General features: G+C 51.4%; 1 protein-coding gene across 3 annotated transcripts; it reads right to left on the bottom strand.

Annotated features, from left to right (window-relative positions):
• Window positions 1–16,260: 16,260 nt before the first annotated feature.
• GABBR1 (gamma-aminobutyric acid type B receptor subunit 1) lies at window positions 16,261–44,089 on the bottom strand. 3 transcript variants are annotated; one of them, XM_087817250.1, is made up of 22 exons: window positions 44,030–44,089; window positions 42,859–43,062; window positions 41,831–42,016; window positions 40,505–40,525; window positions 37,972–38,132; window positions 34,817–34,951; window positions 34,347–34,517; window positions 33,161–33,262; window positions 32,699–32,764; window positions 32,076–32,267; window positions 26,414–26,656; window positions 25,765–25,828; window positions 24,543–24,620; window positions 23,125–23,275; window positions 22,440–22,572; window positions 20,881–20,997; window positions 20,557–20,664; window positions 20,286–20,379; window positions 19,310–19,437; window positions 18,610–18,738; window positions 18,277–18,420; window positions 17,072–17,745 (listed from the first exon to the last, which is right to left on the bottom strand). In XM_087817250.1, exons 2-22 carry the CDS (start codon window positions 42,878–42,880, stop codon window positions 17,572–17,574), a joined length of 2,619 nt encoding a protein of 872 aa, XP_087673376.1. In that variant the 5' UTR covers window positions 42,881–43,062; window positions 44,030–44,089; the 3' UTR covers window positions 17,072–17,571. The 3 variants fall into 3 exon arrangements, with proteins under 3 accessions (XP_087673378.1, XP_087673376.1, XP_087673377.1); XM_087817252.1 differs by lacking the exons at window positions 17,072–17,745; window positions 42,859–43,062; window positions 44,030–44,089 and adding an exon at window positions 16,261–16,684 and having other exon boundaries at window positions 41,831–42,785; XM_087817251.1 differs by lacking the exons at window positions 42,859–43,062; window positions 44,030–44,089 and having other exon boundaries at window positions 41,831–42,785.
• Window positions 44,090–70,397: the final 26,308 nt, after the last annotated feature.

The raw sequence follows: 70,397 nt of genomic DNA, 5'->3' as shown, positions 1-70,397 counted from the left end.
TCCCTGTAGGCCCCAGAGACAGTGCACCTGGTGGTCAGACTCCACCACGATTGATTACAACCCTACCACATCCACGAGTGACACTCAAGGGGCTCACTTGGTGAACACCAAGCTCCACTGAAGTAAATCCTGCTCCATGGGGGTGTCTCCAGCACAGCAGCTCTCTGGCCGTAGTTGCAGCTGGTCCTCACAGCTGATTGGCCTGGGGGTCAGTTCCTCGCAGGGACGCCAACAGCAACCAAGGCTCAACTACAACAGGACAGTGCACACAGCCCGCACAGGGGAGCACCTAGAAGGCCCAGCTCACGTGACTGGGGAGGCTGAGCCACTGGACACTACAGGACACCTACTACACAAAGCCGCTCTACAAATTCCAGGAGACATAGCAGCTCTACCTACTACATAGAAACAAACACCTGGAAGCAGCCAAAATGCGGAGGCAAAGAAACATGTCCCAAAGGAAAGAACAGAAGAAATCTCTACAAGAGGAACTAAATAACATAGATCCAAGCACGCTAACAGATAGAGAGTTCAGAATTTTGGTTATAAGGATGTTTACGCAGACTGTTAGGGAAATAACTGAGAAAATCGATAACATAATAAAGTACCAATTTGAAATGAAGGCTACACAAACTGAAATGAAGAATAATTTACAAGGAATCAACAGCAGAGTAGAGGACGCTGAGAATCAAATCAGCAATTTGGAACATGAGGAAACAAAAAACACCCAACCAGAAGAGCAAAAAGAAAAAAGAATCCAGAAATATGAAAATAGTATAAGGAGCCTCTGGGACAACTTCAAGAGGCCCAACATTAGTATTATTGGGGTGCCAGAAGGGGAAGAAAGAGACCAAGGAATTGAAAACCTATTTGAAAAATAATTACAGAAAACTTCCCCTACCTGGGGAAAGAAATAGACTTACAAGTCCAGGAAGCACAGAGGGTCCCAAAGAAGAGGAACCCAAAGAAGCCCCCAGCAAGACACACCATAATTAAAATGCCAAAGGTTAAAGACAAAGAGAATCTTAAAAGCAGCAAGAGAAAAGCAGTTAGTTACCTACAAGGGAGCACCCATACGACTGTCAGCTGATTTCTCAACAGAAACCTTGCAGGCCAGAAGGGAGTGGCAAGAAGTATTCAAAGTGATGAAAAACATGGAACTACAACCAAGATTGCTCTACCCAGCAAAGCTAACATTTAGAACTGAAGGTCAGATAAAGAGCTTCTCAGACAAGGAAAAGCTAAAGGAGTTCATCACCAGCAGACCAGCACTACAGGAAATGTTGAAGGGCCTTCTTTAAGAAGCAGCTAATGGCCCGGCCGGGTGTGGCTCAGCGGTTGAGCGTCGACCTGGGATCCAGGCGATCAGGGGTTCGATTCCCCGTCAGGACACATGCCCGGTTGTGGGCTTGATCAATGACTCTCTCATCATTGATGTTTCCGTCTCTCTCTCCCTCTCCTTTCCTCTCTCTGAAATCATAACGATAAGAAAAAAAAAAAAAAGACGCAGCTAATGAACAAAAGAATCTGACAACTAAATAGATCCAGAGACATTGACACATGCAACAGACGATCATATTTCAGGGGAAAGAGGGAAGGGGGGTGGGGGGTGGAGGGTGGGAAGAGATTAACCAAAGAAGTTATATGTATAACCCACGGGGTGAAGGCCTGGGAAGGGGGTGGGAGGGAAGTGGAGGGGGTCAATGGGGGGGGATGGTATACTTCTGTAATACTCTCAACAATAAAGACAAATTAAAAAACAAAACAAAACCAGACGCCATGACATCCGGTCAGGCAGCCTCCCGAATGCACCCCGTTGCTTTCATGCATCATCAAACTTTGCAGCGCCCTTAGCCTTGAACCCAGATCAGAGCCTTGCTGAGAAACTTGACCTTCTTCATTCCTGGTATTTCTTTTACAGTGGCCACAAAGTGCAGGTCAGCAAACAACTCAGACACCAAAATGTCTTTTTATAAATAGCTTCCTATTGCTTTATTTTTATTTATTTATTTTTTTCAATCCCCATTTATCCCCTCCATGCCCTCTTCCACTTCCACCCCCAAGCCCACAATTAGCACACTGTTGTCCCTGTGCATGAGGTTTATTCTTTTACTCAACCCCTCCACCCTCCACCCAACACCTCATCCCCTTATCCCCACTTCCCTTACCCCCCACTTCCCTTACCCCCCCCCCAGCTCTCTGCCTGCTCTGGTTCAAGCAGGAAATCAGGACAATTTTGACAGTGGAGACTTTGGTGCCACCTCCTGGCGACATATGGTTTGCGCAGGCTCCCTGCCCCCGCCCTAGACCTCCCTGAGGCCGTGGGTCCTGCAGTTGCCGGGAAGACAATGACCATCTTCCCGCCGTTGTCACTAAGCACCTGTCTAACAGTAAGACAGCCCAAGCGGCGCCCACGGCGATCGCTCACAGGGCCTCCCCTCGCGCCCTCCGCAGCAGCGCGGAGCACGTCGCCTCGCCGCCCGGCTCCCGGCGGAGGAGCTGTTCCAGCGGGAGCTTGAAATGCCCGAGGCTCGGCCGCGCGGCGAGCTCCGCGGTCAGGCGCCGGCGAGCGGCCCAAGCGCCCGGGCTCTGCTCCGGCCCAGCGCCCGCGCCCCGCGAGGCTCGAGCCCAGGCCCAGGGGGCCCGCGCCGCAGGGCCGCCCCGCGTCGCTCCTCTCCGCCTCTGCCGCGCCCTGAGCAGCAGTGGGGGACCCTCCGGTGCGGACCCCAATGGTGAGTAAAAGGCCGGGGGTCAGACCCAGAAGGACCCGCGCAGTCTCCACGCCGGGCGCCCTGCCTGTGGGACCAGCCGTGGCGCCGCGGCCCGGGGGCCTCGCCTCTCGGGACGGAGCCGGGCAGCGCGGGGAAGGCGGCCGGCTCCCTGGCGGGCGAGCCCACTAACGCCGCGGGCGCCCTGCGGCTCGACACGCGGCCCCTCGACAGCAGCTCTGTTCGGCGCAGGCGGCGTTCCGGGCTGTTTCTCCGCTAGATTTCAACAGACTCTCCCCTAAGGGAAGACTCAGAATACTGCAGAAAACTGGCACCCGATTAATTCTGTAAATGAAGGAATGAGTGAACGAATGAGTGAAGCCTTCCAAAGGATGTGCAAAGGGCTCTGGAAGTCCTAATTCAAGAGTTGCCCTTTTCCAGCTTTCCACCGCAAAGGCGACGGTAGCAAAATCTCCTTGGGTACATGCTGATTAAAATAAAATAAAATAATAAAATAAAATAAATAAAATAAAATAAAATATAAAAAATAAAATAAAATAAAATATAAAATAAAATAAATAAATAAATAAAATAATAAAATTAAATTAAATTAAATTAAAAAAATAAAATAAAATATAAAAAATAAAATAAATAAAAGAAAATAAAATAAAATAAAAGAAAGTCCTATCTTTACTCTAGTCTCAACACAAAAGGGCTTTGATTCAACATTTACCACGGCATCTGCACAGAGCCTCAGCTTAACTGTTTTAACCCTGATCTTCATTTCAGCCAGCCTCGTACTAATCTCGTCTCCTCAGCCTCCTCCTTTGCGTCCTGATCTTAGTGTAGACCTGCATTTTATACTTAATAATCCTAATCTCACCCTCTAAATAAGACTAACCTGAATTCTACTTTTCAAATAACTCATGTAATACCTTTTTCTCACGACCACTTCTATCCCCTCTCTCTCACTGACCTGAAAACCTCTACTCTCTTTGCCTGTTCATCAGCTCCCTCAGCCCAGAGGCCCTAATGTTTATGTAAAATCCTTTCTAGACAGACTCTGAGGGAAATACAACAGACAATTAAAGGAACAACCTGTTGTAATGACCCTGATTTGCTGAATAACTGACGTAACATCAGTTTTAGAACTAACATGATGTTCTGAATTAATTTTATGTGGACAGTGATGTATCAGGTGCTCCGGGAGAAAATCGAGCATAAAGCTACTCAGTCTCAATCCTCAACGTGTCCAAAGAAGATAGAGATGTTCAGAGACTTATTTCCAGCATAAGTAACAGTTACACAGCTGAGTCGGGAGCAAGCAAGAGGCCAGAGGAATACAGATAAAAGAATAAAGCATATGAGTGTTTGGGTGGGTGGGAGGCAGAGAATTCTCACTAGACGTTTGAGCCACAGCAGAGGGAATAAGTTATATGAAATATTGTGCTGACTGACTGTGTGGAAAGAGTTAAAGCATGTTGTAAACAAGAAGGACCCCTTACCCTCTGAGACAGCCTGGTGGGACCTGGAGAGCATTGTGCTAAGTGAAATAAGCCAGTCAGAGAGAGACAAATGTCACAGGATCTCACTCACATGTGAATCTAGTGAACAAAATAAACCGACAAACAAAATAGATCCAGAGACATAGAAGCATGGAACAGACTGAGGAATCCCAGAGGGAAGGCAGGGGGTGGGGGGTGGAGAGAGATTAACCTAAGAACTTCCATGCATATATGCATAGCCCACGGACACAGGCAATAGCAGGGTGAAGGCCTGGAGCAGGGAAAGGGGATCAATGGGGGAAAAAGGGGGCATTTGTAATACTTTCAACAATAAAGGTAAATTTTTTAAAAAGAGTTAACGCATTTGTGCGTAAGAATGGGAAGATGTGGGGGAAGGAGTTACACCAGTGAGGCCAGAGAAGTAATATCCCGAGAAAAATATTTTTAATACAAAATAGGTTCGTGAGCTAGTTTCGACTAACAGCCACAAAAAGCACGTCACGTAGCACCCTGTGAACTAACATAGACATTACTTAGCCTAGGGCCTGAGAGACTGCGGGAGAAACAAATAACCAAGACAGCAGAAATAACAACAGCATGCCATGGGTAAGAGTCACAGATGTAGAGCTTCCTCCCCTGCACACTAAGGTAACCTGCTGGCACACATTAAGGTTTTTCAGCCCACAATTCGAACATCACCACCACCATCTCCCCGACACCAGACAAGGTGACACCAGGTGGGAAGCAGATGACCGCAAGATGAAAAGTAACTGCTACCTAATCAAAGGACAATCAGTGAGACCAGGATCCCAAGCCCCCTACTCATGGTCGCTGTGATTTTGCTCTATGAAACCTCTTGCCTGTAAGCCATCGGGCTTTGGAGCATCAGCGTCCCCCACCTCCTGGTGGCGCCGTTCATAACACAGCCCGTCTTTCTCCGCTGCAAAGCCTTGTGTCCTCTCTCACTGCAGATTATTTTAGAAAAATTAGAAGATACTAAATTGAATACAACTGGAGAAAGGGATCCTTTACAGATGCTTTAAGACTACAAGATTTAGGTCATGGGGATGTCAAGTGCAGCACAGGAGATGCAGTCAATAATATGTAATTGTTAGGGATAGAAATATTAATCACGCTGTTAGCCATGATTGTTAGCCATAGTTACAGGAACTAGTGACCATGCTCCATTAACCAGGATTGTTTTGTTCTCATTAAAGAAAGCACTTTCTCACCTGGCTGGGAGTTGTAGGCCCCGGGACATGGAAATTACCTTTGGAATGTGGTCCAGTCTCCTCTTCCAAGAACTGCCCATTGTCATGGAAACATGAACAAGCTCATTCCCGAAAGGATGGAGTCCCTGAGGCACCTGTCCTTTGTGACCCCCAGCCCACGTTGCCTACTTCACCAGGCCTGTAATTCCTACTTTCCCATGTAACCTTTGTTGTTCAGCTACCCATAAGAAGCTGGCTTATGGGGGGTGGCAGAGCAGATTTTCATGGATGATCCTTTGCTCTCCCATACTGCTGGTGATATTGGAATAAACACTCATACGATTCAACTCTGTCTCTGCTTGATTGGCTCACGCAGTGGCAGGCAGCGCGGACTCATTCGTTGCCAGTTTCATAATGTCTATTTATGGTGGCAGGTAGGTACTGGAAATGCTGTCAATAGAAATCAGGCTTTTCCATGGGATCAAGAGAAAGCAATCCAAGGACCCACGCAGAGGAGGCTGTGGTAGGGCAGGTTTATTCGAGAAGGAGGTCCCTGGGTTTTATATTTCCCATCTCCCTCCATCCTGACAATGAAAAAATCCCATGTTGTCCTGAGTAAGGCCAAGCCAAAGTCCAGTGTCCATAAAGCTTAGTCCTTTGGAGCTCACACTTCTGGCCCAGGCCTGGGTAGCTGCCAGGCCACATGGTCACCTGTTCTGGGACAGAGAGTGAGTGAATGAACAGGCAAGTCATTACCAGCTGGGTGGGGGAAGAGGGCGCTTTTTCGTTCCCCTGGGGTTTTAACCAGGATCTTTTTCAAAATAACCAATCAACTTCTCAAGCTTCCATGGGCTTCTGATGGGTCCACCTACTGCGCATGCCTCAGAAGCACTGCCTCCAGCACCACTTTGACCTTTTTTTTTAATATATCTTTATTGATTTCAGAAAGAGGAAGGGAGAGAGAGAGAGAGAAACATCAATAATGAGGGTCATCGATCAGCTGCCTCCTGCACGTTCCCTACTGGGGATCGAGCCCGCAACCCGGGCATGTGCCCTTACCGGGAATGGAACAGTGATCTGGGTCATGGGTCATTGCTCAACTGCTGAGCCACACTCAGCCAAGAACCACTTTGACTTCTATTAGGCGTGTGCTTACCCCCCTATCACTCCCTGCAACAGTCCAATAATCAGTACCTGAGGGAGGAGGAGAGGGTGTTGATCCTTGGTGGGGAAATGCTGGAACCCCCTGGAGTGTGTGAAGCTGTAGCTTCCTGGTAAAGTTAAGAGGCTCAGTGTCCGATTCCCTTTGCTCTCTTTTCTTTATTAATAACTAAGTACGATAACAAGAATACCAGAGAGAACACTTTATAAGTATATGATTGTCTAACCACTATGCCATACACCTGAAACTAATACAAACTAATATTGAATGTAAACTGTAATTGAAAAAGATTAAAAAATAAATGAGCCCAGCAGGTGTAGCCCAGTGGCTGAATGTTGACCCATGCCCAGGAAGTCACAGTTTGATTTTCCGTCAGGGCACATGCCCGGGTTGCAGGCTCAATCCCCAGTAGGGAGGCGTGCAGGAGGCAGTCGACCAACGACTCTCACATCATTGATGTTTCTCTCTTCCTTTCCCTTCCTCTCTCTGAAATCAATAAAATAATAATAAATGATAAAAAATTTAAAAAATAACTTCCAGGATTAAAAATTTTTAAAAAGATTACAACATTTAGGCCCCATGGGGGACAGCACTTACCTATCCACCTAATACACTTGTGTTGGAAGCTTTAAAGGACATTCTAGAACCGCAGACTTTTTAGCTGCCTGTTCAAGTACAGTCACCAGTTCGCTTCTGAAGGGCTCACTGGGCCATGAGTAGGACTGAGGCTCAGGCCCAGCCCTGGCTACGTCCCTCCTGCCCCGAGGGCAGCCAGCTTTCCAGGGTTCCCCTACTCAGAATTAATCCCTCAACCCTGGAGAGCACCAGAACATACGGATGGGGGAAGAGCATATAATAGGAATAAGAACACAGTTGTGAGTTTGCCTCAGGAATGCTGATCACTTTCTGGCCCCAGGAATGGGCGGAGGTGTTTTTTAACATCATAGAAAATTAACTACTTTGTTATCAGACTTCAAAATCCTGAAGGAGACACGCGGGCCACGGACTCTGCAGCCCTCCCCTGCCCCCTCCCCTTGCATGTCGCCCCCCTTCCTCACCTCTATGTAATCATCGGGCCAGTGGGGAAGGTTAGAGCAGAATTTACAGGGCGACCTGCTGCTCCCCATAGCGCCAGCATTATCGGAGTGAACACTCATATGCTTCAACCTTGTCTCTGCTTAATTTGGCTCAGTTGGCAGCCCAGACCTGTTTTGTGTCCGGTTTCGATTTTGGCAACTCCTCCGTTGGGGCAGCAAGCAGGATTTTCCCCAGATAAGCCCCAGCGATCCTGCTGGCTGCCGGGCCTGGGGGCTCTGGGGGCTGAAATGGGGACCCTTATTTCTGACTTGCAGTGCTTCCAGGAATTTTCGAGAAGTCCCATTTTTGGTTCTGGAAATCCCCATCGTTTCACTTAAGTTGAATAGAGTGGTCCAGCTCTGGGAAGCATTTACTGTCTCTCGTCTGGGTGGAGCCTGATCAGCTCTGGGTGGCAAGAGACCTCCCATGGTCCTTGCCTAGTCTCTGAGCCTCAGCCTGATCAGCTCTGAATCGAGGCATTGCTCTGCTTAACACAGGGCATCCTGAGGTTTCTGTGCTGGACACAGAAGGAACACGGTCTGAAGCTCTTGTTATGGGTTGTGCACGCCTGTAAATATTGTACAGTGTCTCTGTTGGTTGCTGTTTTGTGTCTCTTGTTCGCTTGTTTGTAGAGGGGGCATATCTGACTTTGCTGAGGGCCCCAGCTGCTCTGGAGGCTGAACCCATGGTGTGTGTGTGAGGGGGGGGCGGATAGCAGGAACTTCGCAGCAGCTGCCGAGGGTTTTTAATCTCAGGGACCCCCCCTGCTCTCCCTCTCAAGGCATTGGTCACCGAAACACATAGCTAGTGAGGCTTTCTGATATTTTGGGGACTTTATTTGCTCTTTGCTGTTCATGAGCACAGGGAATCCTCTGTCTCTGCTGTTTGGGCTTTGAGCCACTCAGACCTTGGAAAGGTCATTTGCTGTGCAGGTTGGTGTGAGAGAAGGTTCTAAGGCTAATGTCCCAGTCCCTGCTTTGGAGAGCACTCATTTATTTACTTTAGAGGTGTGGGTTTTTTTTTTGAAATGGGATCTCTTCTTATATGCAAGATCTTGTGTTGTTACATCATAAGGAATCTACTCAGAAAGAAAAATATGGGAAATAAATCTTTTAAATCCCCCAAGTTTTTCTCCTAGAGGGCCTGAGCTGCAGAAGGGTCCCTGAGCAGGCTGCAGAAGCAGCAGTGGGGGCCACCCCCACCTTGTAAAGGAAAAAAACTAGTACTTTCACATTAAAGCAGCTGGAGGCCCGGGAGTTGCTGTGGTCCCGGGAACAAGCTGAGGGGCCTGTTATCTCCCTCCTCCCCTCCCCCCCTTTTCTGCACCTCCTAAAAGTTGTGAAGGTCATGTTATCCCTGTTCCAAATTTGCTAAGAAAATGCCTTGGGCAACAACTGGCTTTAAAATGTCATAGAATTAAGATAAATAAATGTAACTAAGGGTTTTGAGATTATGTGTGTGTATATATATATATATACACACACACACACACACACCATTTCCAAGGTCGTTGATGACTTGGAATTTTAGAGTTTTACTGGGTTAGTCAAAATTATTAAATATCTAGGTATTTTGAAATAACAGGATACTGAAATTTAATCTGAGTTGCCTACTTTGGGCTTCTTATACAGAGAAGCTAGAGGGTGGTTTTGAATCTGTTAATGACTATATCTTGTATTTTATTTGAAATATGTCCCTTAAAACTGTGAATGTGTTGCCTAATAAAAAGAGGGAGCTGTTTCTGGAGGTTGTGGAATGTATTTTCCAATCTGAGGAATGTTACTTGTCACCAAAAAGGTCAAGGTTTCCAAGATTTAAGAATTCTAATTAAGTTGGAAATTGTATGGTTTTGGTAAAATGGAATTGAAAATAGGTGGTTCTAAAGTTGGTCATTTCTGAATGAGTTAATAAGCAAAAGAACTGAAAAGGACTAGGAAAGTTGCAGAGGGTCGTGCAAGTTGAGAAAAATATTAGAGAAGCAGCAAAAAAAAAACATGTAGGTAAACTGATAACAAATTTAATCAAATGAGCCTGAAGGGAACCGAAACGGAGGCTTAGCCTTTTTGCGGCCCAGTAAGAGTCTTTGCTGTATTTGCCAGGAGCAGAAGCTCTGTGAATCACTGAAGTGCTTCTACACTGTTATGCTGATCAGGTACTTGGTTGCTTCAAAAGAGCCACCTTCTTACTCATGGGGACTGAGCTCTGCTAGCCTGTGTTTGTGGTTAATATCTGTGGTTGTCACTTTGAATAGTCTGTTTATAATAATAATAATAAATAATATTTTGGTCAAATAAGTTTACAGCTTCCCAAGGTTTGAATTTTAAGAAACTTTGTCTTGACCTAGAATTGGCTTTAGGTCATCCCAATAGGCCCTGGAACTCCCCAGGGATTTGCTCTCTCCCCTTAGGAAGGAAAGTTTTGTGCTTAAGGTACATGGGAAACTCTGTGAAATAAGGGAATAACTACATTCTATTTATATATACATATTAAAATGGATGTTCTGGAGATTTATATAAGTCTTCAGGAGTCTAGAAATTGATATACTTTCATTTATAAATCTGATTGTTACTCTGAAATGTGTTTCACGGAAAGGGCAGGGCTCCATGTCAATTGCATTATAATCAAATCCATAACTGTGTCATTTCAAATTTATTTCTGTCATTTAGAGACAGTAACTGTTTTGTTATAATGCAAAATTGTTACATCTGAGAGATCCATGGGAAGGACTCTGGCTTATTTTAAATTACATATCTCTGAGAATAAATTTTCAGATCCCTCAAACCAGATGAAAATTATTAGACTCTATAGAGTATCTGGATTCATAGAAGTGCAGGAAAGAAAAATCAGAAGAAACAAAACTGGGACTGAATGAACTGAAAATAATTATATTTATGTTGAAAGTATTGCTGATTTTTTATCTTTTTGCTTTCCAGAAATAAGGAAACTTGTTTCTTAAAGCAATTTGATAAATTATACTTTCATAAGCAATATTGAGGCATTTATATTTTTCTTTCTACCTGATCCCTCCTGAATTTCAAAACTCTTAATGAGTATTATTCTTCTCATGGCAAAATATTTGTTTGCATAAATCCAATAAGAATCTGATTGCTTCTTAACAGGACATTAAAGCCAGTTTCCAAGTGTGGTTTTATTAACCAAGACTTTGACTGGAATGTCATGTTTGAGAGAGACATGCCATGACTCTGTATGTCACCAGAAAGCTTTAAGGACTGAAGACTGACTTTGGAGCCAATAAGCCCTTTGAAGAAATAGCGTGGTAACTTGCTTGGTCACATGGATCATGGCAATCTTTCTAGGTAAGGAACAAAGGTTGCTTTCCTGGGAGATGGCAAGGAGGGTCCTCAAGACATCTTTGGGGATCTCAAAAACTTGAAAAATCCACCCAAACCTATAGGTTTTACAGGCAAAGCCAGATGGCACCTGTGTGGATTGGCTTCTACACCCTGAAGGGCTGACCAAAGCTCAATCTGAAGATTCCTTGTGAAATTCCAGCAAAGTAAATTTATAGAATCTATATGATCTATTTGATCAATTACTATTCTTACTGTGTTTATGCAACTAATCAAGCCAAACTACAACTGAACTTGATATAATCTCTTTGAAAATAATGGTAATCTTAGGGAAAAAAATTGTGTTTCAATGGAAACCACAGTGCCCATTTGTAGGTATTCAACGCCAATGTTGTTAGCTGTCTTCAAAGTTTTGTTTTAAGGTTGTATGTCTGTATGCCATACAGACCTCAGCACCTGATGTCATCACCAGAAATATTCTAACTGAAGACAATCTACCAGATTGTCACTGTGTGATTTCATTTCAGCAGAAGCCTTACATCTGGAAATCTTCTCAACTGGTTTACTTTACTGTATGTATTAACCTTTATGTTTCGTGGTCTTCTGTTTCATAGGATGAACGCCTTTGTCCCTGTTTGCCTAACTGCTTACTCACACAGTATTGGCCTCACTGTAGAAGCCATCTACATCACTGTGTCCTGAAAATAAGACTCAATGGTTTGGACTTATGATTGAGTCAATGAAACATGGACGGTCTATTGGCTTCACTTAAAACTGTTTTCCCCTTTGGCTCCCTCCTTCTTTCATCAGGCAAAGAGAACCTCAGGACTCCGCTCATCCCCACCCCCCATCAGCAGGAAGCTGTGACAGAAGAGACCCAACACTCCTTTTCCCTGAAAGGATTCAGATCCAAAAATCCATAAGTGGAAAACATAATAGGCCAGGAATAATATAGTTCAGCAGCAAGGCACTTTCCATATAAAACTAATCCCATAAATATAAGATGATAATATTAACGGGGGGGGGGGGAACAGGGGGAAGGGCACATAAGAGTACTAAGAGCACAGTTGTTTAAAGATGATTCACCTTACTAACTATAGATAAAAGGTTTTCTTATAGACTGAGAAACTGGAGGAGGTGTTGCAAGGAGAAAAACAGGGCTATAAAAAGATAAGAGATGCTTCAGAGCCAAGGTGGGTCCACTACTCAAAGAAAATATAGCCCGGCCGGGCGTGGCTCAGCGGTTGAGCATCGACCTAGGATCCAGGAGATCGGGGTTTGATTCCTGGTCAGGGCACAGGCCCAGGTTTCGGGCTAGGCAGTCGATCAATGACTTTCTCATCATTGATGTTTCTATCTCTCTTTCTCCCGCTCCTTTCCTCTCTCTGAAATCAATAAAGATATATTTAAAAAAAGAAAAAGAAGATATATTTTGAGAACAGACAAAAGACAGGACATGCTTTGATTTGGTTGCTGTGCCTAGACCCTGACCCCCTCCGTGAGTTTGCCTCAGGAATGCTGATCGCTCTCTGGTCCCAGGAACGGGCTAAGCTGGGTTTTAGCATCATAGAAAATTAACTACCTTGTTATCAGGTTTCAAGATCCTGGAAGGAGCCCTGGCTGGTGTGACTCAGTTGGTTGGGCATCATTCTGTACACCAAAAAGTTGCTGGTTCAATTCTCGTTCGGCGCCCATGCCGGGTTGCATGCTCTATCCCCAGTAGGGGGCATGTAGGAGGCAACTGATTGATGTTTTGCTCTCACATTGATGTTTCTCTCTCTCCTCTCCTTTCCTCTCTCTCTAAAAATCAATAAAAATATATTTAACAGAAAAAAAATACCCTGGGAGGACACACACACAGGCCAAGGGCCCTGCAGCCCTTACCCTGGCCCCCTCTCCCTTAGACGTAGCCTCACCTCTATGTGATCAGCCAGACAGTGGGGGCGGTTAGAGCAGAATTTACAGGACGACCTGCTGCTCTCCATACTGCCGGCATTATCGGAATAAACACTCACAGGATTCAGCCTTGTCTCTGCTCAGTTTGGCTCAAGTAGTGACAGGCAGTCCGCACCCTTTAGTGTCCGTTTCAACACCACTCCAAAATAGGTTTTGGCATATGGATTGTTTTGAGCTAAAGGCTATTCAGAACCAGCAGGGTCAGGAAAAAACAAGGCCCAAGTTTTCCTTTTGTAAAATAAATTAGCATTTGTAAAGGTAACTCCCTCCCCTACAGCAGGAAGGAGGCATTAACCTAATCTGCCTAACAATCCTTTCTAAAGAACCCGTTTACCAATCTTCCTGATCACCTTCACATTACAAACCCTTTCCCTTTCGTTAACCTAAGGCAGCCCCAATTGTAACATCCCTTTGGGGGGGGGGGAGAGATGTTAATAAACTTGACTTCTCTCTTGCTAATATGTCCTTTGCCAGTCTAGTGTACAGGGGTCCCGCTGGAGAACCCAAGATGGGTGGAGGGGCAATGTTCCTTTCCTTCCCTCCCCCCTCTGCACACAGCTGGAGAAGGCACCCTGCGCGCCGCAGGAGTGCGTCTCCCTCACTCGCCTGTCAGTCCACGTCACAGTGCGTGGCCTACGGAGACCGCAGTGTTTCACCACACGGGCCAGTGCTGCTGGGGCCCATCTTCCGGGAGGTTTGGTTGATGAAAAGGGGCCCGGCGTTAACCTGACACTCAGGGGAGACCTGCATGCCAGGGAGTACAAACTCAGGGGCCTAAAGCAACCACACAGGACGGCCTGAAACTAAAACTCCTTAACTAAAAGTGAGTCACGGCAAGTAACTTGCTTGGCAAAGGTCCATCTTTACCTTTACCGAGCCTGTCTCGTCTCTTTGCATCTATGATAATATGCCCTTGGCGTCACACACACGTCAGAGTGACCACCCTTTTCCAGACCCCTCAGGCACAACCTCCCACCAGAGCAGGCGGCTACGGAACCCCTTCTTGGCTTCCAATGGTGTTGCTCCCTGCATAGCATCTCCACGCGCTGTAGGTACAATTAGCTGGCTGGTCCGGAGGTGCTGGGTTGTTAAGCTGTAAATATAACTGACTACCCTGTACGCACAATGTGAAAGTGTCCCTCCATTTTGCTTTCTACCCAATCTGTCACCCCCCTCAACTACCACAAATGGATTTCATTGAAGCCTGTCTCCTCCTTCGGTTCTAATGTATAAAATAGGCTGCAAAACTGCCACTCGTTGGAGCATTTTCTGAACACATTGAGATTCTGCGTCCTGGTGATCATCATCAGTTTGGCTCAAATAAATCCGTAAAAATCCTCTAGAGGTTTGCACATTCCTTACGTCAACAGCCTAGCCTTTCCTGTTTTGCTCCAGTGGGCCAGGTAAGTGGATGGCATGTTGGTGACGTGTGTCAAATGTCACCCCCATTTGGGGCATCACCTGACATGAAGCTCATCCTGACTCCCCTTCGGCTAACGGTCCATGAAGTACAGGGAACAGAACCCCCAGCTTCAAAAGTCAGCGGAATAGACAAAAAGGTGGCCAACCCAAGCGGCTTAAAATCACAAAGGCCTGTGGGAAGAGCCACAGCTGCAGAGAGGGGTAGGTGTGGATGGCAGCTGGCCCTGAAGTGTTTGGAGGAACCAGAGCCTAGTGAGAGGCTAAAGGCCTGTGAAGAGACAAGGCTAGTGACCAGCAGTGTGGTCAAGGGCAGAGAACACTTGCTTTGGAGTAGGTAGGCCACTGGGAAGGAGGCTAGCGCAGAATTCACTCACATATCCCAACCCAAGTACTTTTTACTATGTAGCCGATGCTCTCACCCCATCAAGAGGCGAGGTGTTTCCTCCCCTGAACCTGGACAGCCTTGTGATAACCCAGACCATGGCAGTAGCAAAAGGGGGGCTGTGTGGCTCTCAGGACACTTGCCTTTGGACCCAGCCACCATGTCATGCAGACACCCATTGAGGCCGCTAGAGGAGTTCCTGCTGAGAGCCCTAGCTGAGGTCTCCACTCACGCCAAAGCCCACCTTGGCACCCTGCAGGGGACTCCAGCCCCCAGCCTTCAAATCTTCCAGATATCTCCCACCGCCCCATCTTGAGTTTCTGACCCACAGAAACTATGAGATGATTAATTTCTTCAAGCCACTTTTCTGGGGTAACAAGTTATGCAGCGGTAGATAACACTACATGCAGCTGAATGCTGGCTCTTCTCATTAGCTGTGTGATCGAGACAGGAGTCTTCCTCTACCCGAGCCAGTGTCCTTGCCAGGTAGCAGGTATGAGCACACGCTTCCCTATGGGGCTGTCCTGAGCCTCAGAGCTCATGACTAAGAGATGCCCAACAGTCCTGGTTGCTCCAGCTAGCTTGTTTACCTCTTGCACCTGCTTACTGGCTGACTTTATCTTCCCACTTGAAAAGGTACCCTCATGACAGACCCTCTTGCTTGCTGCGCTTCCCCTAGTGCCTACAAGAGTGCCTATCTCAGCAGCTTTCCCAATAAAAACATGTTCACTGAAAGAGAACAAAACTAGCAGAGCAGCTAGTGCTCACAAAATGCCGTCGGTGAGTGAACAGGGCAGGGAAGCAAGAGGTTGTCAGGGCAGAGCCAGGCCTTGAGGGCCCACGCGCAGACCAGGGTCCAGGGCCCTCTAAAGTCAGAGAGAGAGCTGGAGCCTGCGGGTGACGGGCAGGGCTGGGGAGGTCGCAGGACTGCACCCCCCAGGAGCCTCTGCTAGCCCTATCACTGGCTTGGGTCCTGCACTCCTGCCAGCAAAGAATGTCTGGCTCACCAGTGGCCACAGTAGAACTCCTGATCCTTGGTAACATATGCTGCGCGCGCCCAAGCGCAAAGCAAGTGTGAAGTGGTAATTCTGGTCCTATCCAGGGCCGGTATGCAGCTCCTGCTGCTGCTTCTGGAGACAGCTGCCGGTCTCCCAGGCTGCAGGCTGCTCTACCCCAGAGGCTCCTGCCCCTGCCACACACAGTGGGAAGGGGGGAAACTCAAATTAAGTCCAAACGGTGCAAGGCAACAATCCCAGCGGGATGCTTTCCAAGTGCTGGTCTGAGATGTAACCTACCACTGCTTTCATAGAACCACAGACCCTTGTTCTGAAACAGGGTAATGAAAACGACAGCTCTTTTGCAAAAATCACTGAAAGACTCAGTGCCAAGAGGAAGAGAAGACCTGTGTTTCAAAGGAGCACCTCTCGCGGGCACCGGAGATCTTGCTCCCTGGAAACTGTTGTCAGTTTGGCTCAAATAAACTGTTATAAAAATTCTCAGAGGGGAAAAAAAAAGAACACAAAGAATTATTATAAAAGTCCTAGGCAAGGCTGTTTATTTTTTCCATCGGACATTCAGTACTTTCTTTCATCTGGATAGCAAGTCCCTCGGATGCCCGGAGTTCTCAGACACAGACTTCTAAGGCTAAGAGCACCCAAGCCCTCCCACCTCTGTCCCCTAGAGGCCCTCCCACCTCTGTCCCCTAGGGGCCCTGTCACCTCTGTCCCCTAGAGGCCCTCCCACCTCTGTCTCCTAGCTGCCCTCCCACCTCTGTCCCCTAGGGGCCCTGTCACCTCTGTCTCCTAGCTGCCCTCCCATCTCTGTCCCCTAGGGGCCCTGTCACCTCTGTATCCTAGCAGCCATTTTTTTCGTTGTTGCTGTTCTTAGTTCCTAGGAAGGAGAGTCCTCACGTGTTCAGTCACATGCTCCAGGCTCCGGATACGTCCCTTACTGTGAGAGAACTCATTCAACAGCATGTACAACATCTCAGTGGCCAAGTGCATCCCAAGCACTTGTGCTTGCGCCTACCCTAGGAAGAGGCATCCTGATGGTGGCGGTGTGATGTAAGAGGTTAGTTATCCTCACAAATGAGGGCTTGGAGGACACAGAATACAGAAGTTTTACGTGGGGTGGAATCTAACTCTGGTAGTCCGACGCCACACTTTTAACTACTAATGTTCTCATTCACTAATCTCAGCCCTAACCCTGTCTGCTCTGCCTGGTTGAGCCCTCACAGGATTAATAAAACACCCCTTTCATACCTTCCAGGGCAGGAAGCCCTCCCAGGCTGTGCTTGGACCGAAGCCCACTCTTTTCACAGAGAGGACAGGTGCTAAGTCACACTGTTCACTGGTTTATTGAGATTCAGGGAGATCCTTCCCCAAAAGACACCTCCCCGTGAGAGGGACACCACCTCCTGCCCCAAAGGCCCACCTATCCATGTCAACAGTCAGGGGTGCCTGCGTTTGGTCAGGATTCTCACCAGCTATGCATTGGGAGCAGTTCCCAAACCTGCCCACATTTCCTCTCCTTCAGTTGCCCCAGAAAAATACAACACCCAAGGGAGCAATTTTGGGAGAAGGGAGAAGGGAGAGGTGTGTGTAGTAAGGCTGCTGAGGAGCCGGTGAGTGAGCAGCTGCAGGGAGGTGCCGACCAGATTATGAAGGAATAACACAGAATCATATGAAGAGAGAGAGAGAGCAGGGTCTGGTCCCCGGAGCAGCGAGACCAGAGACCCAGGAGCGCAGAGGGGCTGCCCTACAGGGCCTGGGGCTGCAGCACGTTCTCCCGTCTTGCCCACTCCCTCCCCCTGCCGGCATGTCCTCCCAACACACCCCTCACTTGTAAAGCAAATGGACTCGACTCCCATCACAACTAAGTCGGTCAGGGAGCTCAGGGGGGCCCCTAGGTAGGCCCCCAGAGGGGTCTGGGGGGGTGGGAGGGGGGCGCCGTGAGCGGAGCTGCTGCCGAGACTGGAGCTGAAGGCGCAGTTCAGAGACTCGCTCCTCTTTCTAGAGGAAGAAAAACAGTTGGGAGAGTGGGAAAGGGGGAGTCATGAAGGGTGTAAGAGGGAAGGGGGGACAGGGAAACGGGTAGGTGGACAAAAGAAGTTAAAATGAGGAATACGGAAAGAACAAGGTAAGCCAAAAGACCATCATGGGGGCACCGTGGAAGGGAAAAATCAGGGAAGAGAAAATGAGGAAGGGCGAAAGGTCAGGGCACACAGCTTCCAATAACCCATACAGATTCGTGTCAACCCAGGTGAGCATGCTCTGCCCTGTCACTGCACAGCCTGGGGCCCAGGGGGCACGTGGGCACCTGCCGTCCCCTTTACTGGAGGCTGTGCTCAACTTCGCTGCTTGGGGCTCACAGCTGCCCCACGGACCCCTTCCCTCCTGGTGAGGCCAACACGGGATGTGGCCTGGCTAGGAACCCTCCTTCATCAACCCTTTCGCCTTCCCCTTCCCAGCCTCCTGCGCTCACTCCCTGGCAGGTTCCCCGGCACAGCGCCTGCCCACCTCGGCATCTGCCCATCTGCCCACCTCGGCAACGATTCTCTCCAGCTCCCGGTTCTCCTTCTCCAGCAGCCGGGACTTCTCCTCCTCATGGTTGTTGGTCGAGGACCCTGTCTTCATGGTGTCCTGAGCCTCTGACTGCCATTCCCCGCGGGTGATCAGCCGGCGCATCTGGGGGACAGATGTTTGAGGCATCAGAGGGCCAAGCAAAGACTGTGTTAGAGACTGGCTGATGGTGGGATGGAACTGGAAGGAATTCAAAGGAGAAGCACAAGACTGGCCCCAAACAAGGGTGGCAGAGGCAGGGCAGGGTGCAGTGCCGGGGAGGAGGGTGGGGAGGGGGAGAACACCAAAGCTCACCTTGGGCACAAACAGCACAACCAGCGTGATGTAGGAGGAGAAGACGATGGCGAGCGAGGCGAAGGCGAAGGCCGCGTCCTGCTGGCTGGACAGGATCATGGTGACGGGCGCAGTGATGAGGCACAGCACCTGGGCAGAGTGTTTGGGCACCTCAGACCCGCAGGCTCAGACAGGGTCCCGGCTTTTCTTCCCCAAGAGTCTGTGAGGTCAGGTTCCTGGTGAACTTTCCAGTTTAGAAGGATCCAAACTTGGATCCTTCTCAACTCTAGCTGGAGAAGAATCGCAAATAAGCTGTCCCAAAGCAGTCCCCAGCTTAGCTGACCGTCCCGCAAGGCCGGGTGCCATGAGCTCTAGACACACACCCGGAGTCCTGAGAGTCACCCCTGGGCACACCTGGCAGGAAGCCTCGACTCGTCGATTCCACCCGGGGGCCAGACACGCAGCGGCGCCTTTTCCTCCTGCCTCGTTTACATGGCAGGGACGCCAACACCTGCCGCACTGTGTGGTCGTGTGAAGGTGTCTAAGGTAGTGTCTGTGTGTCCTTTAGAAACTGTGAGGTACTTTACAAATCCGAGGCACTAAAACACTGTGTGAGACGTCCACCCAATTGATCTGAGCTCCAGGGCCCAGTCCTTCCCAGGCCGCCGTCTAGGGGCTGCGGTCAGCCCCTGGGTCAGTGCCAGGAGCCCAGGGAGCTCACCGCCACATTGTAGATGGCCATGCCCACAGCCCGGTGGTCATTGATCTTCTCAGTGGACACGCTCTTGGTCTCATACGCAAGAAAGATACCCAGCAACAGCAGCAGCCCCTTGTAACCATAGAAAATGCCTGCAAGAGCAGCAAGGGTCACCTGGGCAACCAGGCCTCCACGTGCCCATGCACTCCCCTCCTCTCTAGGACTGTCACTCACAGCTGATCTTTCTTATAGCTCCCCAGTGGAAAGGGAGCTTCCTCCCCAGCACCCTTCCTGCCCACTGCCCCCAGTGTCCCCCCAGCTCGACTAGCCCCACCTCACCACTCCGCCTGGGCCTGGCCATGCAGTGTCTCACCCCAGACTGGGTGGGTTTGCCATTTGTGGTTATGGATCAGAGTGATTTTAAGAGGCGAGAAGAGACCTAAACCCACGTCCTTGCAGCCCCAGCCTGACCCTAGGGGGCTGTCTAGACACAGATGGTGTCAGGTCTGAGATGAGAATGAGCCCAGCCCCACTGGTGCCTCCCTCAGCTGATTACAAGTTCTGCCTTATCCCTTCTTCAGGCCCTATGCTCCTCACAGCAAAAGGCCAACTGTCGCCCTGGCTGGTGTGGCTCAGTGGTTAGAGTGCTGGCCTGCAAACGGAAGGGTCCTGGGTCTGAGCCCAGACAAGGGCATGCACCTCGGTGACAGGCTCGATCCCCGGCCTCGGCTGGGGGGCCACCAACCCATGTGTCTGTCTCACATGGATGTCTCTCTCCCTCTCTCTCCACTCTCTCTGAAAAGTGATGGAAAAAATATCCTCAGGGGAGGATTAAAGGAAAAAAAACAGACCTGGAGCTCCCCACTCAAATCCTCAACGAAGCTATGAAAGAAGACCAGGGGCAGCACTCTCAGAAAATTAGTCCCGTGACAGGGAGCTCAGGCGGCCGGTGGACCCAGGCCTGCGCCCCTCCGGGCCTCTCCCTCCCGGCGCCGCGCACCCAGCCACGTGTTCATCTTCAGGGAGCTGCAGTGCTCCAGCTGCGGCAGGATGGACACGTCGATGTCCTCCTTCGGCTCCTCCTTCGCGAAAGTCTGAGGGAGACAAGGCCCCGCTCGCGCTGGGTGGAGACTCCCCACTCTCTGTCCCACGAGACCCTCAGTACTGAGGCCAAACCCCACTCTGCCCCGCCCCAGCGCCCCAGGAGCCTCGCCCCCTTCAGGGCCCGCAGGCCCAAGGGCTCCGTGGGGGAGGAGGCCGCCCCGCGGTACCTCGACGGTCCTGTGCAAGGGGTCCACGGTCTGCCAGACGGCGAGGGTGAGCACGTCCATGGCCACCAGCAGGCCCACCGTGGCGTACAGCTTCCAGGGCTCCAGGGTCTGCGCACAGGCCGCAGGGTCGGCGGGGGCGAGGGGCGGGGCGGGGGGCGGGGCGGGGGGCGGGGGCGGCGGGGGCGGGGGCGGGGGACCGGAGGCGGGGGGGGGGGGAGGGGGCGGGGGCCGGAGGCGGGGGGGGGGCGGGGGGGGCGGGGGGCGGGGGGGGGCGGGGGGCGGGGGGGGGGCGGGGGGCGGGGGGGGGCGGCGGCGGCGGCTCACCTTCCTCCACTCCTTCTTCTCCTCCTTCTTGGTGAAGACCGTGTGCACCCACCAGATCTTGGTGAACATGGAGCCATAGCCCAGACTAAAGCCCAGACCCAGGAGCCAGAGCCGGGCCTAGAAAGGGGGGGCGTGAGCGGACGGGGGGCGGGGGGCAGACGCCCCCAGGGCAGGGGCAGCCTGCAGCGGGCGGAGCCGGAGAGCCTCAGGGAAGGGCGCCGCGCCTTCGCCTTCGCCACCGGGCATCTGGCTAAAGCCCCCGGGCTTAATGACCGTCGTTTCTGACGCCCCCAGTGTCCACAGGTTGCAGCCTGGACACCTGAGGCCGTGCAGGGCCCCCGCCCAGGCTCAGCCCCAGCCCGAGGTCCAGCCCGCCCGGCTCGCGCCCCACCCCGTTTCTCCAGCTGACAGGACCCCGCACCCTTCCACATTCAAACGCCGCCCCGCTCTGCGGCCCGCCCCACTCTGCCCGTGCTCCTGGCCCGTCCGCCCGGTTCTGGCCCCTCTCACTGCACCACAGCTGCCCCCCTGGTCTCCCCGCAAACAGGCCACCCCACGCCCCGGAGGCGCGAACGCCCCACGCAGACACGGGGCAAGCCGGGCACTGGGCAGAGGCGCGGGAGGGAGCGGGGTGGGCGGGAGCGGCAGGGGCTTCCTCCCAGCGGGACTCAACCCCGCAAACACTGCCGCTGAAACTGCCTCCCGCACGCCGGGCTTCCACGCACCGAAGTCCCGGCCCCTCCCGGAGCAACTGCCGTCCCGCGGTCAGGTCCCAACCCCAACTGAGGCTCCACGGGACGCCCAGCTCCTGCGCCCAGGCCCCAGGCCACGGCCAGCCCCGCGCTCCTGTCCCAGCGCCCAGCAGCCCCGCAGCCCCCGCACTCCTGTCCCAGCGCCCGGCCGCCCCGCAGCCCCCGCAGCCCCCGCGCTCCTGTCCCAGCGCCCGGCAGCCCCGCAGCCCCCGCACTCCTGTCCCAGCGCCCGGCCGCCCCGCAGCCCCCGCACTCCTGTCCCAGCGCCCGGCCGCCCCGCAGCCCCCGCAGCCCCCGCGCTCCTGTCCCAGCGCCCGGCCGCCCCGCAGCCCCCGCGCTCCTGTCCCAGCGCCCGGCCGCCCCGCAGCCCCCGCGCTCCTGTCCCAGCGCCCGGCAGCCCCGCAGCCCCCGCGCTCCTGTCCCAGCGCCCGGCCGCCCCGCAGCCCCCGCAGCCCCCGCGCTCCTGTCCTAGCGCCCGGCCGCCCCGCAGCCCCCACAGCCCCCGCGCTCCTGTCCCAGCGCCCGGCAGCCCCGCAGCCCCCGCGCTCCTGTCCCAGCGCCCGGCAGCCCCGCAGCCCCCGCACTCCTGTCCCAGCGCCCGGCCGCCCCGCAGCCCCGCAGCCCCGGCGTCTGCAGTGAGCTCGCCGCCAGCCCGGGGATGGAAGCCGGCAGGTGCGGAAAGAGGGACGGCGCCGACCGGGGCCAGAGCCCCGCCGCTGGGGAGGCAGGCAGGGACCAATGGGCACGGACGGTGCCCCTGACGGGTGGGCCAGACACATTCCCAGGGGTGCCGCCCGCACCCCTCACCTGGCAGACGAAGGGGAACTGGCTTCTCCCGATGTGGTAGCCGTCTAGCCCGAGGGGGAAGACGGCCGCCAGCGCCAGCGAGCAGCCCACCGCCGTCAGGTTGTTCAGGTTGGGCTGTGAGTTCTGGATATAACTGGGGCAGGGGCAGAGCGGGAGAGGGGAGCGGTCACCCTCTGAAGGGAGCCTCGGCTCCAAAGGCACAGGACAAAGACTGGCTGGAGCCGAGAGCGCGGCCGCCCGGCCCGCCCGGCTGCCCAGGGCCTCCCCGCACAGGCCCCACGCGAAGGCTGCCGCGGCTGCCCAGGGCCTCCCCGCACAGGCCCCACGCGAAGGCTGCCGCGGCTGCCCAGGGCCTCCCCGCACAGGCCCCACGCGAAGGCTGCCGGGGCTGCCCAGGGCCTCCCCGCACAGGCCCCACGCGAAGGCTGCCGGGGCTGCCCAGGGCCTCCCCGCACAGGCCCCACGCGAAGGCTGCCGGGGCTGCAGGGGGCTGCAGGCGGCCGCCTCCGAGCAGGGGGCGTTCTCCTGGCTCCCCTTCCCGGCCCGCGATCAAGAGAGCAGGAGATCAGAGTGAAAACCTCCAGGATACAGGGCCCCAGAGTCACACGGGTTGGCGCTCACTCCCTCAAGGATCCTATCTTGGAGAGGCAGACAGGACAAGAAAAGTGTCGGGAGGTACACTTACCGGACGTGGGCGTTGTAGATGTTAAAGGACAGACAGACAACAGCTAGGACAATGCCCAGGCTGGAGAGAACTGAGACGGAGATAAAGAGTTTCTGTGACAGGAAGCGGAACGTCTTGATAACCAGGGTCTGGTCAGCAGGGGGAGACCCACCTATGGCACAGGGAGAGTGGGGAGAAAGGGAAAGAAAAACTAAGGGGTAGGAGGGAATGAAGGTGGGACAGGGGAGGCAATGGACAGAGCTGCTGGTGGACACTCATGCCTTTGGCTGGGAGAACAGGAGGCTCTAAGCACCCAGGTCAGCAGCAGGTGCAGGGCTCCTAAGAGCAATGACGCATGTGCTCAGAAAATGGGTAGATGTCCTGTCTAGAGGCCAACAAAGGCTGAGGTGCATCACCAAAGCTGTAGTCTTTTTTGGTTGGTTGTTTTTTGTCTGCCTTTCTTACAGGAAAGGAAAATGGGAGGGAAAGTTGGGGATAGCTGAGGAAATTATGAGGTTTCTTATAACTCAAATCAAAACCAAAAAAAGCAGCTTTATAATCTCAGAATCATAAAGCTGAAGAGCCTCCAAGCATCTAGTCTGGCCTCCTAACTTTAGGAAAAGAAGAAACAAAAACTAATCTGTGATTTTTAACCCTGGCAGGGTGATATTCCCAAAGGTGTTTTCCAAGTATCACTGAGGAAGCTTAAATTTGTCAGAGTTCATGGGAGGGTGGGGGGGCTAATTTCAATTTGCTTAGCTTGGGGAAAGGTGTAATTTAGGCCATGTAGCATTTATAGCGGCCCAGAACACTGCCCTAAATTCAAGTCATAGAGCATTTCAGAACCCAGCAGTGGTGGGAGCTCCTGGACTCCAGCTGGGCAGGGAAGGCAGGGGTCTCCGGGCTGAGCCTCCCTCCAACCTTAAGATGCCCAGACTTTATTTCACCAGGAGGACCTTCCTTTTTGCCCACCTTTAGCATCTTTCCCATTATTTTAGGCCACCAAGCACACAATGAACACTGCTTACTTTCCCTCTTTAAACACACGCTTTAGCAGAAGATAGCTTCCATCCTCTCCTATAGTTTAAGCAACTGTTTTCTTGGCAAAGAGGCAAGTCTAGGCCTGACATATCAAGGCACAAGCATCTGGGAGACCCAAACAGTTTCTGTTTTCTGCCCCTGCCTACCCTGCCTCCAGTCCCCAGTGACTATTTTTAACAATGCACGCCACCAACTGCCTACTCCCTCTCCCGATATACCAGTCTCCTCTGCCCATGCCTTGGAGACTCTATTCCCTTTCTCTCACCCACGGCCCCTGGTCCATCTCCCTGGAGCATTTCAACCTAATGGCACCTACCACCCACCTTCCTTCAAATGCATGACCCTTTTCTGTGACTGTTCAGAGGGGTTGAAAGAAAATACACAAAGGACCCACTTACCAATCCACTTATCTGTTTTCCACCAGGAAAGATCATCCTTGGTGCTGTCATAGTAGCCGATCTTCTTGTAGCTGCCACCTGGGCAGATGAAATAGAAGGCGTGACCATGGGGGGGGCGAGGAGCTGGTTCTGGGCATCCTCAACTCTACTTCCCTGAAGCAGCCTCCTCTGCTTGTGCCCGATTCCCTGGCACCCTAAGCCCCTGCAAGAGACTTGGCAGGATGAGCAATCTGAAGCAGTATAACGTGGGTGCCACAAACCAATCTTATGTGTGTGAAGCCAGCACTCGCTCCACAGCCCGGCCTCTCAGCAAGATGCTGCTCAAGGATTCCAGCGTCAAAGCTTCACACACTGGTTTACTGTCCCTCATGATAGACAGAATCACCGAATCACTTCCCAGTGGCTTTCATTCTAACTTTATAAATTCCTCCTATGCTAGTTGGCTTGGGTTCTAATTCCTTAGCTAAGCTGTACCCTGCCTCTTAAAGAGCCACAAAGTGAAATTCAGTAGCTCCAAAGAGTCATGTTCTAGAACTGTCCCGGGTACCCTAGCTTTTCCATCAAAAGCCAATTCATTCCCCTTCACCATGGCCAAAGTCCATTTCCTCTTGTCCTGGATACAAAGAAAATCTGAGAGGACGGGGGAGAAGGGAGGAGGAGAGAAAGACACTGTTCACAGGGATCCAGGAGACGGCTGTCTTGGCCACGCTGTAGGAGGCTGAGAGGGGTTAGGGCTGAGACATTAACTCATAGAAGTTTTGCAAATATGTAAGTGTGCTGAGTTATAAGAAAATGCAACCCAGAAAAGCCAAACTTTACATACTCCAAAAAAATTAAGAATGCTTACTTATATAGCAAGAAAATTCTGTAAGTTCCCTTTAAAAATAGCAGGTTTCCTAGATTCAGCTTTCCTTGAGTCCCTGGGTATGCCAGTGACAGGTCATTAACCCCTCAACCCAAGCCACCAATGGGAAATTTCTGAAACCAGCACGGCAGCCAAGACAGAAACAACGCAACCCCTGCAACTCAAAGAAAGCCCCCCACAAGCTGTTTTCATTATTATTACTCTTATCATTATGAGTTAAAAGCTCGATGAACAGTTAAAAGAGAAGGGGGGAGGTGGAGGGGAACCAAGGCCGTCTTGTGTTTTGTGATGTCTCCTGGTACCCCAGGCCAGGCCAGCTGGGCCTCTACCACCCCGCCCCTCATGCCCTGTGCTCACCCTGGAGCTGCTCAATCAGTGTCCACGCCATCCGAGAGCCGCTGGCATCAAACACCACATGGCCCTGAGGGAGAGGAACAGCCACGGGAAGGCAGGTGGGATAAAAGCAAGAGTGAAAGAGAGCATCGGGACTCTGAATCCTTAGGTTTTTGATGTTAATTGAGCTTTGGAATGAATTCTATTTGTGGCTTTTGCCTGCATATAGGACACAACATGCCCCAGATACCCACACCCTAGATTTCAGAAACACTCTTTTGAGAAGCTTCACCCACGAGATTTGAATGCAAGAATTCCCGACAGAGCCAGGAGGCCTGGCTTCTGCTGTGTGGCCTGAACCAGTCACTGAATCCCTGGGATGCTGAGTTTCCCACTTCAAAAGGACAAAGGAGATGATCTGTTTTTTTCAAAGCCCTGTGATTCTTATCTGACTCATAATATCTGGACTGAGAAGAAATGGGGGGGGGGGGCTGAAAGCAATGGAATAGGCTGTTTCCCCTTCCAATTCCTGGTAGGTTTTACTGGTCTGGGGTCCCTACTGCTTGGTCTGAGGCTGATCACTGCAGGGAGGCAGCTGAGAAGGAACGTGTGTCTCCAGGAGGCGGGTCCCTCAGCGGGATGACAGCGGCCTGTGCAGGTCACTGGAACTCACAGAGACGCCCTCAAAGGATGAGGAGTTCATTGCCCGGTAGATCTGGTCAGTGATGGTCTGGTTGTTGTAGTTGAAGTCCTCCAGGCGCACTCCTGAACGGCCACCCGCTCCGGACGTCTTGTTTAGGGCCAGGGCCAAGGCCCAGATGGCATCGTAAGCCAGCGGCGCCTCCTGGAAACCACCTGTCTCCTCGGGGTGTCGTTTCAGTCGCTTGGTCAGTTTTTCCACAAACTCCTGGGATGTCTGGGGAGGAAAGGATTGCAGTGTGGGACAGGATGGGGTGGCATCTGATTCTGGTTCCAACACCCTGGCTTGAATAGATGGTGTAAGTTCATGTTGTCAGGTTGAGCACGTGCACTCAAAACCTTTCAGAATACCCAAGTGTCTGTCTTACATCAGAAGCTACTAGACTAGGGCAGGGAGTCGCTGGGACCAGCGGTCTTCATGTGCACAGCTGCTAGCTCAGATCTGCAGACAGAGAAGCTGAATGAACACATGCTTCGCACGATGGGCGGTGAAAGTTAGAAAGGAGAGATAGAGAAGAGCAAGAGGATGGTTGTGCTCTCATCTTCAGACCCAACAGGGCTGACCCAGGACAAACAGCTCCTCCTACTTGGAAAGACCTGGGGCCTGGGGAGGCACCACACCTTCCTCACTCTATTCTCAGACAGGAAGACTTTTCCTTAGTGTGCTGGCTTCTCACCATCCTTAGTGCTTTCAGTTCACCGACTCCCAGATGATTTCCAGAAGACTGAGTTCTGCACACATAACCCTACCAGTATTAGTCTATCATTCGATTCCCCATCCACACCCTCCCAGCCCTCAATCTCCTTTTTCCAAGAAAGCTAAATCACAGAATGACAGCTCCCTTAACTCTGTCAGGAAAAGAGTCCAGAGACCTGACTTTCTAAACCTGCAGTCTCCCAGCTTAGCTACATGATCATAGGCCAACTGCTTTAAGTGTTTGGAAATGTCTTCTACATAATAGAGAAAATCACACATGCCCTTCCTTACCTCCCAGAAACCACCCCTGGCAAGGCTCAGTGGCCCCCTCGAGGCAAAGCACAAGTAAGACAAGGGCACTACACACTCCATTTAGATTTGAAATATATTAACATATATACACTCTAATGAATAAATGAATGAATACAAGTCTTAATTCCCCATGTCCTGCTCACTTTTCTTTCTATTCAGGTTTCTGGAGACACAAAGGAGTAGAAAATGCAAAGGACAGGCAGTGCAGTTCAGTGGAGATAGCCTGGGCTTTGAAGACAGACAGGCCTGTCTCTCTTGCCCTTGAGGACAGGATCAGGTTCTGTTTCGCCCTTCATCCTTAGAACCCAGCACTGTGCCAGGCCACAATGAATGTCCATTGGATTAGGGCAATAAAAATACTGTGTGATACTATAATGGACACACACACACAGAGTGTATAACTCCAAGAGTGAGCCCTCATGTAAACTATGGACTTTGGGTGAACACGATGTGTCAATGGAGGTTCATCAACTGCAACCACTCTGGGGAATGTTGATAGTGAGGGAATCTATACATGTGTGGGGACAGGGGCATATGGAAAATCTCTGCACCTGCCGCTCAATTTTGCTGTGAACTTAAGCTGCTTTAAAAAATATTTTTTAAATGTCCATTGGATGAGCCGTAGCCACTGTGGCTCCGTGGTTAGAGTGTTGGCCCGTGCACCAAAGAGCCTAGGGTTTGATTCCCAGTCAAGGGCATGTACCTGGGTTGCAGGAGGAAACTGATCGATGTGTCTCTCTCACATTGATGTTTCTCCCAACACCACTCCCTCTCTCCCTTCCCCCCTCTCTAAAAATCAATGGAAAAAATATCCTTGGGTGAGAATTAACAAAAAATAAATAAATGTCCATTGGATGAATAACTATAGATGGATTCCAATTCTAACTAATCCACACACCTGCTATGTAATCTCAAACAAGTTAGCAAGTCTCACTGGTTGGTTATTCACCTTTAAAATGGGAATAACACTACCTTGAAGAGTTATTGTAGGAGCAAAATAACACATATATATAATGCTGGGCATAAAGCAAATTACACCTTGGTCAATTCACAGCTTTGTGATTTCCCAGGCTCTCCACTTCATCTTTGCCACCATCCCTCTGATCTGGAATCCAGCTCAGTGTTTCAATCCCTGTGTCCCCAACTGTCTCTAAAGCATCTGTAACTACACGACCAATGAGCTCAAATTAAAACTATCTAAGACTGAAAGCTCAATCCCCTCTCTCCACAGCACTTCACAGTACCAATGGAGACTGGAGACTGAATCCTTAGTCACCTCAGATGCCTTCAAATCACCAAGGTCCTTAATTCTTTTGTTGAAATGTGTCACTACTATCAGATCTCCCTACAAAGAACAAAGTTAACAGTAATAACAGTAGCTAACATTTACAATGTCCATACATTGTACCAGGCACTTTTCTAAGGTACGTGTATCAACTTACTTAATCCTTAAATAATCCAATGAGGTTTATGGCCCATTTTAGAAATAAGGAAACTGAGGCACAGGAGAGCTCAACTTGCCCGAAGCTGTACTGCTAGTGCACGGCAGGACTCATAACCAGGCGGCTGGCATCACATCCCAAACACCCGAAGGCCCTACGCTGCCTCTGTGAGCTGCCGTCTCTCTCCAAGAGCACCTGTCAGCAGACAGCAGTTAGGCTGAGGCTTTTTTTTTTTTTTTTTTAATAATTTCTTAATTGATTTTTTAGAGAGAGAGAGAGAGAGAGAGAGAGAGACTGTTCTGTTGTTTCACTCATTTATGTAGTCATTTGTTGCTTCTTGTATGTGCTCTGACCAGATATCGAAGCTGCAACCTTGCTGTATCCGGACAAGGCTCTAATGAACTGAGCTGCTCGGCCAGGGCAGGCTGGGGCTTTCTAAGTAGTCCTTCAGCCTCCAGGTCCATGCAATCTGCAGTTCAAAGTAAACACTGCATCAGAAAATCACCCAAATAGGCAGGGACGCAGCCGCCCTGCACGATGCACTCCAGCCCGAACCCTCCCACTGTGCTGGCTCCAGGTCACACCACCAACATGCTCGGCCACTGCTGGCACCACTGACCCCCACATACCTACAGTTGCCAGAAACATCTCTCCTTTTTGGGTCAGCAAAGATATGGCTGCCAATTTTCAAATGGAAATGTTACTAGGTAGCTTAAGGAAAACAGAACAAAATTCCATAATCCATAGAAATTGGTCAAGTAACCAAGTGCAAATTTATGATACTAATTTTTTAACAGCCCTGTCTGGCTGTTTCTATATGTGGGAATGGATGTGATCTAAAATGTGTATACTGAGGTAGGTTTTTATTTTGTATTGTCCCCACATCTATGGGACCTCTATCCCAATCAGAGTTTACTCCTTTCACTCACAACCTTACCCCCACCGCCAACCTGCCCCTCTAGCCCAGAGCTATAATCTTTCTCCAGAACCACTCTAATCCATTGGCTCCTGAAGACTGTTTCCCTAAATCAGGGTTTCCCAATGTCTGCACTATTTTTTTTTTTAATCCTCACCTGAGAAGTGAGGATACGTTTCCCACTGATTTTCAGACAGTGGAAGGGGAGAGAGAGACAGGAGAGAGAGAGAAACATCGATGTGAGAGAAGCACATCAATTGGTTGCCTTCTGGGAGATAGAGCCTGCAACCCAGGTACATGCCCTTGACTGGGAATCGAACCAGTGACCCTTTGATGGGTGGGCTGACACTCTAACCACTGAGAAACACAGGCCAGGGCTCAGTGTCTGCACCACTGACCTTTGGAGCAGGATGATTCTTCGTTGCAGGGGGCTGTCTGGTACACTGTAGGATGATTTGGAAGCATCCGTGGCTTACCTACCAGACAGCAGCTGTGACAACCAAAACCATCCCTAGGTATTACAACCTCTGGTTGAAAAGCACTGCTCTAACCAACTGCCCTCAGAATATAGGCCCCAAACAGAAGTATCAGCATCCCAGGGAGCCTGTCAGAAAGTAAATTCCCTGGCCTACCCCAGATCTCCCAAATCAGGACTTCCAGGGAAGAGGCCAGCAACCGCACATGAACTACCTTGCCAGGTGGTCTGTTGGGAGCTCACACTTCAGGACTATTCATCTAAATGCAAGGCCACAGAGTCTGCTGCTTTTCTAAATCACCATGGCTCTAGGCCCCTGGGACCAACCTTGCTTCTGACCCACCTCTCACGGTCCTGTCTAATTCACCTATAATTTCTTCCCTAGTTAGTAGTTAAGGCTGCTTCTACTCTCTGGAAAATCTTGGCTCTCCCCCTGGCATTTAGGCTACAAGCAGGCCTGGTGTCACCAGAAGCCCTATGAGCCTGAAGGCAGGCATGAGACCATCTTTCTCTAGAGACCAAGAGATAGAAGACGACCTCCATCCAATTCATTCTGCTCCAAAGCCCAGAAGTCCCTCCCTACCCATAACCACATCCCTGCTTCCTGTCGGGTGCTCCTCCAGCTCCTGTTAGGAGGCAGAAGCCACAACTGGAAGGTCCTGGGCTCAGGGCACCAACAAGCCTTTTTGATGTCAGTCACCAGCTCCTTCACTTCCCCAGGTTCTACGGGATCATTCACCCATCAAGTGACCTTCCAGAATTTTTCCAGGGTATTTTTCAACCAGAACCTTACACACAGAGTCCCTCAGAATGTCCCAGGACAGTGTCCATAATCAGAGTCCACATGGCAACTGGCCCTTCCATCACAATCCACTGCCCAAGGAAGTTTCCAAAATCTTCTTTCTCTCTTGCTCAAAAACAGTATTAGCCAATAAAAGTAGAAACTTTTTCGTCAGACTTCACAGTTTCCCTGGAAGGTGATGGGGGCACAGTGGTTTGGAGTTAGAGTCAACTAGGACTCAATGCCAGCCTGACCACTCAGGAGTTATGTGACCTGGAACAACTAAGTCACCTAACCTCTCTGAGTCTCCATTTCCTGGCCTATAAAATGGAAATGAAAACTCTACATCAGAGTATTGCTGTGAGGATCACTGAACTTACGTATCCAAGTTGCTGGTTTGCTATACAAAAGCAATTATTACCACAACTTTGTTTTAATTAGATATTTTGGGGGCTTTATAACCATTAACTCACCCGTAGCCTCTGTCCAGAGTAAGTATTCCAGACCTGGGGTGCCCTGGGCACAATTAGCAGACACACAGGTAGCCCTACGCAGCTCATCGCAGATTCTGTATTCCTTAAGATGTAGTGCCTCTTTCCCTCACACGCCTCACCCGTGCCAGAACTGCTGACTGAGCACCAACCAGAAAAAATCTCTGAAGTCACCAACAAAATAAAATGCATCCCTGCCCAGGACAGCGCTCCTGCAAAGGTGTGGTGGCATACAGCGTCTATCACATCATTAACACCTCTCCCTCATTTCACTTCTTGCTAACTACTCATTTCCATGGTAACAGCTCTTCCACTCACCAGGCCACTCCCATTGCCTCTCTTTCCTGACCAAGGAAGTCAGAGCAGAAGTGGTATCCATAGGAAACACGATGTAAACATCGTGGGCACAGGCCCCCTCCCCCCCTGTACCTCCAAAGTCCATACCTGCTCCCCTCCCCGCCGAGGCTCCCTCAGCCCTCCCCACCTGCCCAGGTGCCAGCTTCTAAGTCCCCACACTCTCACCATGTTGGAAATGCTGCGGGTGTTGGCGGGGTTCAGCATGACAATCTCAGTGGTGATGTGACCCTCCACTGCTTCGGTCATCTCATCCACTGTGCAGTTGATGGACGGGTCATAGGTCTTGAACCAGTTATCAGCATACCACCCGATGAGGAACCAGACATACTTCTTACCGAAGAGTCGCTCCTTGTACACCTGGGTGCAGAGGAGGGGGCTGGGTCTGTGTTTCATTTTTTTGGTCTTATCTCACATGGCCTCTGGGGAATCAGAGAAATGAAAAGAGACATCTACAGGTCTTGGGGTGGGTAGTAGGGAAGGCTCCACTCCTCCTCCTAAATCCCTCCCCAGCTTCTATTTTCAAGTGGCCTCTTGCAGCCAGTAAGAAAAGATGGGATCCACAGGCTCCTCCAGAAACACAAAGTGGCAGAAAAATAAGATCTGGAGAAAGTGCCACGTGTGTGAGAAGCCAAGAGATGGAGTCAGAGCCAACAGAAAGGGACATCATATTGATCACCACCTCAGATCATCTCCCATAGACTTCAGGGGAGATGAGGAGAGGAGATCCCAGGAGACACCCAAGGCAAAGAGCCCGCCTAGTGCCCTCCCTCTTCAGATTCCAAATCCACCTCACAAAACACTTTTCGGGCTTCAGTCTCATAGAAAAGTCCCACGATGATTCGGGCATCCTGGCGCTGCAGAGTGGAGAGAGAAACAGCTCCTGAGCTACATCTGACACGGGAGGGGCTAAGGCAAATGCTCTTACAGCTCTGATTGCCTGTCCTGAAGGGCCTGGTGCACAGTTCTGTTCAATAGGTAGTGGATAAACATCAACTAGAAGGTGGAGATAAGCTTCCCCAGGAGATGCTACAGAATGGGAATTATGTGACCGTGATGGAGGTGTTGGCTAAAGCTAGGGTGGCACTCATGGGGCAATCTATGTGTATCAAATCAACATGTTGTGCACCCTACGCTTACACAGTGCTGTATGTCAATTACATCTCAACTTAAAAACAACAAAACCAACCTTCCCCCACCTGGCTCTTCTCTCCAGCCCACCACTGTCCCCCCTGCCACTTCCGACATCCCACCTTCAGGTTCTTCACAGGCACAGCTGGGTCTGAGAAGAAACTCTGGCGGAAAGTAATCTCAATGCCAGCCTCCTTCACGCGTTCCTCCAGATCATCCAGAGTCTGTAGTGGGAATGAGAATGGAGAAACATGGGGTACACAATGGGTAAGGACCAGAGATCTGACCTGGGGTTGCACACTCAACAAAGGAACAGTGGCGTGAAACTCCTTCCTTCAACACCCTCTGTCACAGGGTGGGGGTGGTCAAAGGCAGGCACCTGGAGTCTCAGGGTGTGGCTTCCAAGTGAGGAGGTGCATGGGGAGACCTCCTGAGCATGTGTCCAGACAAGTCACTCCACTCACGCCCTCTGATCACTGACAGCAAACATGGTGGGGGGTGGGGGAGGAAACAGAGGCACCAGGGAAAGACGAGGCAGGGCCTGGTATACACAGATGATGTCAACCTCAAGAGGCAAGTGAGCAGAAGACAGAAGGACCAGGGTAGAATGTCCTGTATCACTAAGAAAAAGTGGGGGGAGGACTCAGGAGCACTGAGTGCAAGAGTACACAGAGGATTCAAAGGGTAGGGCACAGGGAGGAAGCGGTCGGGCTCCCTTCCTCCAGCTCTCCCCCTCCCCCTTCCACCTGGTCTTGCTTGTCCACAGGGCTCTTCTCTCCATGGCTCTTCTCTCCGAGCTGGCTGCCTGACCCATGTCCACACACTTACCTTTCTGCCCGTCAACTCCCTCCCCCTTTCCTTCCCTCTGTACCTCTCTGTGTCCGTCTTCCTCTCCTTCTCTCCTCCCTCTGTGCCTGTGCCCATCTCCATAGCGCCACCCAGTTCCCATTCATACACACACCACCCCCTTGAGTGGCTCTAGAACCTGCTACCTCCCTGGGTTCCTATCCAAATTCTCTCCCTTACTCTGTCCCAACATTGGAGTGAACCTACTTTAATAGAACTGGGTCATTTGGGGCTATCTGTCCAGGGAACAAAGCATCAAAGAGGGGGGAGCCCTAAAACCAAAAAGTGGAGATCTCGGAAAGTCAACTTATGCATTCCTCTGGCATAGAAAAAGCATGCACATAACCCGCTGGGAACGTGTTCTCTTGTGATAAAGAATCCACGTCTCTCCCCAGAATAAATCCCATGTCACCTCTCTGCCTGGAGCTGGAGGGGACACCCGTTTACCCAGCCCTTTCTCACCGATGTGAAGACTTCGGTGGTCTGCTGGATGGTGGCGATCTTCTTCCAACCCCACTTTTGAAAAAGTTTCACCCGGGTTGGATTGTGCAGTGTGGCTGACGGGTGAGTTCGGAAGAAGGTGGGGAAGCGCTGTCGGTTTGACAGGGCTGGTGAGCTGGAGCCGTAGGAGAGCTAGGAGAGACCGATGAAGCAGCACAGGCGTGACTCCACAGGGGCCGCTGCCAAGGGTGCCCCAAGCCTGCCCGCTCTCTCCAAGCATCTCTACTCCTGCCCTAGGAGAGCAATTCTCAAAGGCCAGAGTCTCACAGTCAGGACGCTCCTTCCCTGATCCAACCCCAGTTCCTCCTGGGGACTGCGGCAGGGCTAGGCCCATGGGTTCGGGTAGGCAAAAGGCTCTGAATCTTGGAAGCTATCCTCTTAAATACACCAAAAGAGAACGGCCTGCCTCCTGACCCCCAAACCCCACTTACCACAATGAGGTTCCACATCCTGGCAGCCTCAGCGACCAGCGTGGAGACGGAGCTGCAGCCGGGCATGACGATTATCTTGATGGGGTCGTTGTAGAGCAGCTCGTACAGGTACTTGGTGGCCTGGCCCGGGTCACACTGGGGGGACAGGCTCTCCTAGAGGGGCTCCTCCCATCCCTGCAACTCCTACTCTAGCTTTCCCCAAAAACCTAGTTACTTCCCCCAACTACCCACCCCTCTGCTGAAACTCTTTTGTGACGACTGCCACGTTCTTCCCCCTCCTGGAATCTCTCCTGTCTTCTCGGCCTCCTCCTCCTCACCCGTGCCCTCTCCTCCACCTCCACCGTCAGTACCGATGCGTGTAGCCCTCCCCTCCGCGCAGCTCATCCCGACACTCCTGTCCTGGCCCCTGCAATCTATCACTCCTGCTTCTTCTTACTGTTTCTATGTTCCAAACATCTGTGTGTAGAAGAGTCTGCAAGAATATGAATAAACTCTCACGAAGTCCCCAGACAGCCTCAGCGCCAGCTCACAAACACTCCTCCCTCACCTCTGCAAACTCCCTCTCCCCACCTTTCATTTTGCCTTCCCTCTTCTCTTTACAGGGCTAGTGGTAAACAAGAGAACAGAACAAGTCCACCAGGGCATCCGGCTCAGCATCCATCTCTCCTGCTGGGCCCTGACATTTGATGAGCCCATTAGAAAAAGACACACACTCAGGGGTAGACGTGGGGGAAGAGACAAGGGTGAGAGGAGAACTGAGGAGAATAAATAGAATGACTCTCAGGAGACCAGATACTTTTTGGGGTGCCTGAGAGGCATGGAAGTGGGAAAGTAAACAATGCAGGAAGCTGGGAAGGAAAGGAATGCTGGGAGAAGGGGAGGTGGGAGGGCAAGCCACGGGTCTCCCAGCGCCTGCTGCCCTCCTGCTGAAAGATGGCATTTCAAAAGCTGCTGAAGCCTCAGAGGAAGTGGAGAAGAAATGGAGGCCAGTGGGGAGGCAGGCCAGAGGGGACACAGGCAGGAGGCACAGGGGGCAGGGGAGGTGAGATGGGGGGCAAGTTGCAAGGAAATAAAGAAGGCCCCCTAAAGCCTGCTTACTTCCCACTGAGGCCTGACATTTGGGACTCGGTTGGGAACCTGAGGGCGGGAGTCGGGAGGGGGGGCAGAGTCTGAGAGCCCACCCGCCCCCACTGCCAAGGGCAGTCTTCACTGTCTGCATAACAGCTGTTTTGAAGGTTCTCCATTCCTCCCACCTGGGCATCTTTTGGTTCTCGGGTCCCACTTGCCTGCCCTCTCCCAGCATCTGTTACTCCAGATCCTGAGCTTCCCCCAGGGTCCCTCAGTGCCCCTCGCTTTCTTGTCTGAGGAAAAGGTGGTTAGGAACAAGGAGGGCACACGACATGTAAGATACACACAGAGAGGGCAATGTACGCTGCCCAGCGTCTTCCTTTGTGTCCGCGTCCCTCCCTGCCTCTTCCAGCACCGGGCCCTTCCACACCCAAAGCACTCTGCAGGCTTCCAGCACCGCACCCCCTCCCCGCACACCTCTGTTCCTCCCCCCCGCTCGCCTCCGATCCCGATCCGACTTGCGGGCAGGGAGCGGCACGTTCCAGTCCACCTGCCTTTCCATCGCCCCCTGCAGCCTCTGCTATTTTCTCCTCCATCTCCCTTTTCTCAGGTCCCCCGTCTGCTCCCCAACACCTCCAGGACTCACCTGCGGTGGGTGAGTCTGCGCTTCCCGTGGCCCGCTGTCGTAAAGCCTGCACCCGTCCCTCCCTTTGGCTCCCAGTACCCCCGCCTCCCATGGCCTAGCCCCTCTCCTGCTCTCCTAAGCCGGACTTCCCACCAGCGGACCCTCCTTCCCACCCGCCTCTCCTGCGCCTGCTGCTCGTCCCTCCCCGACGGGCTGAGCGGCACAGGCACCCAGAGGGCAGGGTTTTTATGTTGGCAAAAGGCAGATCCTTGGGACTCATCCCTAACCGAGGAGCTGGATCTGTGTATAACAAAGTCCTGCGGTGGTTCTCATGTCCACCAGAGTTGGAGGATCACTGTGAAAGTGTCCGTGGGGGCCTGAAGTTCCCTCTCCAAGCTCCCAACAGCCCTTGGGCTCTCTTCTTCCCTCGTCGGCCCCTCCTCCCTCACACACCTATGTCCAGGTGTAGATTACAGAAGGGGTGAGGTCACCCAGTCCTCCCCTCTGGACTTCACTCCCGAATCCCTTAAGTCACTGCCCACAGGTCAGGGAAGATAAATGGGAGGTCCCATGTTTCTTTCCTCCCTGAGCCATGCCCTTCCCCATACTCCCAATTACTCAAGTAGGGGATAGGAGAGGAAAAGGAATCTTACAGGACATTCCCTACACCTGGGCCCAAATTCCCCCCCCACCTCTCTAACCCGACATTCCATCTCCCTTCTCACATCTCGGGGGCCAGGATGCTGGAAGGAAGATGAACCCGAGCCCCAAGCTCACAGGGCGGCCAGGATCGCTGGGTGCCCAGCCCTCCTCCTTGGCCCTCCCACTGTCACCCTCCCGGGCCCTTCCTGCCGCCCGTGCCCTCCCTCCCCATCCCCACGCCGCTGGCGCTCCCACGCGGGCCTCTAATCCGATCCATTTCCCCAGCGTCTCCGCCCGTCCTCACCAGTGACGAGCCTTCTGCAACCACAGGTGCCACGGGCCCCCGCCAGGAGTCCCCCCAGGGCGGCCGCGGGGTGGGAGTCGGGGGGGCTCAAGGTACCCCTCAGTGTTTGTGATAAACAAACTCATGCCCCTCCAGGTGCTCCTCTCCCGGCGCTTACTCCTTCCAGCGCCAAGCTGATGCCCAGGCTCAGCTCCTTACCCCGTCGATGTAAACCCCACCCTGGCCACCTCTGGCGTCCCGCGCCCCTCGGCCCACCCCAGGGCAGGCGACGCCCCGGGGGGTCGGGTCGGCTGGTGCCCCAACCCCAGCACGCCCGCGGGCCGGCCGCAGCGCAGCAGGGTCTGCTCTGGGACGCGACGCACCCTTTGCACCCCCAAACCCTCCTCCTGACCCCAGCCCGCGACTCTCCCCGCGCCCCGGCGCCGCCGCCCTGCTCCCGCGTCGCCCAGGAGGGGCCGTCCCGGGATCCCAGAGTGGCTCCCACGGGCCGCCCCGCGCCCGCCCGCGCCCCGCTACCTTGCTGTCGTGGTGGATGAGCTTCAGCTCGTAGTCCGGCAGGATGTCCCTGCGGCGGTTCACGTCCTCCAGCGCCATCTCCACCGCCGGCTGGCAGGCCTGGCCCCCCGGCCAGCCCCCGCTCATGGGAAACAGCGCCCCGATGTACACTGCGCGCCGTTCTGGGGAGGGGTGCGGGGGGACCCGCGGGTGAGGCCGCGGGAGATGGGGGGAGTGGGAGGCCCACACCACCCGCGCCGCCGCCATCGCCACCAGGAGCGGCAGGGGCCACCCCACCCGGGGAGAGGGGGCCCCCGGAGCCATGGCGGGGGGCAGCCGCTTGGGGAGGGGCGCTCAGGGGGGACACTTGTCCTGGGGAGGGCCGCGGAGGGGGTGTCGCGCAGGCGCCCCCATCCCCGGTTCTGCCGGGCTGAGGGCCTAGGGCCTGGGGAAGCAGGAGAGACGGGCGCCCCGCGGCCCCGCGGCCCAGCTCCCGCCTCCGCCCGCGCCTCCGCCCGCGCCGACTCTCCCCGCCGACTGACCGCCGACCGAGGGGCGGAGGGAGCGCGGCGGGGAGGGGGCTCTGACGTCACGGAGGCGCGAGGGGGAGGGGCGAGGAGGGAGGCGAGCGCGACTGTGGGATCCAGGCCGGAGGGGAGGGGAGACCGAGACCAGGGAAGGGGCGGAGGAAGGGGCGTTGGGGGAGGGGCAGAAGGGGGAGGAGCGGAGGGGCGGGAGGAGCGGGAGGGGCGGGAGGAGCGGGAGGGGCGGGAGGAGTGGAGGGGCGGGAGGGGGGCGGGACGCGGGAGGGAGCTCGGCCCGTAGCCAGGCGGGGAGAGGGATGGAGAAGGGGAAGGAAAGGGGCTGGACCAGGTCGGCTCCAAGGGGGAGTGAACAGAAGGTGGGGGGAGGGCTGGGGGAGGGGGAGGGCTGGGGAGAGCTGGGGAGGGGGAGGGCTGGGGGAGAGCTGGGGAGGGCTGGGGGAGGGGGAGGGCTGGGGAGAGCTGGGGAGGGGGAGGGCTGGGGGAGAGCTGGGGAGGGGGAGGGCTGGGGGAGGGGGAGAGCTGGGGAGGGGGAGAGCTGGGGGAGGGGGAGAGCTGGGGGAGGGCTGGGGAGGGGGAGAGCTGGGGGAGGGCTGGGGAGAGCTGGGGAGGGGGAGGGCTGGGGGAGGGGGAGAGCTGGGGGAGGGCTGGGGAGAGCTGGGGGAGGGCTGGGGGAGGGGGAGAGCTGGGGGAGGGCTGGGGGAGGGGGAGAGCTGGGGGAGGGGGAGGGCTGGGGAGAGCTGGGGAGGGGGAGGGCTGGGGGAGAGCTGGGGAGGGGGAGGGCTGGGGGAGAGCTGGGGAGGGGGAGAGCTGGGGAGGGGGAGAGCTGGGGGAGGGGGAGAGCTGGGGGAGGGCTGGGGAGAGCTGGGGAGGGGGAGGGCTGGGGGAGGGGGAGAGCTGGGGGAGGGCTGGGGAGAGCTGGGGGAGGGCTGGGGGAGGGGGAGAGCTGGGGGAGGGCTGGGGGAGGGGGAGGGCTGGGGGAGGGGGAGGGCTGGGGGAGGGCTGGGGAGAGCTGGGGGAGGGCTGGGGGAGGGGGAGAGCTGGGGGAGGGCTGGGGGAGGGCTGGGGGAGGGGGAGGGCTGGGGGAGAACTGGGGAGGGGGAGAGCTGGGGGAGGGCTGGGGAGAGCTGGGGAGGGGGAGGGCTGGGGGAGGGGGAGAGCTGGGGGAGGGCTGGGGAGAGCTGGGGGAGGGCTGGGGGAGGGGGAGAGCTGGGGGAGGGCTGGGGGAGGGGGAGGGCTGGGGGAGGGGGAGGGCTGGGGGAGGGCTGGGGAGAGCTGGGGGAGGGCTGGGGGAGGGGGAGAGCTGGGGGAGGGCTGGGGGAGGGCTGGGGGAGGGGGAGGGCTGGGGGAGAACTGGGGAGGGAGAGAGCTGGGGGAGGGCTGGGGAGAGCTGGGGAGGGGGAGGGCTGGGGGAGGGGGAGAGCTGGGGGAGGGCTGGGGAGGGGGAGAGCTGGGGGAGAACTGGGGAGGGAGAGAGCTGGGGGAGGGCTGGGGAGAGCTGGGGAGGGGGAGGGCTGGGGGAGGGGGAGAGCTGGGGGAGGGCTGGGGAGGGGGAGTGCTGGGGGAGAACTGGGGAGGGGGAGGGCTGGGGGAGGGGGAGGTTTTGGAAAGGGGTTGGGCGGCAAGGGAGTGCGGGACTAGAGCGGGAGGGGGGGCGGCAGGCCGGGAGGCGGGGGGAGGTGAGGCCGAGGCTGGGAGGGTCGATGTCGGGTCCTGGAGGCGCCGAAGCTGGGCTGTGAGAAGGGCAGGAGGGGCCTCCGTAGTCCCGGGTGACACCCTAGGGCCGGGCGGGCAGGGGAAGGTTCTCTGGGGGCCGGGGCGCGCCCGGGGAGAGGGGCAGCTCTGGGTCCCCCAGACCCGGCGGCCGGAGCGCAGAGCAGCCAAGCAGGGAGGCGGGGGCCCCAGGCGGGGACCAGGCGGCGGGAAAGGCAGACGGGGCGCGGGGCAGGGCGGGAGGGCGCCCGCGCCCGGGGCAGGGCGGGCACTGCGGCCGCCACCCCGCTTCTCCTCACCTGAGTGCGGCGCTCGGGTCACTGGCAGCAGGAGAGACGGGATCAGAGAAGAGTTACCGCGGGCGCCCCGCTTCCCCGGCCGCAGCCCCAGCCCCCCCCCCCCACCTGTCCTCGCCGAAGACCGGGGGGAGCAGAGGCCTGCCTCTCGGCGGGGAGGGTGCCTGGGGACAAGAGCGAGGCGGACTGCGGGTCAGGACTGGGTGGGTTTCTTCTTTTATTTTTCATAGGACGACAGAATTTGAGACAGAAATGCCTACAGCTAAGACGTGGGCAGATCCTGGTTTGTGGAGCCCAAATAGCATAAAATGCGCGGGTCTCTCTTTTAGAGAAAACAATTACAAATACAATTGGTTTTAAGCTACTGCTGTCAAAGTATCTCTTAGGCAACTTTTACAAAAAAACCTATGACCATGTGAACACATTACTAGAGCCCCCGACCTTATCAGAGCACAAGAGGCCTGTGTAAGTGAGGAATCCTGACGCTTAAATTTCATTCACTTCATGTCCATCCAGCCCTGGATGGGATTTCTAATTCCAAGAATGGAATGATAAACTACAAACAGAATAATTAAGTGAGAATCTGAAGATCCTGAAAGAGTCAACAAGGGTAGAAGCGAAAGGTATGCCTGCATCCCAGGAGACAAGGCTGCAGAAGGAAAACATGGATGCCCAAGCACAAGAAGGCAGAAAAGGTGCTGGGCACAGGACCGATTCCCTTGGGGAATGATAGCGGTGTCTGGGAGGGATAGAAGAGGCCTGCCTCCCCTGTCCCTGGGTAGTCCTTAATACTCTGACAGCTCTGTCCCCAGCTTTAAGCCTTTTATCCTGATAATTTTCCATCCCAGATGTTTTCAAGCTTATCAACTTTTCTAAGTATGACATGATTTATTTCTGAGTGTACAATAATTCAGTTATACAATGAATGGAGAGGGATCTATTCTAGACGATGTTTATGCATAGAAAGTTCTAAGTTTAGAAAAAGGGACTGAGGCTAGGGGAAATTGGAGTATTTAAACCTTAAGAAGGGTGATGGAGGGTGAAATTCATAATGGAAAAAGAGAAAATGTGAGACCCAAGACCTGGGAGCAGGGAGAGATATAGAAAGAGAAAGGTAAAGAAAGGAAACCCTAACCCAACACAGGTAAAGTGGAAACGGGAATGCAGACTGCTGGAGCAAGCTCGAGGCAGATGGATGGAGGAAGGAGTTGGGCTTTCACCTCTGCTTCCCCAAAGCCACTGTTTTGTATAGCACCCATCCTTCCCACCGTCCACTCCCAGCCCATTCCCGCACTCATTAGCTGCGTGCAGGCAAGCTGTTCCCCTCACCCTGGCAGTGGGGCTTAGGGCTGCTCCACTGGCCCTGACTACAGATGCTCCGGGAGCCCCCCACCAGATGGAAGTCAGGGTCACACCGAAAATCCACTCGGGCTCCATCCAGGGCTGGGAGGTCCCCACCCGTCAGGAACACCTTCCCATTTTCCAGCATCAAATAGGACTTGGAGCAGATTCGGACTGTGAAGAGACCAGAAAATAGAAAGGCAGACTGGAGGAGGCTCGGCTTTGGGTTTGGGCCCAGGAACATCCTACAGTGCAGGAAATCCTGTGAAGGGGGATTGGCCTGCCCTGGCCAGTTTGGCTCTGTGTTTAGAACATTGCTCTGGGAACTGAAGGGTCCCAGGTTTGATTCTAGTCACAGGCATGCACCTCGATTGCAGGCTCGATCCCAAGCAGGAGGCAACCAGTTGATGTGTCTCTCTCACATCAGTGTTTCTCTCTCCCTTCCACTCTCTCTGAAAAGCAGTGGAAAAAATATCCTCTGGTGAGGATTAAAAAATATAAAAAAAAATAAAAAAAGGATTGGCCCTCCCTCAGCCCTCAAGCATCCACACATTCCCACAGGAAAAAGAAGGGAAAGGCAATGCCATGTAGGAACCCAAGATGGAGCTATAAGCGCGTAAAACGGGGTCCCCAGTGGGCGGCTCCGGTCTGGGGGGGTGCCGTGAGGAGACGCACACCCCATTAGCCTTCCTTTCTCGTTCTGGGTGGTTTGTATTCACCCAGGTTAAACTGCACTGGTTCTTGGGCATGCGGTCTCTGCATGAGACACAGAGGTATTCGGAAAGGTGACGAAATCATTTTAGAACGTGTTTGCACATGTGCGGCTGACCACCCTCGAAGAGAATGGCCGGCACGTGAATGGCCAGGCGACGCCGTCAGTGGGCAGCGGCCGGGTGGGGCGGCCCGAAGGCTGGGTCAGCGGCGCCGCGTCGGGAGTGCCGACCTGCGGACGGGGACGCGGGGTCGAGGCGGGAAGAGGAGCGGTCCCGGAGAGGGGGCGCCGGGGGGCTACTCACCGCAGCGGCTGGGTGTGTCCATGTCTGTCCAGGAGCCGTTGGCCAGGCACTTGCGGACCTTGGGCCCCACCACCTCGCGCTCCCCGCGGCACACATACTCAATCTCGTAGTCCACGGGCAGGAAGCTGATGGCCTTCACCTGGTCCCGAGTCAGGCCCCGGTACCGGATGCCCCCTTCCCAGGGCGGGTGTATGATCTGGCAACCTGAGGGGAGAGCCCCAAGGAGTAGAAAGGAAGGTGGGGGACGGAAAAGGCAAAGCCTGCAGCCCCGGCCCGGGGGCTGGGGCGTGGCCCGCGGGCCCGCGGGGGACCGAGGGGAGGGAGGGGGTGTTGGGCAGGGCCCTGAGGGGGGGCACGGGACGGAACTGCGCTCAGAGTCCCGTTGTGCTCCGAGAACTCGCCGCACAAACTCGCCCAGGGAAACGAGCCCACAAGTCGGCGGGGCGGGGTGCTGGCTGGGGGAAGGAGACAAAGAATTGAGAGATGGTAGCGCTGCGACGGGCTCGTGGGCTGGGTGAGAAAGGCCAAGGGAGGGCACGAGAGTTGAACTAGGACCAGAGGAGCCGGGGTCCTACGGGGCCACCTGGGAGAAACGCAGAACCAAGGGCGGGGCGGGGCTGGCGCGGCGCTGCGGAGGGACGGGTGGCGTCGGGGACATAGCGCAGGGTCGCGGGAAGGGGGCCTAGGTGGCGGGAAGGAGGCCTAGGGTCGCGGGAAGGGGGCCTGGGTGGCGGGAAGGAGGCCTAGGGTCGCGGGAAGGGGGCCTGGGTCGCGGGAAGGGGGCCTGGGTGGCGGGAAGGGGGCCTGGGTCGCGGGAAGGGGGCCTAGGGGCGCGGGAAGGGGGCCTAGGGACGCGGGAAGGGGGCCTGGGTGGCGGGAAGGGGGCCTAGGGTCGCGGGAAGGGGGCCTAGGGTCGCGGGAAGGGGCCCTGGGTCGCGGGAAGGGGGCCTAGGGTCGCGGGAAGGGGGCCTGGGTCGCGGGAAGGGGGCCTAGGGTCGCGGGAAGGGGGCCTGGGTCGCGGGAAGGGGGCCTGGGTCGCGGGAAGGGGGCCTGGGTGGTGGAGAGGCGGGCGGGCGGCGTGCTCGGTGGGCAGCGGACGGGCCGCGGGGCAGGGCGGGCCGGGGCAGCTGGAGTGGGCGGAAGGGCGCCGAGGTCGCCAGAGAAGGGGCACCTTCCGAGGTGGCGTTGGGGGCCCGCGCCCCGCCCGCGCCGGGAGCGCCGAGGAGGAGCGGCACCGGCAGCAGCAGCAGCAGCAGCATCTGGGGGGAGGCGGCCGTGAGGACCCGCCCGCGCCCGGAGGAGGCCGGGCCTGCCGCGGCGGCCCCTAGGCTCCCACCCGGCTCCGCTCCGGGACCACGAGAGCGCGGCGAGGGAGGCGGGGGCGGAGCTCGGGCGGGTGCGGGAGAGGAGGAGGGAAAGCCCGTCCCCACCCTCCGCCGGCCGCCCGGGCCCCGCGCCCTCCCGGGACTCCGCCTCTCCCGCTCTCCCGGCCCCGCGGCACGCAGGCCCCGCTCCCCGCTCCCCGCTCCCGCCGGCCGCCCCGGCCCCGCGCCCGGCCTCCCCGCGCCGGCGCAGCGCTGCTCGGGGCCCGCTCCTACCTCCGCCTTCGGCCCCGGGCCCCGCCGCTCCTCGCCGCGCCCGCCTCGCTCCTCTGCCCTCCCCTCCTCCCGACCCTCCGGCCTCGAGTCCGGGCTCCTTCCCAGCCGGGGTCTCGGCCTCCGCTCTCCCTCCCCCGACCGCACCCCCGTCTTTCCTTCCCCGGGGCGGCGGCGGCCGCGGGAGCGGGGAGCCGGGAGCGAAGGAGGCGGCGCCGGGGACCCGGGGAAGCTCCGGGGCGGAGGGAGGAAGGAGGGTGCGGGAGAAGACGGGGCGGGGAAGAGCGGGGAGACGGGGGAGGGCCCCTCCCACCGCCCAAGCGGGGAATCGGCGGGACCCGGCCCCGCCTCGGACCGCCCACTGCGCGGGGGGCGCGGGCGCGCGGAGGGGACGCGGGTGCGCGCGCTGCGCCCGGGCCGCGGGGCGCCGGGGTGGGGGCGCCGGAGCCGGCGCGGGGGGCCCTGGGGTGCAGGTGACGGGCGGCGGCTGCACCCGGGAAGGAGGCTCTGGGTCCGGGTGGGGGCGGGGGGGACGCGCGAGAGAGCTCGGCGGGCCCGGGGTCGGCCGGCGGAGGGGAGGCCCGGGGGCCCGGGGCCGAGCCGCGCGAGCGCCGCGGGGGCCGGGTGGGGACGCGCGAGCCGCGGACCAGAGCGGCCGCGGGGGCCCGGCTGCGGGCACCGCCGCCCGCCCGCTGCGGGGGGACGACGTCCCGCAGTAGGAGGCTAAATATAAGTAAGTAAAAGGCGAAGACAAAAGAGCCTCCAAGAAGTGGGCAGGAGCCCGTGGTATCTGCTGCAGTCGGGCTGGGCCTGGCATCAGGGCTCCCTGCCGGAGGAGGAGCCCGCGCTCTGGAAACCGGGGCCGTGCAGGCCTCCGACGGCTCGAGGCTCCTGGCTGCTCGGCGGTGGAAGGGGCGCGCGCGCGTGTGTGTGTGTGTGTGTGTGTCTGTGTGTGTGTCTGAGTGTGTGTGTGTCTGTGTGTGTGTGTGTGTGTCTGTGTGTGTGTCTGTGTGTCTGTGTGTGTGTGTCTGTGTGTGTATGTGCGCCTGTGTGTGTGTCTGCGTGTGTCTGTGTGTGTGTGTCTGTGTGTGTGTGTCTGTGTGTGTGTGTCTGTGTGTGTGTGTGTGTCTGTGTGTGTGTGTCTGTGTGTGTGTGTGTCTGCGTGTGTCTGTGTGTGTGTGCGCCTGTGTGTGTCTGTGTGTGTGTGTCTGTGTGTGTCTGCATGTGTCTGTGTGTGTGTGTCTGTGTGTGTCTGTGTGTGTCTGCGTGTGTGTGTTGTCCGTGGCAGTGGCTTTGGGAGAGGGGGCTGGGAGCTTTTCTGGGGGAGCGGGGGAAACCACTTCTTTTTGGCTGGAAAAGAGGTGGGAAAAAACTAAATACCGTGAGACTGATTAGAAATGAGGCTCTCAGTCTTCAACCTTTTTTATAACAAATATTTTGTAATGAGTCCTTTACTGTGCTGACTTGAAATCCATAGAGAATGTAACCTACCTACCTATATACAACTTTAAAAGAACCAACATGCTTCCCTGTCTGTAACGTAAAGGGAAATGGAAAAAAGGTAATTTGTAATAAAGTAACATACACAATATTATGATGTCTGAGTGCTGAGGCCTAGAAGCAGCCTCTGGCCCTTGTCCACAGAGCCACCAGGCTGGAGCTGCTGCACAAGGGCCCGCAGGGGAGACCACCTCCAGCCTGCCGCCACCAGCGCAGTGACCTACCCAGGTGCTGAACAGCTCGCCTAGCAAAGCCAGTCTTCCCTAAATTTACACAGAACTGTAATTGCATTCCTAGAAAGTTCACTGTATATTAAAACCATTTTCTTTAACCATATTAAATTTTAGACTCAGATAATTAAACACAGGTTTCGCCTACATGAGTGTCCTAGGGGACATTTGAGAATCTGGGTGAGGGACAATTCTTCATGGGGGAGGCTGTGCTTTGAAGAATACCTTGTACCCCTGCCCTACCCATGAATGCCAGTTTCACCCCCTCTATCGTTGTAATTACAAAAAGAAAGCCCGAACATTTCCAAAATGTTCCCTGAGGACTGGTTGAGAACCACTCAGCCAGAAAATGGGTGGAAGAGTAGAGGGTGGGGCAGGACTTCTAACCACTCAGGACGACAGTCACCTCTCCTCTGGGGGGCTGTCCTCGCAGGGCAGAACCAAAGCATGCAGGTGTCAACTAGAACAAAGTTATTGACACCAGGAAAATGTCACGTGGACGAGAAGTTTCCCAGACTACTTTGGAAAGGAGCTTCCTGCCTCTGTGCCCCATCTACGGGCTAGGTTACTGCCTGGCCAGTGGACACCCCCCTCTGTGCTCCTCTAGGGACCTGGTGTGGCTGAGCGCCCAGAGGACACCCTCCCCAGACTCAGGGCCTTTCTGTAGGGCAGTACCTGAGAGGGGGGCTGGGCTCTCCAGGGAACCTACAAACAAGCTACAGACAAGCTTTATTCCGGCAGCTTGCCACGGCTTCCCTGGAGTTCTGCCTGAAATGAGGGGATGGAAGGAAAGAAGCCTCCTGGAAAAGAGGAATCTATGATTCTAGGAAATTAAAAATTATCTCGGTGATATTCATTACCACATTGCTGATGCTAAACCAGAAAAGGAGACAACCTTCATGTCCAAACCACACATACTGATTCAGTAAGTTGAAATGTATCTATTCAAAGGAATAGTTATGAAAACATGTCTAAAAGAGTATCTTCCAATGATACTAACATTGAAAAAAATGGGAATTTGAGAAAAAAGGGTACAAAATTTGTACAGCTGTGGCACATATATGTTAAAAAGCTGGAAGAAAATACATTGAAATGTTAGTAGCATTGCCTCAGTAGTGGCCCTGAATTATTGGGCGACTTCTTTTGCCATATTGGTTCCATTTATTTTTATTTTTTAAAATATATCTTTATTGATTTCAGAGAGAGAGAGAGGGAGAGGGAGAGAGAAACATCAATGAGAGTCATTGACCAGCTGCCCCCTGCACGCCCCTTGCTGGGGATGGAGCCTGCAACCCGGGCCTGTGCCCTACAGGGAATCAAACTGTGGCCTCCTGGATCCTAGGTGGATGCTCAACCGCTGAGCCACGCCCAGGCGGGCTTGGTTCCATTTTTGTTCAAATGTTTTTCAAGTGTTACCTTCACAACCATTTCTTAAGTTTTGGGTTTTGTTAAACCTTCTGAAGCAGGGTGAAACAGTACACCACCATCTGTTACTCCTCTGGGCAGAGGCATTTGAGGGTGTGGACAGACGCTCTAATCATATTTACTATACAAATGCTTAGCTTTTTCCACCAGCAGCTACAATGTCCTCCTTTCAGCTTCTCACCCTCCAATGTCAATTTCCAGATTCCTGGCCCATAAATTCCTCAGACAATCACTGCTTGAGTATCCTAACCCTTCCCTCCCCACAGTCAACCCGTTTCCTTCTCCACCTTGCACACAAACACCTACTCCTCCGGGAAGGACTCACATGCCTCTTGCTCTGCTCCTGTGATCTTTGAGCCTTTGGTGACACCACCTCCTTTGCAGCTTTGGACTGTTTCTCATAGACGTGGAATTCCTACCCGGTTACCTGTGTCAGCAGTCCTCTGGTTCCTTTTACCCCCACACTCGTGCTTGCTTCCCCCTCCTTCATCTCTTACCCAACCCGAGAGCCGAGAGCCCAGAACTGAACATCCCACAAGCCCTGAAAACATTAACCAAAGTAATCAACATACTGATGACCTGCTAGACGCTGGGTGTTTTCAGGGCCTCTCTATTTTAATTCTCACACAGCACGAAAAGGGCATATTAATGTCCTTATTTTGGAGCTGAGTAAACTGCAATGTAGAAAAAGAAAGAAGCAAGTCAAAGGTCACCCAGCCGTGAAACTGACAAGCCAACATCTGAACTCAAGGCGTGGGTCCATCTCCAAGTTCTTTCTACAGCATCAGAGACTCCTATCAACCCCCCCCCCCCCCCGCATGCATCCTTTATCAAAGCCCCCATTCCCATTGCAAGTGGTCCTCACTGTGTAAGGGGGGATATGCATGTCCTTTATGTTGGGATAAAAGACTTGTCTTCAGGGATGGTTTTCTGTCCTGCACAGCTCTTGCAGTTTATTTATTTATTTTTTATTTATTTATTAATTTAATACATCTTTATTGATTTCAGAGAGAGGAAAGGAGAGGGAGAGAGAGAGACAGAAACATCAATGACAAGAGAGTCATTGATCAGCTGCAGCCCGCAACCCGGACACGTGCGCTGACCGGGAATCGAACCCTGATCGCCTGGATCCTAGGTTGACGCTCAATCGCTGAGCCACGCCCGGCCGGGCCAGCTCTTGCAGTTTAGAAAAATGTATGGAACAAAGGCTTAAAATTAAAACATGAAATCATTTACATGCTGGGCTTCGCCTTGGCTTTTTAACGAGGGCTTGAGCCCATTCGTCACACCCTAGTATCACGAAGGCCTCCCTGCTCGACCTGCCCCCTCATGTCTCATTTGCTCTCTCTTCCTCTCTTGACAGGAGCAGGCACTCGGAATCATGGGGCCAAAGAAGGCAGGCAGGGGAACACCTTTCCTTAAGAAGCCCTCCCAGTGGCTCCCACACACAGTTCTAGTTCAGCTGTGCATTCTCAGCCCTTCTGACCTTGACTCTTTGTGCCAGGAAAAGGAAACAGGAAAATTACAAAGCCATTTCGGTTATGCCCTTACATGCATATACAGGGAAACCCAACCTGGAATTCACAAAACTTCAATGAAATGAAAAGTCACATAATGAATGCCTAGGCCGATGTTTACCTTCCCTCCTCACAGGTGCTCAGGGCCAATAGCCCGATTACAAAATTGACACTGTGAGTTGCCTCTGTAAATAATTTCTCCATATTTTTGCTCTGCTATAACAAGTGAATGAACACAATGTAATAAAATGCTAGGTTAACCTAAGCACCAAAAAGAAAAATAGTAAGCTTGTTTGTCCCTTCTTCTAGAGGGTATGTGAGGTCAGGTTAACAGACTTAGAAAAGATTCAGTTCTCACAAACAAATTTAGTGAGTTTTTCTACTCCTGGAACTACAAAAGAATTTTATTTTAAAGGATTTCAAAAGATGAAGTGTTATGTTTAAGTAAATATATAATTATATTTAACTAGAATTTGATATCTATGTACAATTATTCATATCATATGAAAAGCATATCATAATGTGTGTGTGCTATTGGTTGGTAGGGTTTTTGTGTGTTTATTTGGCTGCAACAGAATTGTCTCTGCCACTATGTCTAATTCAGACACCTGTAATGATTGTACATTTATTCAAAGCACATAGCACACTGTCCTAATAATATAATAAAGATGGCACCACACCCAGAGTTTTGTATTAGAAACTACAGAAAGCTGAAAACTCCATTACTTGGTAAGTGCACGCAGCTCTAATGCCCATAACTAGTACAGTTGTGTTTCTGCAGAAAAATGCATGATTATTAACATTAACTGGAGTACAAAAGACTATATATAGCTTCACATCTGGCTTTGCCACAGAACGAATGCAAATCAGGGCAGGTTTGCTACCAAATGAGTTGGAAACAAAAGGTTTGGTTTCCAGGGCATTGTGGATTTTGGAATTACAGAAAAGGGTGTGTGGAACTGAAAGTACAAACATGAGAAAATATTTACAAATAGATGTTCTAGAAGTCAAGCGAACAAATCTGAGGCAACAGAGCAGAAGTTCTATTCATGAAAATACTGTAGAAACCCCAGCGAGGACCCCCATAGAGGCCCTATTTGGAAACCATGCCCTATTCCAGCGGTGGGCCTGGTCCAGGGACGCGACGTCCCATTTCCCGTGCAGCAGAAGGGGAGCCTGGAGCAGGTGGGACGCCAGCTCGGCTTTAGCATCTAGAGTCAGCAAGCATCTTGTTTTAATCTTCCCTCCCCATCTTCCCAGTCCCTCTGAAACTAAAAGCCAACGTGAACAACCCAGACCTTCAGAGTGCTCAGTATTTATTCCACTTAGATCAGCACAGAAATAAGACCTTACTGGTGCATAACTTACAGCAAGCTAACACTGTCTCTCTCAATGCTTTCAATTATTTCTGTGTGGTAACATCTCCATAATGAGGAAATGGCAGCTCAGGAAGTTTAAATGAGCTGCCCAAGGTCACACAACCAATAAAGAGAACTGGGCACAAACCCGGGCCTCAGGTCCTCCTCCCTCTCACCCACAGTGCTCCAGCCACTCTGGCCACTGGCCGGATTGCATTCCTCTAACTTGTTCAAATACTTGCAACTCCTGGCCCAAGCACGCCCAGCTCTCTTTGCCTGGAGGTGTCCCTCTCAGCCTTCCTACCCCATGCCATCTTTACCTCATTAACAGCCTAAGTGTCACCTCCTCAGGGGAGCCTTCCCTGAATTCCTCAGATGACCTGGACCCGGCACCTCACCCTGCTGGTCACTCTCACAGCACATGTCATTCATCACTCAAAGTGCTTATCTCAGTGGTGGGTAGAAACATCATGGATTCATTGATTTAACATCTGCTTTCCTGACCAGCACTGAAGCTCCACAAAGGCAGGACCCCTGAGCATGGTGCTCATTGCAGCCCCACTACAAGAGCACAGAGCCTACAACCTGGTTAGAAGCTTAATAAAGATCCACAGAAACACGTCTGACAGGAAGGCTGGTTGTCACTGCACTGTACAGGTTCATCACTTCACTTTCCAAACCTACTCACTTCTTGCTGGTCTCTGTTGCTCGCTGAAGACATTCTGGATATTGGCAAAATGGGATGCCTTCTTCCAACTCTCCACACATGGGTGTCCCTCCATCCTGTGAAGTGCAGGATCATGATAATAGCATGTGTTTTACTATAACCAGTTTGGGGCAGTGTACTTTGCTTACATTATCTCATCCACTCTTAAGATTCTCTGACATAGATATTTTTATTTCTACTTTGTAAATGGGGAAACTGAAATTCAAATGAATTTAATAATTTGCCCCATGTCTCACACATAAGCAACCAAGATGAGAACATTTGTTCATTTGATGCCAAAGTCCCTGCTCAGCCCGATGACTGGCTGTGGAAAGCATCCCCCAGGCACCTGTGGGTCTCGGCCCCTGGAGTCTGCTGCATATCCAGCACTGCTGTTGTGGATGAAACCACAGGGGTGCCCACTACATGGGGAAGGTTCCGGTTGGGAGTGGACCACCTGACATGGAGCAGGGGCCCCCTTTGAGCAACACCTGTGCTCCCCGGCTTTATTGGCAGGCACTGTTTTTCCGCTGTCTGCGATGCTGGTATGCCCAGAGCGCTTCCCCCATGGCAAACACTTCATGATTGTTTCTGGTATTGCATTTTCTGTCATTCATGAACCATTTATGAAAGATCCTGGGGGTGAGGAAATCATCATGACTCAACTACAAGAATCATTGGAGTGTATAAATAACAGGATGAAACCGAGCCTTTAGCAATGGGGGAACCAACAGATACCACCTCAGGATGATCTTTTAGTAAACCTGGACATCTTTGGGCCTTTGGGGCTTTTTAAAGTCCCTTGGACATTTTAAAATAAAAATATGAATTCTGGCTTTTTTAAAAAAGTAAACGTTAGTGTTAGCAGGCTGAAGCTTCCTCTCCAGCACTAGGCCTAGCAGGACCTCTGCTCACTCCCTGCCTCCTACTGCTCTTCTGACAGCAATTTCCAGTGCGCAAGCAAGTTCTCACCACAGGACAGCACTAACGGTGCCCAGCCAGACAGCAAGATGTCACCGGGAAGGTGGTTGCTGCTCTTCCTGCTTCTCTTAAGAAAGTGCTCTTCTGAGCATCAGCCTCCTTGGTCTTACCCCAAGATCCTGTTATGAAACTGACACAACAGTGGAGAATTTCCAACTGTGTCTGGAACAAACTTTCATTCTCCCTGGATAATTACAAGTAGGATGGGCGAGGGGAGGGGAAAAAGAGAGCCAGGCCCGATGGACAGATGTTAGGAAAGGACTGGGGACTCCATGGTCCCTGGTTACTGTCCAACAGGCAGCAGGCAAGACAAGATGTCTTCTTTCATCTTTCTCCTTTCCTAACATCTGTCCATCAGGCCTGGCTCTCTTTTTCCCCTCCCCTCGCCCATCCTACTTAATCCAGTCACTGCCCGCACCCTCCAGGAAGACCCACGCAATGGCCAGCATCCTGGCCAAAGAGCGAATTCGTTCCCGTTTCTAGAAGAAGAAAAAAGAAAAAACCCTAAGTGCCCGATTCACCTGATTCATAACAAGCTGAGTGCTTTTCTTTATGAAAGATGAAAATATCAGTACATTTCAGGATAGTTACGAGGAAGACACCAACGTGGAAAAAAAGGTAGAAAAAATGTAAACCTGTGGCAGGGCACCCTGGTTTCCTGCTGTCGGTGCCTCCCAGGCCGCCCCGCCCATCCGGGCAGCCTCGGGCTAGGTGGGTATAAACTAGACCGCTTTTCAGCCTGTCAGCCACGGAGCCTTTAGGGAATATCTAGACAGATTTAAACACATAAATGCTATGAAAATCGGGCCACAGAAGTGGAAAAGAAAATGTCCAATTCCTCCTGACATTTGTGTCACTAGAGGGAGTTCCGGGAGACAGCACTGCCTTTGAGGGCAAGGACAGCATTTTCTGAGTGGCTACTGTGTGCCACCGACACGTCACGTGGACTTATTCATGTCATTCTCATCACGAGCCTAATGAGATGCATGCTATTGTTCCCCTACATTGAAATTCTTAATAATTTCATTTTTAAATTTGTTTTTTAAGTGAAGTCCAGTGGGACAATAGGACATGTGCTGGGACCTCCGAGCCTAGGCTCAAGCTTGGCCTTGCTGCTAACACCTCTGAGCCTTCCCAGGACTGGTTTTTGGCTTCCCACCTACCCACCCCCTGCCCTTTCCACAGGAATCATTGCCACCCTCTCTGCTGCCCCCTCTCAGCAGGGACCTGGGGAGGGGAGCAGTCAGGCACACACACTTGTCTTGCCCAGGGAAGAGTGCATTCGCCCCCGCCCCCGAAGTATGGCTGTGCCTGAAGAAGCACAACATTAAATCCCAAAAACAAACAAGAAAGTCACCTTGACATGTAGAGAGTGAAGCTGCAGAGGAAAGGAAAAGGCTGTTTTCCTACATTTTGCACAAGGGCTCCGTTTCATTTTGCATTGGGCCTTCAAAACAGGTAGCTGCCCTAGTAGACCATAGCCATTGCCAAATTATATGTGAGAGCAAAAACGTTGACAATGATGTCCCAACACTGACTGACTTGGGCCCTCAGGTCATGTGGACAGAATAAAGCTGCAGTGAGGCAGGAAGGTAACTTGCACGTAGGCAAGAACTTTGTCTTGCTGAAAGTTTCATAATCAAGGCCTGATATATACAGCTCGATACATGATATTTGCTGTTAGGTATTTATTAATATAAATTAATCAAATGCATTTTTATTTCAACCTAGTAAATTGATACTTAAACATTTAAACAACTAAATATCCTGAAAAACGAGTTAAATAAGTATGATACATTTGTGCAATAAAATATTGCATAACTGTATAAAATATGTTCTCTAGAGTCTGATATAGAAAGACGTCCAACATGAACTCTTGTTACCACTTTTTTAAAGGAAAGGGGGGGATGGAGCGTTCTGTCATCAGTCCGCACTTGCCAGGACTGTCTCCTGTCACGCCCTCTAGTGCAGGGGTGGGGAATGTCTGGCCTACGGGCCAAAATCATTTGGTCCAGCCCTGCCAAGGCAACCTGAGGCAAGACTTGAAATTCAATAAATCTAGTTGTGTGTTTTTCATAGCTACATAAATTTATATTAAGTGAATCTGATAAAAACGTAAATTTTGAGGGACAGGCAAGGCACGTCCATTACGGGATAGACAGGACACGTGCAAGCATGGGACGGGACAGACAGGCCTGCTTCTCCTTGGCTGCCCAGTATTGCGGCGACTCAGAGGACAGTCAGGGCCAGGCAGGCTGGGAGTGTACAGGCTGTGAAAGAGTTAACACTGTGCAGAAACTACAGGGCCATGTGGCGATGGACGAGGCGTGATGAGATGGTTATTCTCCGTGCCGCTGGTGACCTTGCCTCCAGTGATTGATGGCCATGTTGTCCACTCCTTTGTCAGCACAGAAGATGACTGCAACCCAGCCTGTCCCCACACATCCGCGACCAACAACGCTCGCAAACCTGAATCCCAGAGGAAGATTAAGGAAGTCACCTGCACAGAAGAGACCTCGGGACCGATGATGCGGACGTTGGATACGCTCCAAGTCCAAGGTGCAGGATTAGAACAGCGATCAGAGCAGAATAACCACGTCTCGGCCCCACACACTGGATGGTTACTGAGCTGAAGTGGTGTGACGTCCTACACATGGCGACTACCAAGAGAAGGAAAGTTGACGCAGAGTGTCGATCTTTTCAAGAGAAATGGGCAAATGATTTCGTTGTTGTTGAAGTCGAAGGCAGCCCTGTGTGCCTAGTTTGTGGTGATGCATTCGCAGTAACGAAAAAAGCCAACTGGGAGCATCCTTTCAGCTCACAACATGCTCGGCTCAATGAATTGGGAGGCCAAGTGCGTCTGGATAAAATCAACGCTCTTCGGTGGAGTTTGGAATCACAACAAGCTGCTTTCCCTGGGCCTCGCTGTGACAGAGACGAAGTTATTCAGAGGAGGTATGTAGTGAGCGAGCTGATCGCAGAGGAGCTGAGGCCTCACGCAGAGGGAGTGTGAGATGCGCGGGGCTGCTGCGGAGGTGCCAGCACCAGGCGGAGCAAAAGCCCCGAGCGTTTGTCCCGGAGAACCTCTCAGACAGGACTACTGACTTACCCTGAAGGATTCTGCAGGAGATTTCCCATTTTTCTCTGGCTTATGATGTAACAAACAGACCTACATACCGCCCGACTGACTGCTTTGTTCGTGGGATAACCGCAGTTTGACGCGCGAGAGGAACCGCGGTCACTGGAAGCCATGCCTGGCCCTGCAGAGGGTGAGAACGTGTTCGAGAGACTTGTGTTTTCAATGAAAAGACTGGAGCTAACATTTGGAAAGTTAAGTGGCCTTACTGCCGAGGGAGCTCCAGCCCTGGCTGGCTCACAAAAAGGGTTAATTGCATTTGTCAAGAAAGACCCGAACCGTCTCAGTCTTGATCCAGGTGATTAAATTACAAGTCACTGCATCAAACACCGAGAAAGTCCCTGCAGTTATTGTGGCTCAACAGCGCGATGCCAACAGGAGGGTCGCGCGTACACGTCGTCAAGGCAGAGGGTTTAGCAGCCGCGCGTTTAAGGAGCCACTGACCGGCCCTGGCGCCGCAGGCGGCCTTGTCGTCACTGTGAGGGGCGGCGGCTGAGCTGCGGGAGCCTGCCCAGGAGGCTCCGTGAGCTGCGGGTGAGCCGGGCAGCCCCTGGAGGTGCAGGGAAACCTGCGGGGGGCGGCCGCAGGTGGCCGCGGGGCCGGCGTCGTGGTGGACGTCACCGGGGCCCCGGAGCTGGCCGTCCAGCCGCAGCGCCCCAACCCGCGTCTCAGCTCCCCGCTCCAACCCCGAAACCACTGGAGCTAAATTGAGGCTGCGGACAGCGCACCCCAAAGCCAGCCGCGGGCCTTCCCCGCCCTGGAGGGACCGAGCCCCCACCTGGACGCGCCCCTGGGTGCGCGGAGCCAGCGAGGCGGGTAGCAGAGGCTCAGGGCCGGGCAAGGGAGACGGGCGGGACTGGCGCCTCTGCCACCCGCGGCGCGCCCAGCCCACGGCCTGACGACCGGACACGGAGCCACCGCGGCAGCGCGGGCCCGCCGGGCGCGGGCACAGGCCGTCGGCGGGGGGTCCGCGGAGGAGGCGCGGGGGGCGCATCTGCTTCCAGCCGCTCCTGCGGCCGCTCGGACGGACCGACGGAACCGGGGCGGCGTCGCGGGCCGCTCCGGACGGACCGACGGAACCGGCGCGGCGGCGCCGGCTGCCCGCGGGCCTCGGGCGGAAGCAGCTCCCGGCGGGCAGGGGCGAGTTAATGAAGGGCCTGCTCCAGCACAGCGGGCTAATTTAAAAATATTTGCTGTTGAAAGTATTACAGATGCCCCCCCACCGACCCCCTCCCCCCCGCGTCTGCGTCAACCAGCACGCTAATTTTTAAGCTGATAATTTTCACGGCCCTCAAATGATGCTATGAATATCCAAATGGCCCTTGGCAGAAAAAAGGTCCCCCACCCCTGCAATGGTGGGTGACCCGTCATGATAGTGGGGTGCATGTCTCCATATGGGGTGCCCGTCGCAAGAGTGTGGTGCCTTCCCAATATGGGGTGCCTGTCGCGATAATGGGGCACCTGTCATCGTGATAGTGGGGCACCTGCTATGATAGTGGGGTGCCTGTTACAATGGGGCACCTGTCACGATGGTGGGGTGCCTGTCATGATAGTGGGGCACGTGTTGCAATATGTGTGCCTGTCGTGCGAGCAGGATGTATGTCACATGAGAGGGGTCCCTGTTGTAATATGGGTGACCTGTCATGATATTAGGGCATCTCTTGCAATAGCGGGCACCTGTCATGGTAGTGAGGTGCCTGTTGCAATATGGGTGCCTGACGCTGTGGCGAGGCACCTGTCATCGTGATAGCGGGGCACCTGTCATGATAGTGGGGCACCTGTTGCATATATGGGTGTCTGTCGTGATAGTGGGGTGCCTGTCACGAGAGTGGGAGTGTGTGTCCCAATATGGGGTGTCTGTCATGATAGCGGGGCCCTCCATGATATTGGGGTGCCTGTCCCGATATGGAGTGCCTGTTGCCATAGATAGTGGGGTGAGTGTAGTGCTGTGGGTGCCTGTCGTGATAGTGGTGCCTATGGCGGTGGTGCCTGGCAGGTAGCTGCCTCTCGGGGTGGTAGCTGCCCCTCAGGACAGCAGCTGCCACGACAGGGCCCAGCCATTTCCAGCCCCTCCGGCTTCCCTCTAGATTTATCTTTCCAGCTGGAACGATGTAAACTGTGTGAAACGATGACCCAGACAGAGCTAACGAACACGTCCATCAAATGAGTTACCATTTTTTGTGTGATGACAAAACTTGAGATCTACTCGGCAAGTTTCAAAAATAGAATGTTATTATCAACCAAAGTTACTATTTTGTACATTATGTCTCTCGAACGTATTTATCTTATGATTGAAGGTTATGCCTTTTGATCAGTCACCCAGCCCTGAGTCTTTGATAGCCAATATTCTACTCTGTTACAGTGTCTTCAACTTTCTCTTTTAGGTTCCACATGTAAGAGGAGTCATGCAGTATTTGTCTTTCTGTGTCTGGCTTATTTCACTTAACAACACAATGTCCTCCAGGTTGATCTATGTTGTTGCAAATGACAGGTTTTCCTTCCTTTTTAAGGCTGAATACTATTCCACTATATATACATACATATATACACAGGTGACTCTTGAGCAACATGACTTTAAACTGTGTGGGTCCACTTAAGTATCTTTTTCAACAAATTCCTGTATTATTTTTATTATTTGTCAGTTTTAAAAATTTATCTTTATTGTTGAAAGTATGACAGATGTCCCCCTTTTACCCCATTGACCCCTTCTACCCCCCACCCCAGGCCTTCATCACACTATTGTGTGTCCATGGGTCATGTATATATGCATGTAAGTTCTTTGGTTAATTCCTTCTCCTGCACCCACCCACTCCCCCACCTTCCCTCTGAGACTCCTCAGTCTGTTCCATGCTCCTATGGCTCTGGATCTATTTTGTTTATCAGTTTATTTTGTTCATTAGATTCCACATATGAATAAGATCATGTGATGTTTGTCTTCCTCTGCCTGGCTTATTTCACTCAGCATAATTTTCTCCAGGTCCATCCACACTGTCCCAAAGGGTACGAGATTTTTCTTCTTTACAGCCGCGTAGTATCCATGGTGTGAATGTCCCACAGCTTTTTATCCATCAGCTACTGATGGGCACTTGGGCTGTTTCCAGATCTTAGCTATTGTAAACTGTGCTGCTATGAACACTGGGGTGCGTAAGTTCTTTCTGATGGGTGTTTCGGGTTTCTTAGGATACATTCCTAGAAGTGGGATCACTGGGTCAAATGGCAGTTTCATAAATCCATCTGATCTAGTGTGTCATTTAGTGTCACTGTTTCCTTGTTGATTTTTTGTCTGGAAGATCTATCCAGTGAAGGCAGTGGGGTGTTAAAGTCCCTACTGTGATTGCATAGCTGTTGATCTCTCACTGAAAGTCCTCCAGAAGGTTTTTTATACATTTAGGGGCTCCTATATTGGGTGCATATATGTTTACTGTCATTATATCTTGTTGGATTAATCCCTTTAGTATTATGTAGTGACCTTCTTGTCTCTTCTTATGGTCTTCATTTTGAAGTCTATTTTGTCAAATATGAGTATTGCTACCCCTGCATTTTTTGGTTTCCATTTGCATGGAAAATATTTTCCATTCCTCCACTCTCATCCTGTGTGAGTCTTTTGTTCTGAGGTGGGTCTCTTGTAGACAGCGTATATTCGGGTCATGTTTTTTGTTGTGTGTTTTTTTAAAAAATATATATCTTTATTGATTTCAGAGAGAAGAATGGAGAGGGAGAGAGAGAGAGAAACATCAATGATGAGAGAGAGTCATTTCAGCCGCCTCCTGCACACCCCCTGCTGGGGATGGAGCCCACGACCCGGGCATGTCTCCTGACTGGAATCGAACCGAGATTTCCTGGGTCCTAGGTGGATGCTCAACCCCTGAGCCATGCTTGCTGGGCTGCATCCATCCCTGGCACCATGCTGTGAGACAGGCTTTGGATGCTCGCATGCTCCCTGTCTTCTTGGTTGGCTGGCCTTCTATGGTTGGTAAATGCCTCCTATGATTCAACCCTGCCTCTGTTGAACTGGACACAGCGATGGGCAGCCTGAACACAACCAGGGACTCCTGGTAACATAAATTTTGCGACTCTGCTGGGTCACCCCTCTGAGCTCTAAGGCCAGTTCCCTCAGGAAGTGCCAAAGGGTTCTGAGGGGCTGTCCAGACGTGGGCAACGCTGGGGAGCCGCTGTGGAAACTCCCTAGCAGCTGCCGAGTCATTTAACTCGGGGACTTGCCCTAGCGCCCGTGGACTTTCCCGGTCCCTTCACTGTTGGTTGAGTTGGCCTTCTGGTTGCGCGCCCCTTCTGGTCGGAAAGTCCCAGGCACTATAAGCCAGGAGCGGCATATTTAAGGCACCTTCTGTTTCAGGTATTTGTGGGTGTTGAAAACTCGAAAAGCATGGGAAATGCACTGGCAACCCCACCTGGCAGCCCACTGGGTCACATTCTGGCTGATGGGTCAACTTATGCTTATAACTCTATGACTAAAAAGAAAACGATCTTTTATTGCAATACTGTTTGGCCCATGTATATTTTAGAATCTGGTGAATGGTGGCCACTGCTTGGATCTCTTAACTATTTTACTCTTTTACTATTCTGCAGCTTGAAGTGTTCTGTCAACAGTTGGGTAAATGGGGGAGATGCCATATGTTCAAGCCTTTGTCTCTGCATAATTCTACTCAGAAAGAAAAATATGGGAAATAAATCCTTTAAACCCCCCAAGTTTTTTCTCCCAGGAGGGCCAGAGCTGCAGAAATGCCCTCAGGCAGAGGGAGGGGGCCCCCTTGGGAAGAAAAAAAAGTTACTTTTACACTAAAAGCCACTGGAGGCCTGGGAGTTGCTGCAGTCCTAGGAACGGGCTGAGGGGCCTGTTATCTCCCTTCTCCCACCTTTTCTTCAGCCTCCTAAAACTTGTCAAGGTTATGTTATCCCTGTTGCAAAATTTGCCAAGAAAATGCCTTGGGTAATATTTGACTTTAAAATCTCATAGAGTTGTTAAGACATAATGAATAGATAGAACTAAAATAAAGTGTTTTGATAAAGTTTTACAATGTAATTATATATATATAAACATAGTGTTCCAAAGTCTTAGGTAATTTAAACTTTAGAGTCTCACTGAATTAAATAATAAAATTATTAAATATCTAGGTATTTTGAAATAACAGCATACCAAAATACTAATTGGTCTGAGTTTGCCTACTTTTGGCTTCTTATTACAGAGAATCTAGAGGATGGATTCGAATCTGTTAATGAATATGTCTTGCATTTTATTTGAAATATATCTTTTAAAAATGTGAATGTATTGCTAACCTGAGGAATGTTCATTAATTACTTGTCACCTAAAAATTAAGGTTTCTAAGAGTTAAGAATCCTAATTAATTGGAAAGAAATTGCATGGTTTTGGTAAAAGAAGGCATGAGGCATAGAGATACATGTTAAAGGAACAAAAACTAAGTTACTCTATTTCTGAACAGGTAAGAAGGTTTGTGAAAGTTGTAGAAGGATTGTGAAGAGAAATCTTAAAAGGAAAGTACAGGTGATCTGAATAATAAATTTAATTAGATAAATGAATCTAAAGTGAAAGTCCTTTTCCAGCTTGTTAAAAGGGAAAAAGTCTTTCCTATGTTTGCCTAGGATGCAAAAGTTTTATAAGTTATTGAAATGGTTATATATTATGTTATATTAATCAGATACCTGATTACTTTTAAAAAGTCATTTTCTTAATTGTGGGAAATGAAGTTTTGCTAATCTATGTTTCTGTTTAATATCTTTTGTTGTCACTTTGAATAAATACTCTAATATTGTTTCATAATAATAATGATATATGAACTTTTGTCAAATAAGTTTGAAAACCTTCCCAAAGTTTGAATTTTTTTTTTCCCCAAAGTTTGAATTTTAAGAACTTTTTCTTGACCTAGAATTAGCTTTAGGTCATTTGTATAAGCTCTATAATGTCTCAAGGAAGGAAAAGCTTATACTTAAGGTACATGGAAGCTTTGTCAAGTAAAGAAATAATAACTATAGTCTATTTATATATACATGTTATTAAAGTAGATGTAAAAATCTCCAGGAGCCTATAAATTCTGACATACTTTCATTTATAGCTCTAATTGTTATTTTGGAATATTGTGCTTTGCAGAAAGGACAGGATTCCATGTCAATTGCATTATAATCAAATCCATAACTGTGTCATTTTAAATGTCTTCTTGTTATATTGAGACAGTCACTGTTTTGTTGTGATGCATTTGCAGAAATGTCACATCTTCTGAGGGATCCATGGAAAGGACTCTGACTTATTTTAAATTACATTCCCTGAGGATAAATTTTTAGATCATCACCTTAGAATTGGCTGAGAATTATTAGAACTCTATAGAGTATCTGGATTTATAGACGTGCTAGCAAGAAAAATCAGGAGAAACAAAAATTGGTTATGGGACTGAATGAACTGAAAATAATTATAGTTTTTGTAACTTTGTTAAAAGTATTTCTTTTTTTAAAAATATATCTTTATTGATTTCAGAGAGAGGAAGGGAGAGGGAGAGAGAGAGAGACAGAAACATCACTGATGAGAGAGTCATTGATCGGCTGCAGCCCGCAACCCAGGCATGTGCCCTGACCAGGAATCGATCCCTGATCGCCTGGATCCTAGGTCGACGCTTTAACCACTGAGCCACACCCGGCCGAGCAGTATGTCTTGTTTCTAATCTTTTTGTTTGTCAGACATAAGGAAACTTGTTTCTTTTCTTAAAACAATTAGGAAAATTATATTTTTCTCCCTACCTGATCCCTCCAGAATTTGGTGGTTTCTTAGTGAGTGAGTCACAACAATACGTTTCTTCTCATGAATTCAATAAGACGAGTTTCCAGTTGCGGCTTTGTTCACCGAGACTTGGGCTGGAATGTCCCGCCTGAGAGAGACAGGCCTGGACTCTGGGTGTCACCAGGAAGCCTCAGGAAAACGAAGGCTGACTCTGAAGCCAGTAGGAGCGCCGTGGAGAAAGGCTGGTGCTTTGCTCGGTCGCGTGGTTCGTGGCGGTCTTTCCAGGTAGGGACGAAGGTTGCCTTCCTGGGAGACGGCAAGGAAAGAGCCTCAAGACATTTTGGGTGCCTCAAGAACTTGAATTCACCCAAGTCTATAGGTCTTGCAGGCAAAACCTGATGGCAACTGGGCAGCTTGGCGGCTTTGTCCTGGGGGCTAATTAAAGCTCAGTCATGAGATTCCAGCAAAGCAGGTTTTAAAAAGCCTGTATGGTCAAGTGCTATTCTTATTGGGTTCATACAACCAGGCCAAATGGAAACTGAATAACACAGTAAAGAGATTGGTCTTAGTTTGGCTCTCTAATAAAATGAGGGTGATTTTAGGGGGGGAAATTGTTTCAATAGGGAAATATTAGAACTGGAATTTTTGTTTTGTTTTGTGTAGATTTTCCTTCACCAGATCATTTGTCATAATTCTTGTTGTTCTAGCTTTGCCCCAATAATACTAAAATTTATAACAGTTTGTCTCCACCAGGTTACAAGCCCTGCTCGTACTCAGGGGAAACCACCTCTAGATACCAGCGCCACCTCCTTCTGTGCCCAGGCCTCACTGTCCCTCTGACAGAGAGCAAGGACCTCTTGGCTCTGAAGGAAAACGTCGCTCCCTTTCAGCAGGAAGTAGCTATAAGAAGAGACTCTGCGGCCCTCTTCTCTGGAATAACTCAGAGCTAAGGTCCTTGAGGGGGGTACAGTAGGCAGTCAGACAGACATGAGCAGAGCAAGGACAAGGGGCCAGGTAGAGAAGGTCACCAGGGTGGAAAGCCCCAGGTGCCTAGCAAGGGACAATTGTAGGGTAGGGTGGGACCTCCCCACCAGGATAGCCTGTCCTAGCATATCACTGGCCATGCGGTTTGGACCCTCTGAACTTTCCTCCCTAGAGATAACACCAGGTCTCAGGAAAGGTTGGGAGCCAAAATCACGTCAGGAGACTCATCTACATTGGGACCAGGTGCTACCAATTTCCCTGTTATGAGTCCAAGTAGTCCCCAGAAGTGGGACTGCATTAAGTCCCTATGAAGTTGTTTTTGGCCAACCATTTCAGACCCTCCTTAAAACAGGAAACATGCACATAGAACAAGATGTGCGTATTCAGACATATGTACAGCATTGAAATAAATATTTAGCAACTGCTCATAACTTTGCTTCCCCTAGAGTCTCTCCCCCAGGTTCTCTCCACCACTTTTCCACAGGGGATCAAGTTCTTCTGAAGAAGTGGAAAGTGAGGTCCCTAGGAGACCAATTAGAGGAGAAGTGGAGGGGACCTTGGAATGTACTATTAACCACACCAATGGCTGCCAATTTGACTGGGATTTAACCTTAGATATATCATACTTACATGAATAGAGCTCCAGAAGAAAAGACCTGGAGTGCACAACTGCTCCGTGACTTAAGAATATTGAATGTGTCAGATTTCTGCATTTCAGGAGGCAAATATGTTGAACAGACTTTTGCCTTGTGCTTAGTAGGGGTCAGAACCCCTCTAGAGACTTTAAGGAATTATACTCTGTTTCAGATTATACTGAAAAGAATTACCTATGATGACTTATATAACTTTGGCCCTGTTGCTGTTGAAAGGGATCGTACTATGTTTTCTATTAAAGTAGCTGGGGTGGCTTCCATAGGAGAGTGTGTATATTTTACAGGATGTCCAGGAAACTGTTTTTCTTTGAAAAATCATCAGCAATTAAACAGTTCAAAAGAAAATTCCTCTATATCTTATGAAAATAGGCATGTTTGCCTTTCCCCTGGTTGGTTCTTGCTCTGTGGTTTAACAGCATATTCTTATATACCTATGAATATTACTTGGAGGCCCTTGCACAATTGGATGCCTGACTGTAATATTGCCACAGAAGCGTCATCCTCAGTGAGTGGGCTGTGAGCTCATACTAGGTGAAAACTGTGATGGTGAAGTTCATCTGTTTAGCCAGGCTGAAAATATCACTATAACCATATTTGTCACCCCAGTAATGGTAGGATTGCTAAATGCTGAAGTAACCAACCTTGCTTGTGCTATGGCAAAGACCTTAAACTCTACTTCTCAAGCTACAGCAGCCATGGGCCAGGAATTAGGGCAAGTAAGGGAGGCTGTATTAGAGAACTGTGCTGCCATAGATTATTTATTATTAAGACATAATCACAGGTACGAGGACTTCAAAGGTATGTGCTGCTTTAACTTAACAGACAATTCAGAACTCATTGAGCACAAACTACAAAAAGTGAAAGAGACACTCTTTCGCTCAAAGTCACCCAAAGGGAAGGCTTCTTTACCAAGGAATTTACTGCTCTTCTTGGCTACCCAGCTGGGCTGGCATAAAGAAAGCCTTCCTCATTTTTTTGTTTCTTATTGTGATTTGTCTAATATCTTGTTGTTGCATTCAGTGTATGCCTCTCTTTTCTAGTGCATGTAAATTCATAAGACCTAGACGAGGTAATCGCCATATGGCAATAGTGAAAATATTGGCACTACAACAGTATGATTGCTTTAAGAACAAGATATAGAGATTAGTGAGACTGATAGGTATCAGACCATTTACATAATCAGAGGGGGAATGATGGGGTGCAATAGCCTGAATATTATGGTTTATAGTTTGATTGTATAACTGGTTGTGCTTATTTCATAGTATGCTGTATGCTATACTGTTACAAGATTGTCCTTTCCAGACCCTTGGTGTTCCCTTTGAATTCAGAAGACCAGTTTATGGTTGGACACAAACTCGTAGGGCGATAAGAACAAAGTCATAAATCTGGAGGCAAAGAACAGTCAGAGAAATGTGCTGACCACAAGACTCAGATACCATTTTGTCCGTGCATTGCCAGACTGGTCAAGAACAATAGCTCACACCTGTGGACCTCCAGGGCAGCACATAGCTGCATTCCATTCCCAGCTTCAATTTACCCCATTTCCCTTTATAATCTTGTCCCTTGCACCGTGCTGTGAAACAGGCTTTGGATACTCATATACTCCCTGTCTTATTGGTTGGCTGGCCTTCTCAATAAATGACTTATATGATTCAACCCTGCCTCCACTGAATTGGATACAGTGATGGGCAGACCGAACCAACCTGGGATTCGGGGTAACAGTTCCCTGTATAGTGAGAAATCAGCTGACAGCCTTATGGGAGCTCCTTTGTAGGTAACAAATTGCTTTTCTCTTGCTGCCTTTAAGATTCTCTCTTAGTCTTGAATTTTTGGCATTTTAATTATGATGTGTCTGGGTTTGGGCCTCTTTGAGTTTTTCTTGCTTGGGACTCTCTGTGCCTCCCAGACACAAAACATGTCTGGGCCACCTGTCACTACTTGAGCAAAATTAAGCAGAGACAAGGTTGAATCATATATGAATGTTTATTCCAATAATGCCAGCAGTATGGAGAGAGCATCAGATCATTTTGTAAATTCTGCTCTAACTTTTCCTACTAGCCTGCTGATTATATATGGATAAGGAAGGGGGGGCTACATGCAAGGAGGAAGGGGGGCAGGATAGGGCCTGCAGAGTCCATGGCCCATGTGTCTCCTTCGAAGATCTTGAAGTCTGATAACAAAGTAGTTAATTTTCTATGATGTTAAAAAACAACTCTGCCCATTCCTGGGATCAGATGGGGGAAGGGCATATAATAAGAATAAAAATACAGTTGTTTAATGATTATTCACCTTACTAACTATAGAGAAGAAGTTTTCTTACAGACCCTGGGAAATTGGAGGAGGTGTTTCAATGAGAAAACATGATAAGCATTCATGAGGCAAACTCATGGAGGGGGGCAGGGTACAGGCACAGCAACCAAATCAAAGCATGTCCTGTCTTTTGTCTGTTGTCAAAATGTATTTTCTTTTTTGAGAAATGGACCCATTAGGCTTTGAGGCATCTCTTATCTTTTTACAACCCTGTTTTTCTATTGAAGCCCCTCCTCAGTCCTACTCATGAGTCAGTGAGCCCTTTAGAAGTGAACTGGTGACTGTACTTGAACAGGCTACTAAAGTCTGAAGTTCTAGAATGTCCCTTAAAGCTTCCAACACAAGTGTTGTATTAGGTGTATAGGTAAGTACTGTCCCCCATGGGAGGTAAATCTTGTAGTCTTTAAAAAAAAATTTTAATCCTAGAAGTTATTATTTTAAAATTTTTATTATTTATTTTTTATGGGTTTTTCTTTATAGATTTCAGAGAGAGGAAGGGAGAGGGAGAGAGAGACATAAACATTAATGATGAGAGAGTCATTGTTCGGCTGCCTCCTGCTCACCCCTACCGGGGATTGAGCCAGCAACCCGGGCATGTGTCCTGACCAGGAATCGAACCATGACCTCCTAGGCATGGTTCAGTGCTCAAGCACTGGGCCCTGCTGGCTGGGCTCATTTATTTTTTAATCTTTTTCAAGTACAGTTTACATTCAATATTATTTTGTATTAGTTTCAGGTGTACGGCATAGTGGTTAGACAATCATATACTTATAAAGTGTTCTCTCTTAGTATTTTTGTTACCATACTTAGCTAGTTATTAATAAAGAAAAGAAAGGGAATCGGACACTGAGCCTCTTAACTTTAACAGGAAGCTACAGCTTCATACACTCCAGGGGGTTCCAGCGTTTCTCCACCAAGGATCAACACCCTCTCCTCCTCCCTCAGGTACTGATTATTGGTCTGTTGCAGGGAGCAATGGGGAGGTAAGCACACGCCTAATAGAAGTCAAAGTGGTGTCAGAGGTGGTGCTTCTGAGGCATGTGCAGCAGGCGGATCCATCAGAAGCCCATGGAAGCTTGGAAAGTTGATTGGTTATTTTGAAAAAGCTCCTGGTTAAAACCCAAGGGAATGAAAAAGCTCTCTTTCTTTCACCTGGTAATGTGCTCGCACACGCTCATCCTGGAACACGTGACCATGTGGTCTGGCAGCTACCTGGGCCTGTGCCAGATGTGTGGGCTCCAAATGACAAAGCTTTAATGTGAAGCAGAAACTGTGGACACTGATCTTTGGCTTGGCCTTACTGAAGACAACACTGGATTTTTTTTTTTCCTTGGTGAGACAGAGGAAGATGGTAAATCTAACACTCAGAGCCGCCTTCTTGAATAAACCTGCTCTACCACAGCCTCCTTTGCATGGGTCCTTGGGTTGCTTTCTCTCGACCCGTGGCAGAGCCTCATTTCTAATGACAACATTTCCAGTACCTACCTGCCACCATAAATAGTCATTATGAAACTGGCAATGAATGAGTCCAGGCTGCCTGCCACTTCTTGAGCCGATTAAGCAGAGAGAGAGTTGAAACATATACGGTGTTTATTCCAATATTGCTGGCAATATGGGAGAGCAGGGGGTCATTCATGAAAATCTGCTCTGCCGCGCCCCCATAAGCCAGCTGCTTATATTGGGTAGAAGGACAAAGATTACATGGGAAAGTAGGAATTATAGGCATGGGGAAATAGTCAAGGTGGGCTGGGGGTCACAAAGGGCGGGAGTCTCAGGAACTCCATTTTTCAGGAACAAGGCTGTTAGTCTTCCCGCGACGATAAAAGAAGGATGGACCACATTCCAAAGTTAGCACCCATGTCCCAGAGTGTGCAGCTCTCAACCAGGTTAGAATGTCTTTTACCAGGAAACACTGATTGGGTTCGGCCTCCCATCTCTGTGTCCAATTCAATGGAGACAGGGTTGAATCATATAAGTCATTTACTGAGAAGGCCAGCCAACCAAGAAGACAGTTCTTGGAAGAGGAGACTGGACCACATTCCAAAGGTAATTTCCATGTCCCGGGGCCTACAACTCCCAGCCAGGTGAGAAAGTGCTCTCTTTAATGAGAACAAAACAATCCTGGTTAATGGAGCATGGTCACTAGTTCCTGTAACTATGGCTAACAATCATGGCTAACAGAGCGTGATTAATATTTCTATCCCTAACAATTACATATTATTGACTGCATCTCCTGTGCTGCACTTGACATCCCCATGACCTAAATCTTATAGTCTTAAAGCATCTGTAAAGGATCCCTTTCTCCAGTTGTATTCAATTTAGTATCTTCTAATTTTTCTAAAATAATCTGCAGTGAGAGAGGACACAAGGCTTTGCAGCGGAGAAAGACGGGCTGTGTTATGAACGGCGCCACCAGGAGGTGGGGGACGCTGATGCTCCAAAGCCCGATGGCTTACAGGCAAGAGGTTTCATAGAGCAAAATCACAGCGACCATGAGTAGGGGGCTTGGGATCCTGGTCTCACTGATTGTCCTTTGATTAGGTAGCAGTTACTTTTCATCTTGCGGTCATCTGCTTCCTGCCTGGTGTCACCTTGTCTGGTGTCGGGGAGATGGTGGTGGTGATGTTCGAATTGTGGGCTGAAAAACCTTAATGTGTGCCAGCAGGTTATCTTAGTGTGCAGGGGAGGAAGCTCTACATCTGTGACTCTTACCCATGGCATGCTGTTGTTATTTCTGCTGTCTTGGTTATTTGTTTCTCCCGCAGTCTCTCAGGCCCTAGGCTAAGTAATGTCCATGTTAGTTCACAGGGTGCTACGTGACGTGCTTTTTGTGGCTGTTAGTCGAAACTAGCTCACAAACCTATTTTGTATTAAAAATATTTTTCTCGGGATATTACTTCTCTGGCCTCACTGGTGTAACTCCTTCCCCCACATCTTCCCATTCTTACGCACAAATGCGTTAACTCTTTTTAAAAAATTTACCTTTATTGTTGAAAGTATTACAAATGCCCCCTTTTTCCCCCATTGATCCCCTTTCCCTGCTCCAGGCCTTCACCCTGCTATTGCCTGTGTCCGTGGGCTATGCATATATGCATGGAAGTTCTTAGGTTAATCTCTCTCCACCCCCCACCCCCTGCCTTCCCTCTGGGATTCCTCAGTCTGTTCCATGCTTCTATGTCTCTGGATCTATTTTGTTTGTCGGATTATTTTGTTCACTAGATTCACATGTGAGTGAGATCCTGTGACATTTGTCTCTCTCTGACTGGCTTATTTCACTTAGCACAATGCTCTCCAGGTCCCACCAGGCTGTCTCAGAGGGTAAGGGGTCCTTCTTGTTTACAACATGTTTTAACTCTTTCCACACAGTCAGCCAGCACAATATTTCATATAACTTATTCCCTCTGCTGTGGCTCAAACGTCTAGCGAGAATTCTCTGCCTCCCATCCACCCAAACACTCATACGCTTTATTCTTTTATCTGTATTCCTCTGGCCTCTTGCTTGCTCCCGACTCAGCTGTGTAACTGTTACTTATGCTGGAAATAAGTCTCTGAACATCTCTATCTTCTTTGGACACGTTGAGGATTGAGATTGAGTAGCTTTATGCTCGATTTTCTCCCAGAGCACCCGATACATCACTGTCCACATAAAATTAATTCAGAACATCATGTTAGTTCTAAAACTGATGTTACGTCAGTTATTCAGCAAATCAGGGTCATTACAACAGGTTGTTCCTTTAATTGTCTGTTGTATTTCCCTCAGAGTCTGTCTAGAAAGGATTTTACATAAACATTAGGGCCTCTGGGCTGAGGGAGCTGATGAACAGGCAAAGAGAGTAGAGGTTTTCAGGTCAGTGAGAGAGAGGGGATAGAAGTGGTCGTGAGAAAAAGGTATTACATGAGTTATTTGAAAAGTAGAATTCAGGTTAGTCTTATTTAGAGGGTGAGATTAGGATTATTAAGTATAAAATGCAGGTCTACACTAAGATCAGGACGCAAAGGAGGAGGCTGAGGAGACGAGATTAGTACGAGGCTGGCTGAAATGAAGATCAGGGTTAAAACAGTTAAGCTGAGGCTCTGTGCAGATGCCGTGGTAAATGTTGAATCAAAGCCCTTTTGTGTTGAGACTAGAGTAAAGATAGGACTTTCCTTTATTTTATTTTATTTATTTTATTTTTTATATTTTATTTTATTTTTTTAATTTAATTTAATTTAATTTTATTTTATTATTTTATTTATTTATTTATTTTATTTTATTTTATTTATTTTATATATTTTATTTTATTTATTTTATTTTTTATATTTTATTTTATTTATTTTATTTTATTATTTTATTTATTTATTTATTTATTTTATATTTTATTTTATTTATTTTATTTTGTTATTTTATTTTATTTTTTAT

This window comes from Miniopterus natalensis, chromosome 5 (genome assembly GCF_054644295.1).
Source record: "Miniopterus natalensis isolate mMinNat1 chromosome 5, mMinNat1.hap1, whole genome shotgun sequence".
Taxonomy (NCBI): Eukaryota; Metazoa; Chordata; class Mammalia; order Chiroptera; family Miniopteridae; genus Miniopterus; species Miniopterus natalensis.
Note: the sequence above shows the minus strand (reverse complement) of the source record. Positions and strands in the feature narration are given on the sequence as shown.

What these genes read in the sequence shown, in the direction of transcription:
- GABBR1 (XM_087817251.1), bottom strand. Translation starts at nt 42,086, where the DNA reads ATGTTCCTGGGCCCAAACCCAAAGCCGAGCCTCCTCCAGTCTGCCTTT. An exon ending in TCATCCACCACGACAGCAAG is followed by an intron (nt 34,952 to 37,971) that starts GTAGCGGGGCGC and finishes CTGTCCCCCCAG; the next exon opens with TGTGACCCGGGCCAGGCCAC. An exon ending in AGTTCCCCTTCGTCTGCCAG is followed by an intron (nt 20,998 to 22,439) that starts GTGAGGGGTGCG and finishes CCCCCTTTCTAG; the next exon opens with GCCCGGCTCTGGCTCCTGGG.